Source organism: Martes martes, assembly GCF_963455335.1.
Source record: "Martes martes genome assembly, chromosome: 4".
Classification (NCBI taxonomy): domain Eukaryota; kingdom Metazoa; phylum Chordata; class Mammalia; order Carnivora; family Mustelidae; genus Martes; species Martes martes.
The window spans coordinates 183,181,355-183,251,775 of record NC_137891.1 but is presented as its reverse complement, the minus strand read 5'-3'; the positions used below and the strand labels follow the sequence as shown (position 1 = coordinate 183,251,775).

The following is a 70,421-nucleotide window of genomic DNA, read 5'->3' as shown; positions in this document are numbered from 1 at the left end:
GCCAATGACAGGGCTGAAGGGACTCCTGTGCCCGCTGGAGCTGGCATTCCGGGCCAGGGTCTCTCTGCTGGGGGTGATGGGCAGATCTCCCCTGCGGGGTGTGGGCTGGGCTGTACAAAGGGGAAAGAGGAGGCGGGAGTGGTCACAGAGAGTGGGGGTGCTGAGACTGGCGACTCTCTCGTTTGTTCCTTTCCCACACATTGACCCAGTGACTCATTTCACTCATTGATTTATGGAGAAGTATTTCCCGTGTTAGGCCCAGGGATCAGAAGACAAAGCCCAGGGCTCTATACCTGGAGGTTGGCCAGTGAAAGGAGGTGCAGGGAGTTTTGGAGGCATGGGGGTGGGGACGAAGGAGGAAGGTCAGGACTGTCCTCACGGAAGAGGAGTTGGCCAACCCGAGTCCTGGAGAATGAGCTGAGCAGGTTTCCCGCAACGGGCTGGATGTGTGAAGGAGCTCGTCGGGTGTGCAGGAAGCAGGACCTGGGCTGCGGCCAGGAAGACAATTGGTTGGTGCCATCAGCAGCCGATGACCCTTGGGTCCTATCTTCAGACTCTGCCTCTGACGTCACTCCAAATTCCTTGTCATCCTGCCTGCCCCCTGCCCCGAGCCTGTCCCTGCCTTCTGTACTTCCTGTTTGTGGAAGTGCGGCCGCCAGCATCCTCCCAGCTGCCCAAGCGGGACCCACCACCACCTCTGATGCATGGTGATAGCACCCGCCCCCGCGCTGAACGCTCAGGATCTCACAACCCTCTCACAGCCACCCTGGGAATTAGGCGCTTGTATTTCCGTCTTGTAGAAACTGAGGTCTGTAGAGTTCAGCCCCTGTCCAAGGCCACCCACCAGCATGACGTAAAGCTGGGAGTTTGCCAAGAGGACCTGGCTGGGGGGAAGGCACCCAGGCGCCGAGGTGAGAGCGTGCGGCCCCTTCGGAGGACAGCAGGTGGCTCGGGCAGTGGGAGCAGCAGGGTGTGCCACAGATGGTGGACAGGGAAGTGTCCTTAGAGTCAGATCTCACGTGTCTTAGAGTAAGTGGTGACAGTTACCAAACCACCTTCACTTCTGTCCCCTTTTGATCTGGCCCAGGTGCTGTTGAGCTAAGTGACCCAGAGAGGTGAGGGAGGAGCCCAAGTGTATTCAGCTGCTAGGAAGCAGAGCTGGTCCCCAGCCCTGTTGCCCTCCCCTGCCCCTCCCCCGGGGCTTCCCTGCCCCTTCTGGGGAACTGGAGTCAGGCTAAGTGCCCTTTCCCAGCAAGGGGGAGGCAGAAGGAGCAGTGGGAGGCAGGGCCTCTGGCCTCTTCTTTTGCGGGATCTCTCTCCAGGGTGCAGAGGCCGGAGCCTGTCACACCCAGCCCTTAATGCCTTGTGACCTCAGGCCTGTCCTTCCCTCCTCTGGGGCCCAGTCTCCCTGTCTGTAAGATAGCACTATCCAGATCTCTGCTCCTGGGTCACTTCCTCCAGGAAGCCTCCTTGTATCTGTATGTCCATCTGTATCCTATGCCCCAACTAAATGTGCTCAGAGCTCCAGGTACACATTCCCCCTCTCACCCCAGTCACTGCTGTGATGTTCTAACTACGGCGTGACTCTGTGCAACACGTTCCTGGGCCTGGGCCTGGGTCAGGGTTGGGGGCCTGCCCTATTTCAGCTATGTGTCTCTAAGCCTCAATTTTTTCCCCTCGATTTTCTGGTTTCAAAAGTGGGCATAGTAATGGGACCGACCTCATACTTCTGGAGTGAGGATCCAATCAGACAGCTCATGGATGAGTGCCGGGCATCAAATAAGCTGTCCGCAAACGTGAACTTCCTTGTGGGTTGAATTGTGCCCCTGCCCTCCCCCCAAGAGGTATGTTGAAGTCCTAAGTCCCTGGGACCTGCAAATGGGAACTTATTTGGAAAGAGGGTCTTTGCAGGTGTCATTAGGTTAAAATGAAGTCATAGTGGCTGAGGGGACACCTGACCCGGTGACAGGTGTCCTCATAAGAAGAGGGAAATCTGGCCGTGTGAACACAGAGGGGGAGGTTGAAACAAGGCATCGATGAGCACAGGGACATCAAGGATGGCCCACTGTCAGCAGCTAGGGGAGACACCGGGGACACCGAGGATGGCCCACTGTCAGCAGCTAGGGGAGAGGCAGGGCACAGAACCACTTTTGGCAACACCTTGATTTTGGACTTCCAGTCTCTAGAATGGCAAGAAAATACACTTCTGTTGTGCTCAGCCTCCCCGACCCTGTCTGCGTTAACCCGTCTCGGCAGCCAGAGGAATCTAACCCAGTGTTAGGGTACAGCAGCAATTGCCGACACAGGTCTGGGTACACAGTGGTCCTCCCTAAGCTCCGGCTGCCTTTGATCTCCTCGGGGCCACCCTCTGCCTCCACCCTCCCCTCCTCCCCCTCCTGGTGCCTGTGCCCACCCTCCTCTCAGGCCAGGCCAGTCTGGGCCGGGGTGGTGACCGGGGACCAGGGCTGGTGGCTAGAGCAGGTCCTGGCCCCGCGCCCAGAAGCACAGCCCCTCATTACCGGGCAGAATGTAACGCAATTTCACCCATGGACGGCGCTGAGAGCTGGGCCTTTGCTGGGGTAACGGACGGGCCGGCAGCTGCGCTTGGCGCCTCCCGCCACCCCCCAGCCCTTCGCGAGCCCCGCAAATCTCTGACGCACCCACGAAGCTGGCACGCAGCGCGCTGCACAGCTGACGCGCACAGATAACCCTCAGCAGAGCGCCCGGCTCGCCGCACCCCCCCCCCCCCCCCCTGGTCCTGAAGCAAACGCCGGGAGATGAATGGGTCTCTCTGTGGGCAGCGCCTCTCAGCTGGCCCCCGCTGCCGGCTGGGTGCCTCACCTCTGCCTGCCCAGCTCCCCTGTCCAGGGCTTTGTTCCCTCCTTCCCTTTGTTTCCTGTTTGCGATAAACATGATTCATGCCAGGGCGGCCGGGCCCCCTCACCCCGCCCGAGGCTGGCTGTATATCTCGGCCACGAGCTGCTGTGGCTGTAGCCGTCGGATGGCAGTGGGCACAGGTGGCGTGGGGCGGACGGGAAGCGGCCCCGTGGGGGCAGGCAGAGGTGATGTGGGCAGCCACCGGGCAGGGAGCAGAATGCCAGGCCTCTGGGAGGTGCCCCTGTGTACCAGGCGGCGGGGGGGGGGGGGCGGCACGCCTTTGGGATTAACCCTTTCCACCCCGACACAGCTGTAAATCGCTCAGCTCCTGGCTTCGTTCCAGGGGCTGCCGTAGCTAAGTATCACAAGCTGGGGGCGTAAGAAGCTGGGAATGTATGCTCTCACGGTTCCAGAAGCCGGAATTCCCATATTCGGGTGTCAGCTGGGCCATGCTCCATCTGAACGCTGGAGGGAACGGTCCTACCCTGCCCCCTCCAGCTTCTGCCGGTGACTGGCTCTCCGGGGCGCCCCTGGCTTCACTCAGCCTTCTTCCCTCACGTGTCTGTCTTCGCCTGGCATTCTCCTCCCCGTATCTCTCTCCTCTTCTTGCAAACACACCAGTCATGTTAGAGGAAGGGCCCACCCCACTCCAGTGTGACCTCATCTGAACTAACCACATCTGTGATGATCCCGTTTCCAATTAAAGTCACATTCACAGGTCCTGGGGGTTAAGACTTCAGCACAACCTAAGAGCTCCCAAGGCTTCCCGGGGGTCCGGCCCCTCCCTCTCTTACTCATCGCTCATCACTGCTTGTCACACACCTGAGAGCTGGCCAACCTGGGCCACTTGCAATTCCCTAGACGTGCCGCGCTTTCCCTTTCCTCTGGGCCTCTGTGTTCCTTCTGCCAGGATGCCTGACTTGTGTCTAACTGTCCACCTGTCCCCCATGATTGTCAGTCTTGGTGAATAACTCTTCTCCCATCAAAATTAAGCTTAGCCATAACATTTCCTGGGAGCCTTCACTGACCCTCTGCATCTGGGCTCCCTTAGAGCCCCGTGGTCGCCTGCATGGCAGCTCACAACCCACGGTGGGGGACAGAGAGGGCCCTTCCTCCGTCTGCCACTCCTCCTCAGCCTCTTAGCTCGCAGGCTTCAAGTCGGCAGGGTCTGCGTCTCAGCTCTGCATCCCCAGGGCACAGGTGCTGAATAAATAAATTATTGAATGAAGAATCGACCTGTATTTATTGAGCACTTACTGGGTCCTAAAGCCACTCACTGTCCTAAGCCCTTGACTTGAATGAATTCATTTCATCCCCACAATAATCCTATAAGGGAGGTACATTATCCCCATTTTTCAGATGAACAAACTGAGTCCAGAATGGTTAAGCAACTCGCCCAAGGTCTAGTGATTGATAAGTTACAGAGGTGGCCGTGCGAATCCAGCAGTCTGAACGGGGACCCTAGCGCTGCCTTGAAGGGCTGAGCCTCTGGGAGACGATCACGTACTTCGGGGTCCGAGGAGAGGCCCAGACCATCAGTGCTGCAGAAGCCAGGGCGCGCAGATGTGTCCTTGGACTAAGGGTGAGGCACTGTTCTTGCACCTAACCGGGCGGGGGTCCTTCATCCTCTCCCGAGACTGCGAGCTCCTTGCGCGCGGGCGAGGGCTGTGGTCCCCCCTGCAGCTCCCCTCCCAGATCTGACAGAGCCCACAGCAGGCAGAGCCCGGCATCTCCGGGCCTGGGGCTGAACCTGTGGGGTTTCTGTGTCCTCTGTCCCGGCAGAGCAGCCGTCCAGCGAGTCTCAGAGAGAAGCAGCTGAAAAGTGCGCCAACTCGCCACGGGAAGCAGGAGAGCTTGGTTTTGGGATTAGACCTATTGGTGCCTCTGTGCCAGTGCTGTGTGACCCCTGCCCAGTCATTTGAGCTCTCTGGGCCCTCATTTCCTCGTGTGTACAGCTGCGACAGACAAGGAGGGAGCATAGCAGGCAGCTGTAGGTAATCATCACGCCTCCCTACTTCTCCTCCACGGTGCTCCCCACCATCCTCCTTGGGGTGATGGACACAGCCTCCGTTTTCCTGGCATTCAACTCACATCCTTAAATTCTCACCATTTTTTCTTTAAAGAAATGAGGCAAAACACAGATAAACAGCCATTTTGGATCGTGCCTCCATAATCCAGGAACTCTCCTTCCGGTGCAACCTGTTCAGCAATTATTCTGCGACGCGGAGGGAGAGCATCATGGGTAACCGTAGCGCGCCAGTTCCCAGGGGGCAGGTGAGCGCCCGGCTTCTCCAGATTGGTCTTTTCTCCCCGGAAGTGTTAGCACGTCCCCAGTTTGGAAATACAATGCCCTGTCCCGGTGAGCCCCGGAGGAGGCGGGTCTCTGCCTGCCAAGGCAGCTGCTAGCAGGGAGTGGGGTGTGGGGCAGCCAAGTCAGGACCAACACTTCTGTTTACTGCCGTGAAAATGGCCAGTGGACATCCTCTGGGCGCTGCTATGCCCAGGGACCCACCAACTCGGAGGGGAGATGCTGTGTCTTCTCCTTGCTGCCCCACTGCGTCTCACCCATGGCTGAACACACAGTAGGTGCTCATACGTGTAGACTGAACGGGCCTTCCTCACTCCTTCTCCCTCTGAGTAGGGTTGAGCACGGTAGATGGAGCCACACAGGCAAGCTGAGGGAGGGAGTTTCTCCGGGTCCCTGGAACTCGGCTGCGTGTGGGAGCGTGCTGATAGTCCCGGCGCTGCCTTCCCTGCCTCTCTGGGGTCAATAATCTGACTGCAGTCACCGCCCCACTAACCTGCCCCTTGGTTCCCGGCTGGAGACGGCGGGTACGACATTGCCGCCTGTCCGCCTCCTTCTCTTCCTCCCTTCCACTTTCCCGGGAGGGTGTCAGGCCAAACAGGCTGTGCGGGACAACCTGGCAGCTCAGGGTTCTGCGCCTCTCAGCCCCGCACCTGGGCAGCAGTGGACTCTGAGTGCTGGAGGATTGGCAAGTGGGAAGTTGGCCGATATGCTGGTGGTGGGAGGTGCAAAAGGTACCATTAGCAGAACGTACTGGGTGGGGCCCCTGAGGACATCTTGCCCCTGACACTGGGAATCGGGGTGCCTCATTCAATCACATTTGTCTTGAGCATTTATCCCTAGCAAGCCCAGGGCTTAGTGTTAGGGATCCTGATGGGTCCCTGATCTCCAGGAGCCACAGCCCACCGGTGGGGAAGGCAGACTGTATTGGAGATGCATGATGGAGATGTAGGCAGGACACGTTCCCTTCCCTGGTCAAGTCCAGCTGTCCCCACCTGGAGGCACAGGGGACTTCATGGAGAAGGTGTCATTTGAGTTGGGCCTCAGTGGTACAATAGGATTAGGCCAGAGGAGACATCAGGGCGTGGAGGTGACCTGTACAAAGTATGGGGGTGTGGAAGGGCATGAAGGTGGGAACAGGTCCCCTGCCCCCTTGACACGTCTTTCTGGCCCATGCGGAAGCACCAGCTTCTCCATCTCTCAGAGTCTGAGGAGAAGGAGAGAAAAAGCACTGGGTGCCAGGGTCCAGGCTCGCACTTGCCACTAACACCGAGGAGGGCCCTCAGAGATCAGCCAGCACCTGGGATGGTAAAGAGACTTAAATTTCAGTGCCAACCCCAGCCGCCCCAGAGGACCGCACTGCCTGTGGGCATGGGAGGAGTGCTGAGAGAAGTCCGGGGTCTGTCCAGGCGCATTGGGGAGCAGTGCTGTGACAGATGGGCAGTGTGCTAGGGCACTCTATGGAGGGTAGCAGCCCCGCTCTGCTCCACCCCTCCCTCATCTATGCATATGGAAACTGAAGCCCAAAGCAGGAGGGTCCCCCACCCAAGGACACATAGAGCCAGGAAGAGATGTTAGAGCTCCTCTCCCAACCCTGAGCCTGCCCTAGAATCACCGGAAAGACTGCTAAAACATAGATTCTGGGCCCCATCGTCAGTCTCTGATTCAGATGTTTGCATCCCTAATAAGCTCCGGGGTGATGCTGTTTGGTCTGGGGACTTGGCTTTGAGAACCACTGTTCTACACCAACCTGCTGGGCTGGAAAATATGGATAATGCTGTTTCTGAAAGCTGGGGGCAAGCAGGCCCTCCTGAGCTACCAGGCTTGCAGCGAAGGGCCTATGAGTTCAAGTTTCAGGGCGTACTCTGTAAAGTTAAAGCCATGGTCCCCAGCCTCGGCTGCACATTAGGATCACCCCCTGGACACTAAAAAGTCCTGCTTGAAAGGGATGATAAGTATAATGCAAGGGAAGTGTTTGCTAGTGCTATGGTGGCGTCTGTTCTGCAATGTTAAAGTGTATCAAGTCATCACATTCACACCTTAAACATATACAATGTTACATGTCAATTATATCTCAATGGACTCCTGCAGCCCAGGCCACAGCCCAGTCCAATTAAATCAGACTCTCTGGAATAGATCCACGCACCAGGGTTTTCCAAACCTCCCTGGGTGATGCTAATATGCGGCCAGCCTTGGGAAACAGTGGAGAACCTCTTGGCATTGCAGACTCATATTCAGAAGGTGGGAAATGGGACAGAGAGTCTGCATTTTTAACAAATGCCTAGATATTGTATTTGCATAATGCAATAAATGCATCTGCATTTGCATAACGCAAAAATGCATCTGCATTTTTAACAAATTCCCGGGTATTGCCAATGCTGCTGGTCCGTGGACCACACTTTGACCATCAAGGTCCAGAGGAGAAAGAGAGCCTGGTGCTATCACCTCTGAGGCTGGTCCATCCTAGGGGTTCATTCTCGTATTTGCAAACCCTCCCTCCCCATTACCAGTGTCACCAGCAGGCCATCCTGGTTGCGTTGGTTCCATCCTCTCTGCAGCCCTGACTGGGGGGATCTGGGGACCATTCCAGAGCCCTGCAGGCCCCCAGCTGCTTTGTCAGGCGGGTGCCAAGCACACCATCCACCATTGCTTGCTTCTTTCAACTCCCTTCTAGTCTTTAGCAAACAGCGTCAGATATGATAGATTTTTTGTTTGCAAACCTAGCGTCCAGGCTGGAAATTGACATCTCCTTTCTCCTGATGTATCCTTTGCATCCTGCTGTCTTTTTGCCCATGATTGCTCCTTATCAGTTGCCCATAAGGCATTTCAGCCAATTCATGCATTGATTGAGTACCTACTGTGTGCTGAGGAGAAGACAATTTGCCCTATGCCCTTCAGCAAGTGTGTTACCCACCGCAACTGAGCAGTATGTGGGTCAGGACCTTGTTTTGGTCTCCTTAATGTCCCGAGAAATTAATACAGTGCCTGGCAAGTAGACTGTCCTCAGCGAATATTTGTTAAATGAGACTGCTGAATGAAAGGCATCAAGGACCCTCTGAGCCTTGGCTTCTTTGTCTGTAGAATGGGAATGCAGGGGCCCCTTTCACAGAAGTGCAGTGAGGCTTATCACTATTGGGGAAGTCTTCGGTTTTCAAGTGGAGAAACTGACGCCAATATATACAAGTAACAAGTCACCGGAGAAAGTTGAACTGGAACCCGAATTATTATACTCAGGAACCTCCATGCAGGGCAAGAGAGCCATTTGCCTTCTGAGGAAGCGTGGCCAGGACAGAAGTAAAGCTGGATCCAGGAGCTGTGGCCAGGTGGGAGGCCCTGTGGGCTGGAGGGGAACACAGCCAATGGCAGCCCGGGTCCTGGCAGAGAGAAGGGGGCCAGCAGCCAGTGCAGCCATTGGCACCTTTGAAGATTGTCCCAGCAGGTGGGGAAGCCAGAGCGAGGTGTGAGCTTCCATTCCCTTTCCTGAAATATCTGCTCAGAAAGGTCAGCCAGAAAGTGTAGGCACCGATGCCAAGATGGAGGTTGGCACGCTGGGCCAGGCGCCCGCCTCAGAGCAGTCCGGTCTGGGGCAGGCTTCTCTGCTCTCCCTCTGAGGCCACCTCTCCCCCTGAGCAGTACTGCTGTTTGCAGTAGCCTCTCCCAGCCATACGGCTTGCACTCTCCCAGGCCGGCTCAGACCCCATCTCTTCCCTGGATGAAAGGATAAGAGGCTGCTGTGTAGAAACACAATCACGAAGGGCCGTTGCCAAGACGAGGAAGCTGGGATCATGCATCTCATGGCATGCGGCTCACCCAGGCCAATCTATAGTCTAGTGCTTAGAACGGCAGGAGATCCTGGTATGGGACAGGTGCGCTGGCACCAGTGGGGGGCCATAAAGGCAACTCGGGTCCTCCCCTGCTCCACACCCGCAACTTGGAGCCCCTCCCCCTATTTCTTTCAGTCTGGCTTAGTCTCTAAGGACTTCGTCTCTGAGATTCAACACATTTATTATTCTTTTTTTCAAAGCTTTATTTATTTATTTTAGAGAAAGAGAGTGAGAGAGAGCACGAGCAGGGGGGACAAAGGAAGAGTGAGAGAGAACTCCAAGCGGACTCCACGCAGAGCATGGAGCCTGACACGGGGCTCAACCCCATGACACTGACACCGTGACCTGAGCTGAAGCCAAGAATCAGAGGCCCAACCAACTGCCCCACCCAGGCAGCTTACATATTGATTATCTTAAGCATCCTTGGCATTAGCTTCCCCAAATTCCATGATTATAGGATTCCATGATTATTTAATCAAGACTCCTTCAGTGACAGAAGACCTGTTCTACTTGATCTAATAGCTGAAAAGTCTTGAGGTAGGACTTCAGGCATAGCTTGATCCAGGAGCTTAAGTCGGGTCTTTGTTCTTCAGTTCATGGTGAGGTTGGCACCCTTTATTCTTGGAATCAATCTGGTACCATGATGGCTATTAAAAACACAGAATCTATAGCTTCTCTCCCGCAGGAAAAACAGAACCCCTTCCTGGCTTCTTCTCACTCCTCATGTCATGCCCAGAGAGCTGACAAAAGTCCAGTTCTGAATTCTCATTGACCTGCATTTGCCAGGGGTCTATTCCTGAATCAATCACAGTAGCCAAGGAGACAATGGGATGCTCTGATTGGCTCAGGCCTGGGTTACATGTGCATGCCTCTCACGAAATCTCATGGTCTAAATGAGAAATGGTTGTTCTCCATTGGAAATTGATGGGTGTGGGTGTGGGTTGCTATCAAAAAATGGTGAACTGATGAAAATAGATAAAAATTGCTAAAAATGTCCCCACACCAAGGTTCCGAAGCTGTGCAGATGAGTGGTCCTATGGGAACTTGACTCAGAACTTTGAGAGGTCCCTAAATCTCACCTTTCAGATTTGGGACTCTGGGTAGTGCTGGAAGATGGGGGTGAAGATAGATCTCCACTCTCCACCCTCCCAAAGTTAAACAAACTAAGTGCCACCTTCCTCTTCCTTTACCTTCAACTCTTGGTGCCTGAGTATTCTCTTCACATTTCTTTTCCATCACTGTTTTGCAATCATCATGGGTAAGTTTCAGATGGGAAAGGTGGAGCATCAGCTGAAAGCTCCATGGGTAGTAGCTGCAGGGAAGGAAGCTGAAGAGACCTGTCTAGTGGCTTGGGGGGCAGTCAGCGACCAATTTGAATCTGTAGGAGGCAAGGTGGAGACATAAACTGAATTATTGGTCTTAATTCTCCAGCCTCCCAGACGGGTATTTTTCATTTAAAGCCTTGCCATGGCTACAACGTGAACCGAGTCTCCTTCATCACCAGCTGACTTTGAGCTTGGCCAGAGAACTTGCTCTTGTCATTGGATGGAAGCAAATACAATGAGAGAAGAGCCTTGAGATGTGTTTAGGCAGTTGTGCTCGCATTCTTGCATTCCTACCACAGCCACAAGAGAGGCCTAATCAGGGTAGCTGCAGCCCCTTATGGGACACATGGAGTGGACATGAGCTGGACCACAGCCTGAAGCAGAGTTCTCCAGACAGGTTCTAGACCTGTGAGCAAAATACACGTATTAATGTTAAATGCTGCTGAAACTTTGAAGTGGTTTGTTACGCAGCATCGTTATGGCAATAGCTGACTAATAAAGGTAGCAGGGAGGGTTGGAGGGTCTGGGTGACAGACAGAGGGAGTGTGCATCAGCCCAGCTGTGCAACGGAGACTTTGGGGAACCCCACAGGATCAGAAGTCAGGGGCCCAGCTTCTATAGCTCCCCATTGAAGTGCCATGTGATCATGGGGAAGTAACGCCTGACCCCAACTTCTGGAGCAGGTGGTCCTGGAGCTCTAGGCTCAGTTGCTGCTTAGGGTCTGCCCTGAATGCCCCCAGCCCTTGCCTGGGAAGTGGCCCCCTCTGCAGAGTCTTCACATCCCCTCACACCTCGTGTGACCTCACACAACAGAATCTATATAGAAAACAAGTCAGACTGTGACAAATGCAGAAATAGACGTGTGAAATTGTTCCAGGAGCAAAGAAGAGAGAGAGCTGAGGACTCCGGGGGAAGAGTGGGTGTAGGGCTGGGGGGTGGCTCCATCATGGAAGGGATGAGTTGGGCCTTCAGGATGAGTAATGTTTCAACTGGTAGAAAAGAAAAAGAGCCTTTCGGGCAGATGGAGTGACGTGAGAAAGGCTGAGAGGCATGTCTGAGCCATCACGGGTTCTTGGGGTAGGAGTGGAGTTGAGGCTCCTGAGGTTGGGGAAGGGCTCCAGTGACAGGACTGGAGAGAGGCCATTGAGGAGGAAGGGCCTTGGGTGCCATACTGGGTCAGGGCTGTGTCCTGTGGGTGGTGGGGAGGGGGTAGCCGTGGAGCACTTGGATCCGCAGACCCTCCAACAGGGAGCAGAAGGAGTCCTGGGGGCTTCCTGGATGCCTGGAGCTCTCCCGGCTTCCCACAGCTCATGCCAGCCCTGGGGGATAGCAAGGCTGGATTCAGGGTCTCTGCAGGTTCCCATGTGGCCTGGGAGCCCCGCAGAGTGAGCAGGTTTGGGAATACGAGTAGCCAGGGAATCTGTCAGAGTTAAACAGGAGTCTCTTTGAAGTAAATGACTGAATGGGAACGACAAAAGGAAGCAAGAGGGTGGCAGGTGAGCTCATCTGGGTCACAGCATTGGGAGAGCTGGCTGAGCCTTGAAGCCCATTCTTCTCTTCCCTCCCAGACACGGAGCTGCAGTGTGAAACCCGGAAGCCTGGGAATCAGTCAGAACTGGGTTCAAATCCCGACTCTGCCATTTACTAGTTATATGACCTTGGACCAGTGACTTAACCTCTACTGGTTGCTTCTTTTGTAAAACAAGGATGATAACATCCATTTTCTGAAATTGGTGCACAGATTAAATAACTGTGGGTGACATTTATACCAAGCACTTATCAAGGCTCAGCCCTGGTCTCGGTATTTTCCATGTTCCCCTAACTCCTCATTGCAGCTTTAGGAAGTAGGTGCTGCTATAAGCTCCTTTGACAGGACAGTGAGGCACAGAAAGGTTAGGTGACCTCCCCAAAGTCACACAGCCAGTATGTGGCAGAGCCAGGATTTGAACACAGACTGTCTGGCTCTAGAACGTAGGCTCGGTACCTGCACTATCTATATGAGATGATACGACCAATTCACATATCACACATGGGACACATACAAAAATGTTGGCTATGACCATGTTACCTAAAGCCACACAATCACCCAAAATAGGTGGAAGAGCAGTATCTGGGGAATGAGAACCAGCGGGACCACCTTGGGCTAGAGGAAGTATGTTTCTCTAATTCTCTTGACCCAGAATGAGATGGGTCATTCTGCGGACGGGGTACCAGACTCACTACATACACTATCTTATGGATCTTCACGCCCCCTCCTCGACATGAGTGTTGTCTCTGTTCTACGGGCAGTGTGACCACCACCATCTGGCCAGTGGCATAGCTACAAATGGACTCAAGACCCTGACCGCAGACCCCATGCCTCTAGCCACCTGCACCGCAGGCCTTCGTTACCCATGGACTGAAATGACCACAGTCACGGGGCGCCTGCGTGGCTCAGTCAGTATAGAAACCAACTCTTGATTTCAGCTCAGGTCATGGTCTCGAAGTCGTGGGATCAAGCTCCACGTTGGGCTCACATGCTGGGTCAGGATCCTGCTTGGGATTCTCTCTCTCCTTCTCCTTTTGCCCACCCCCTTTAAAAAAATTTTTAAAAGCTTTGAAATAACCATAATCGAAAAGTCCCCAGGGGATGAGGGAAGTCCTCTGCACTTGGCCTACTAATACGTGGTCCCACATGGGTGTGGTGGCCTGGTTACATTTTCCCGACTTAGCGAGCATGTTGAAGAGCTGACTCTGGGCTGCCCATTCATACTGTGGGAAGGGAAGGCTTAGAAGGTGCAGAGAACACAGCAATCCAGGGTGGGGGGATGGAATCAGCTTAGAGCTTTAAAGGAAAATCAAAAGACAAAAAGCACATCTACCAGGGGCGCCTGGGTGGCTCAGTGGGTTAAGCCTCCGCCTTCGGCTCAGGTCATGATCTCAGGGTCCTGGGATCAAGCCCCGCATCAGGCTCTCTGCTCTGCAGGGAGCCTGCTTCCTCTCTCCCTGCCTGCCTCTCTGCCTACTTGTGATCTCTGTCTGTCAAATAAATAAATAAAATCTTTAAAAAAAAAACCTACCACATCTACCAAACAATCCATCCAAGGCCAAAGAGAACAGATCACACCACCTCCGACTTTTGCCTCCGACCTTCTTGTCCCATGTGGGAGGAGGTGCTATGTCCCCCGCAGAACAAAGGGACAGGAAAGTGTGGGCCTTCCACCCTGACTTCTCTGAGCCCTACTCTCCTTATCTGTAAAAGAGAGATGATTAGTGTCCGAGGGCCCGTTGTGAAGATCGAAGAGGATAGTGCAGGAAAAATGCTTGGTACAGGGCCTGTCACACGGTAAATGCTCAGCAAACGTGGACTGTGGTCATTATCAAGGGAAGGAATAAGTGTAAAGGATGGAAGACGAGGAGTCTGGAGGAGTTTGGGGTGTGGGGGCAAAGAGAGGAAAGTAAACAAGGGGGAGGGGGAGGAGCAGTGGAAGGGCAGGGAGAGAGGAGGAGGAGGAGGGTAAGGGGACATGTCACCAGCCTGGCTCCCCAGGCACAACCAGCATGCAAGCCTGGCCCAGGCTGCTCCCCGACGTGGTCATTAAGACTGTTCACGTATTCCTCCTGCATCCTGCTGCCACATCTGCCAGATGTGGTCCTGGATGCCAGTGAGAACAGCTGTCCCCAGATGTACCCAGCTGCAAAATGAGGGCTCAGAGGTGTTGGGAAAGACACAGAGGCCTTGGAGGAATGGCCAAAGGAACAGTGCCGTCAGGAGGCAACCCCTGTCACCTGCCCTGGGTCTTCGTCTTCTCATAAATGAGAAGTTAGGAGTTGGCCTGGCATTTTGTGTCAGGTGACGGCTATCATGTAATGCGTCTACAGCCAGTCGCCTTGGCCCCTGCACCTTGTTCTGGAAGGGAAGAGTATGACCCTTCCCTTCTGGGTCCTGAGGACTATCTTACCATTTTGCAGGACGGCCCTTCTAGTCTCCATGGGAGAATGTTCTCAGACAAAGCAATTCCCAAATTGGAATGTGAGCTCTATCTTAGCATGTTGTCCTTGGTAGGCTGGGGAGAGGCAGTGACTTCCCTAAGGAAGTACAGGGAGATTAGCTTCATTGTGTTTTAGACCTAGGAAGGGGACTCTGAGAGTGGGCACCAAATAGGGACCCAGTTCACTGGGGAGCAGTAGAGTGAACAGATAAATGTGGTATCTCCAACATCAGGAAAATCTTGGTTCAAATCCTCTCCATCACTGACTCTTCTGTGACCTTAACCAATTCCCTCACCTCTCTGACCCTCAGTTTCTCCATCTGCAAAAATGGGAATAATAACTTGGTAAAGAATCTGGGCTATAGAATCAAACTGCCTAGAGCTGAGTCTTTACCTGCCGTGTGACCTGAAGCAACTTACTCTCTGAGCCTTAATCTTCTCACCTGGAAATGAGGGTGATAAAGGGCTCGCCTCCTGGGGTGGTTGTGAGTTTAGATGAAGTAACGCATATATGGGACCTGGCACTCAACAAACGGTAGCCATTAATTATTAATGACGCTGATGTTGTCAGAAGCACTCCTTCCTGCCTAAAAGGTAATTTAACTGCCTGAGCACTGATGGTCTCTCTACCAGCCCTTCATTCCAGCTCAGGGGCCCTGGCCACAGAGTTCTCTGGTGCAGAACATTCCCCACCCTGCTCACACTGGATGTGCTGGAATAAGAGCTAGCACTGGGGCAGCCCATCAGAGCCGCGCAGATCTCTGACTGGGAAAATGCCAGAAAAGCTCTTTCTTGTAGTCACTTCTGGGGCCCAGATGGGGCCTGGTGGTCAGGGTTAAAGCTGGCTTGGCTTCTGGCGCCAGTGGACCAGCCAGGCTGAAGCAAAGGGAGGCACTGCCAACTTGTGCCAGGAAGCCGAGGTCAGAGGGACAAAGGGTCAGGGTAGGGCGGCGTGGGAGTGGGGAGAGATGGGGCTGGAATTCCATGCTGAGTCATGAAAGAGCTCACACATAGGCAGGTGCACCAGGAGCCTTAGATATTCCTGGAGAGGGGCTGGGAGACGGGGCCTATACATGACCCTACTCTATAACACTTAGGCAATCCTGCTGGGCACTCAGAGACCCCCACCATGGGTAACTGAGTTATTATTAAACATCAGCGTCATTACACCATCTCTGAGGATCCAACTGAGTGGCTAAGTCCACGTCCCTCATCCTTTTGCCCTCACCTCAACCATGGCCCAGGGGGTTGGAGGCTGGCATCTGCCGCTGTTTGTGGTCCTGAAACACTCCACCAGTGAGAACTGTGCTGAGGACTTCTACCAGGCTCTCCCAAATAGTTCTGAACCAGGTGATGATCTTTATTCCCTGTCTTGATAAAAGGTAATTCGTTTCTTTTACTGATGCAGAACCAGCAGATTTGTGACTCTAGGCTTAACTATTTATGTAACTGGTTTCATGTTCTCTTGGCCGTTCTATTACTTTTACTGCTACTGCCATTCACCCCTGAAAAATTGGGGATTCTACACTCCCCATGGTCTCCTACCCACCTAAACTCATTCCTTCTGCTCACACTCTTCTAAAAAAATCAGTTAGAGGGGCTCTAGAGCTCACTAGATTTGTGCCTTCATTTGTCAGGTTGGAACAAAAGGCCAGACTGGAAAGGGCACCAGGACCACAGTGGAAGTTATGGCAAACCTGGGTTCAGCCACCAGACCTCTTAACTCCCCATCTACCTCATTCCCCATTGCCTCTCGCTTCTGCTCCCCTGCCAAGGGTCAGGGGGCCCACAGGTAGCATGGAGCCTCCTGCCAGGGCTCTATCCATATAGAACAAAATACCATTTATTTCCAGCTCACCCCATGCCACCCACTGTATTTCTATGTGCTTCTGCACAACATTTCCCTGAATCTCCCTCCATGAAGAGGTGTGACCACCAGCCCCAGTTTACAGATAAGGAAATGAGCTCAGCGTCATGAAGGGATTTTCCTAAAGCCACAAAGCTAGTATGTGATTGAACTGATTCGAACCAGAACTTTGGGTGTGTTTCTGATCTCTCCCTTGCCAGGACTAACAACAAGAGCCTCAGGAAATCTATTTAAACCTTCAACCTGGAGGTTGTACTCTCTCCTACACAGTGGGATAGACTTCGGCTAGTGCCACACAGTGGGCTAGATCTTTGGCAGGGGCTTGTTCCTTCCTGCCAGTGCTTTGACCCTGCTATGTGTAATGCCCCTTAGGGTCTAACCCTTGAATGACTTCCACTCTTGAAGACCTCAGAAAAACTTGGTCTTCTCCAGATACTGGGGTCAGAGCAAAGGCCCCTAGAAACATGGATGGGGAGCAGGGTGGTGTCGGGGGAGGATTATGCAGCAGAGTGAATACTGAAAAAGCTGTAATTGGTGTTTTTAATTTTTTCAGAGCCTTAGTGTCTGCAGGCCCAGGCACTGGGGCTAATTGTTGGAGGCAATTAATAACTTGGATTGTATTCACTCTGGCGCAGGCTGCCTGCTTTCTTGGAGGAGGCAGGCAAGGCTGGGAAAGGAGTGCTAGGTCTGGCTGCTTGCAGAATTCTGGAGGCAGAAGAGTGTTGCCATCTGTCCAGCCTCCCCCAGGTCCCGTGTTGTAGTGCCCCTATTGCAATCTGGCCCTATTACCTTTCTCCAGAACTTTCTCCCTTCTCTTGCATTATTGACCCCTCTATCCTGTGCTCCCCATAAACTCACACTCACCTCCTGACACAGAGCTCCAGGGAGAAGGAGGAAAGATGGTGCCTTGGTAGAAGCTCAAAACTGAACCCAGGGAGGCCTGGGTCCAACCCAACTCTTCCACTAACTTCCCATATCACCTTGAGTCAGAAATTGATTCACCATGAACTTGGGCAAGTTTCCTGAGCTCTTTTGCATCCATTATATCAAAGGAAGTGCAGTCAACCCTGAAAGTCATGGAAAGAGGGATTGATCATTCCACTTATCTCTACATATAACTATAACCACATATAACTATATATATAACTAATTATCAGACGGTTGCCTATAAATATGTGTTGCGCCTCAGCCGAGAAGATAATTGCAGGAATATTGTAGGCACAGATCATTATACTCCCATTTTGCCGCTGGGGAAACTGAGTCTCAGAGAAATGAAGTGACTTATCAAAGGTCGTAGAGTTAGTAAAAGACTTCTACATCCAGAACTCTTTCCAGCACACCCAAGTCCACTTGAATCTACTCAGTGGTTTCCTGGAGAAGTGAGACTAGTTGGGGCCAAGAGATCCAAAGTCAGTGTGTTAGCAGACTGGAGAGAGAATTACTTTTTAATGTAATTATTCCATTCCTTGATGCTGGAACAATGGAGCAACCGTCTTACCCTTCCATAGTTTTCAGGATAGACAATTCCAATCCTCCCCATGTACTCTTCCCTTGAGCTGCCCCACCGTCTCGTGAGAGACTTGGTTTGTACACAGCTCATCTCATCGGGGGTGGGGCGAAGAAATGAGAAAGGTTATGGTCACATCCAGCAACACCCCTCCAGACCATCTCTTGCTCAGCAAGCCATCCTCCTCCTCCTCATCATCACCATCACCACCTAACATTTATTTAGAGCTTGGTTTGTGCCATGCACTGTGCTAAATGCTATTGTACAGAGATTTATTCATTTAATAAACTCTTCATAACCACTAGTATGAGATAAGTACTTCTCCCAGCCCCATTTTATAGACAAAATAACTGAGCTCAGCAAGGTGAAATGACTTTCCCAAGGTCACACAACTGGTAAGGGGTGGAACAGAAGTATGGCTTTCCTGGGAGTGGTGGACTCAGAGGTTGGGCTCAGAGGTCCTGCTTCAGACACAGCTGGAGAGAAAATGAAAACAGAAATAAAGGGATGGGAATGAAGGACAAAGCAGCCCTTTATAGCTCAAACCCATTACAAAAGAAGCTTTTAAATTAGTCGTGAAGACAGAGTATAAGGGAAGCTGCTTATCGGCACCAAGAGGCATTTAAATCAGACCCAGGAAGAACTTCCAGCAGACAGCAATGGAACGGGGCAGGGGGGGTTGGGGGATGGGGGGTGGGGGCGTAGGGAGGTAGGGGGGGTATGGACGATGGGAGACGGAGAATCTTAGTCTCTGCCTCCTTTCTGTGGGACAGATGACTGAGGTAAAGGAGGCTTCAAGGAGGTGCCCTGAGGTTGGGCAGGGATCTCTGAGTCCAGCATCCCCAGTCCCCCATAAACACGCATCCTACAGGCAGAGTGGGGAGTGGAGGGAAGGAAGCCTGAGGATGAGGCCCCGTGAGGAGGCTTCTCATGACTTTCCATACCCGCGCCAGCTCCCGCTGCCACCACCAGTTCCATTTTATGGCAGGCATATTTCAAAGGCCCGGTTCCATTTGCATTTTTAAAACTCTGCTGATGGCCTGGGAAAATTGCATCCTTTCAGTGTTCTTGGGCACCACACTCCCTACCTCCTCCCCCACTCTGTGGGCCTCTGCCTCTGCATCCTCAGTACCCAGAAATCCCTGGACTAGGGCAGAGCAAGCCCATCCCCTACTGGAGATCATCTGGAGACCCCCAGAGGCAGGGAGGGCTTGGAGGAGGGTGTGGTTAAGGTGGCCACAGCTGTGGCTAGCTAGGTGGCATGAAGCTAGGACCCCCCCATCCGCTGAAAATAGTTTAGGGGAGCGGGGGCTGTGTCCCCAGGTGTGGGCTGGGGGTGGCACAGCACTTTGGGGGCTCCGCAGTGGCATTCCCTATGGATCTGTCAGACTGAGAGCTACAGTCCTGGAGGCTTGGAGAACTTTAAGGGGACTTCTGGAAGCAGCAACTCCAGGAACCAACCGGGAAGAGTAAGCCATTCACCCAGCAAAGAAAACCCTTTGCTCTCAGCTGGGCTTGGGAACACATGTTGTATCTCCCCGACTGCTCCCTTAAAAACCAATCTTTTCCCTGTTCTCCTTCCTCCCACCCTCTCCCATGGCTCCACATTTCCTGGCTTCCCTCTGGGATGTGGCAAGAGAGACTCGAAGTGTGCATGGTGGTGCCAGGTCTGTTCCTTTGTACTCCTATGTCAGATATGGCCGCTGATCTTGGGGGGCAGCAACACACATACCTCCCACTTCTCAGGAGAGGCCTCCTGTCTCTGTCCCCACTCCTCAAGCTCAGGGTGGCACCCTTTGAGTCAAGAACTGCTTCCAACCCTAAATGTTTTCAAGGCCAGATGAAGTCACTGGGAGTTTCCTAATAGGGTTGGCCAGCCCGGCAATGGCTCCCCTGAGGATCCTGAGCACATGGGGAGTGAGTGCTGGGGCAGGGACACTGGCTCAGGCCATTTGCTTCTGCATAGATGAGCTCTCAAGGCACCCAGGGTCATAAATACCAATGTGTCCGGTTGGCAGTGAGCCAGTGGGTACAGCTCCCAGGGACTGGGCACCACAGAGCAGGAATGACAGGTGAGCCACAGGGCAGGAGCTCCACTCGGCACCCCGGAGTTAGAGGTCCCCTCAACTCAGCTTTCCTCTTATAAAGAGAAGGGCTGGGGAAACCAGCATGGGTTGAGTACCTGTGTGTGAGTGTGGGGCTTAGTGTTTCATTTTAGAATTCTCTCCTGTTCTTATCCTTCCCAGAAGCTGGGAACTTGCTGCAGGCTGAGTGTGTTCCCCCATCTCTGTATTCCCTGCTCCTCTCTGCACACACTCTGAGGATGTATGATAATCTGGCTCACCCCTCACACAACAGTGGTGGTGGCCTCCCTTCTTCCTGGCTTCCGTGAGGAAAACCTCTGCATTCTGCAGCTGGGACCCTGTGGCTACCCCGCTATTGAGGCGACCCCCTCAGCTCTCCCCCGGTGACACTGATGTTCATGCCTTCTGAGCACTGATGGACAGAAATGGGCCAGGCACTGGCCTTTCCTACCCAGTCCCTTCTCCTTGTGGCCTTTTGGACGGGGGTGTCAGGCAGACCACGTGCTAAAGCTGGAGGGATGCCCGGTCCCAGGAGCTGGCATGGTTCTGGGCTCTGGTGCCAGGAAGGTGAATAAAGGAGGGAAGAGGGGATGGCGCCAGGAGCCCGGGTTTGGCAGCTCCCTCCGGAGAAGACCCGGGGATGCCCTCGAGTGTCCGGGCGGCTGGTGATCTGCCAGGGCTGTGCGGAAGGGGAGACAGGAGCGCAGGCCTGAGAGAGACCCGGGGACCTAGGAAACTTGGGGGCGGGGCGGGAGTCACGGCCTGGGCCGTTTGCAGAGGCGTGCATCGACCCCCAGGGGTCGCTACGCCTCTCGCAGCCCCGCCCGCCGGCACTGGGAGCCCGGTTGTACCACCGCGCGGCTCCCGCAGGGGGAGAGGCGGCCACCGCGGCGCCTGGCGGCGGACTCCAGAGACAGCAGTGAGCGGCGGACCGCAGACCCTCACCGGCCACTGACGCAAGGCCAGGCGGCACGGAGGCCGGAGGCGCCAGTGGCCTGGGGGCAGTGCAGCTCCAGAGCCTGCCCCGGACACCCCCACACCCCGTGGTAGCAGCCGGGACCCAAACAAAGGCGGGCGGCGAATAAAAGGCGGCGGCGGCGCTGAGTGCTCGGGTTGCGCGCTGGGGACCAGGATCGGCACCAGGCTGTGCGCGGTCTGTGCTCTCTGGAGTGGCGCGGGGAACCCCGGCCTCCTGCAGCCCCGAAGAGCTTCTCACTGAGACTTCCGCGAGGGGACAAGTCCTCCCGGCGGGGTGGCCGCAGCCCCCAGCCCCTCCCGTGCGCCTCCTTCCCGCGCCCGCGGCTCAGCCAGCTCAGCTTGGCCAGCCGAGGTGAGTGCGACGGCCGCTGGGCGCCATCCGGGTCGGGGCTGGGGGATGCATTGCTCCGAGGAAGGGGCAAGCCCTTCGCGCCGCCCCACCCCGGCCTGCGCTGGGCTGTGTGTGAAGTTCTCTAGCTCTCCAGCCAGCCCTGGGTGCAGGCCTTGGCGTCCCCGGGAAAGCCAGCTGGTGGTGGGCAGAGCCCGGAGCTTGCCCCCCGCGGCCGGGCCCCAGCTGCGCACCAACTCCTCCCGGGGCCGGAGCAGCTTCGGTCTGCATGGGTCAGTTTGACATCCACAGTTGGCGAGATTTCCGGTCTCCGGGGAGGCTTCCGACCTCCAGCCCCCTGCTCGTCCTCGCGGGTGGATGACTGATTCCGTAAAAGTTGAGTGTCGGTCTGGAAGCCGCGCGGGATCCGGATCTCGGCCAGGCTAGAGCAGAGGGAGGAAAAGGTTAATGACCTCCTCTCCATCCACTCCCCACCTTAGCGCACTTGTGCTTTCGGCCGGACATTTCCCGAGTCCTGGAAAGCAATTAACCTGGTTGCAGGTCCTGTCGGGCGCGCGGGAGCTCTGAGGCAGACTGGGCGGGCGGAGGAAGCCGAATGCGATAGGGTCCCCGGGCCCTGCGGAGAGGCGAGTGAGGGTGGAGGTGGGCTGAGCAGGGGGTCAGTGTGGCGCTGAAGCTTGGGGTAAGATTCCTGCTGCGAGTAGCGCGGAGTCCCGTGAGCCAACCCCGCCGCTGGGAGAGAACTTTTCCCAACTCCCCGGGGAGATCCGCAGCTGGGACTGGGAAGACGCCTCCAAGGAACACCTGGAGACTTCCTTTCCGAGGCCCCTGTCCGGTAGCCCCCCCTGAGGCTGGACGCAGGTGCCATCGCGTCCACGCCCCGGCTCAGCACCGCGGACAGCGCCGCGAGCCTGCCTTGGAGACGCACAACCCCCACGCACACGCCCACGGACCCAGGGTCCTCGCGCACACTCACACCGACCTACAGACCACCTGCAAACAATCCCCACACAGACTCACAGTCCACACATGCAAATATATATCCATTCACAGTCCACACGCAGAGGGGCGATCCATCCACTCACACGTGGGCAAACTCAGGTCTTCCCACAAACACTACCATCTGTGCGGCCTCCTCCAGGTCCCGCTGTCTCTGGACATCTTACTAAGCCCGACTGTAGAGCTCCTATCTGGGTGCTCACAGAGATACCCAGTGATTCACAGAGCTACTCAGGCTTCCCACACAACACACACACAACACACATACACACATACTTTCTTGGTGAGGGAAAGCAATCCCCACCCCCCACCCCCAACCCCCAATGCAGACCTGAGCAGGAAGCCAGGCATCTGCCAAACAGAAGGAGGAGGCTGTGGCCCACTGGAAGCTATGGGCAGAAACCTGGCCTTACAGAATCTGGATTTTAGGCTCAGAGTCCATTTTGCTCAGCTCACCACCCTCAGACCTGCTCCCCTTCCTCAGACCCTACTCCAGACAAATGTGTACCAGGGTACATGCCACTCTTTCTGCATCATTTTTTGCTTGCACTTTCTCTTTGTTTCCCTGCTCTGTTCTCCTCTCCTATGTATCTCTCTGTCCCTTCTCCCCACCCCCACCATCTTTCCCAGTTCCTCCTTCCCTGCTGCCTTCACTCTCCACCAACTTTCCTTAGCCTGGGTCTGACCCAGTCAGTCTTTGCTCCAATATGGACACAGCTGACCTTAGAGGGAGCTGACTCCATTCCCCAGGCAGATTCCATACCCCCAGCCCACTCTCTGTGAAAGTCTGACACCGCTCCCCTCCTTGCCCATGGCCTCAGCAGCTTCTGGCCCTTCCCTGGGAACATGTCTAGGGCCGGATGCCCCAGAGCCCCAACAGTCTCTCCAAGGGGCTCCGAGATCCCTCTGTTCTGGAATCACAGAGGGCTCCCATCCCATGGGGATTTTGAAGGATCTGGTACCCATGTTCTGGCTTGCCCTTTGATACCTCTTCTGCTATTGCCCTTAATATCCAAAACTGTTGGAAAAGGAAGAGTCCCAGTGTGATGAGGTGGAAAGAGCACTGGAGTGGGAGTAAGGAGACCTGCATTCTAGTCTCAGCTTGGCCACAATCTTCCGGTGTGTCTTTGGTCAAATTACTTCCCTTCCCTGAGCCTCACGCTTCCCACCTGTGCAAGAACAGGGCTGGCTGAAGTGAACCTCAAGGGTCCCTATTTAATCCTAATAATAGGGAACATTAACTCACTCTTGAGTGTGGGTGGGATTGAAAATCAGGGTTCTAACCTCAGAGGTTATAGTACCTTCCTCCCTGCTCAAGGCACACCCCACTGGTGAATTCATCCTGTCCCCTGAATGAGGGATGTTCAGATAACTTCCTTTATAGGAGCAGAGATGTCAAGTAATTTTCCTGAGGTCACATTGCTGAAGCACATTCTCTGTTGAGGCAGACATTGATTCTGCATGAACCACTAGTTCTCCTGGTGGATGCTTGGTGAATGGATGAATGAATGTATGAGTAGTAGAGTAGGAACTTCAGCTGGAATCTCCTGACCCTGAGAGCCTTAGAATTATGGTTTAACCCCTTTTCTCTAACAGTTTAAGCACACTTATCTTGTCTCTTCCTCTACCCTTCACTCGTCTGGTCATCCAAAGGCAGATGGAGTTGTCTGAGTTAAGATCCTTCCTCCCGGAGTTAAGGTCAACACCGGGGTGGTTGTAAATAACCACAGAGAAGACACTAGCTGCGAACACCATTAGAGGCCTGCCTGATGGGTAGGATCTTGGCAATGAGCCCCAAATCCCTAAGACCTGGACCAAGTCAGCTGTTCATGGGCAGCTGGCCAAGATCTGAGGCCAGGAGGGAAGATAGTCACTGCTGCCATTTGACTGAGTGGCCACTTCTTACAGCCCATGAGCTGAGTACTGCAAAATCGCCTTTACAGATGAGCACAGTGAGATGCTGATAGATGAGGTGGTTTCCCTAAGGGCAGTCTTCCAGGCCACTGTCAGTCATAAAAATAGGCACCCAAAAGTGGTGGTGGTGGTGGTGACAGCCGTGGTTGATAATAACATTATTGGTATTGATAATGATTAGCTTCTTTGGTTTCCACCTCCCCCTTTGAAATTGTTTCCCCACCTGAACCTCTTCTATTCCTCCTCCCACCCACATATGGAGATACCGAGGGCTGGACCAGTGAGGCAGGGGTGTCTGATTGTTGGTGGGTCCTAGCTGAGAGAAAGCTTGTCATTTTAAATCCTCTTCCCCCTGCCCACCCCACTCCCACCAGAGCATGTCTCCTGCCAGAGGAGCCGGGAGCAGTGTCAAAGTCTGTCAAAACGCCCCTCCGAGCTGGGTTCCAAATGCAAAGCCCAGGGAAAATAAATAAAGAGGGCAGTGTCGGCCTGAAATAGAAATATGCACCAACTCCCAAATATGCATGTTTTCTGAAAGTCGCATTTCACGGGCAGACGGTGTGGCTCACGCTCCAGCTGCTTGACAAAGGCCAGAGGCGTAGATGCTGCCAGGATAGCCCAGGGAAGGTGGCAGAGCCTCCCCAGTGAGCCAGCTCCCTGCCCGGCCACGGGGAGACCAGACGGCCACTCTTGCCTCTCACCAGCTGGAAGGCACATGGGAGGGAGGACTGCAATTCTGTGTGGGCATCAAAGCTCTTTGGAAATGGGCACCATTCAAGGGTAATGGCCTCAGGTCCTCTGGCTTCCAGTGGGAGCAGCAGGCTGGTAATAACAGTGCTGATCACGATGCTGCCATTTGTTGAGTACGTACTAAGCATCTACATGTACTGTTTCATCAACCTTATAACCACCTCGTGGAGTAGGGATCATTATTCCCATTTAATATACAGGAAAACCAAGGTTTGAGAAGTGAAGAGGCTTGCCCGAGGCCATACACTGAGGAGAGGCCAAGTGGGGGTGGGGGGGTTTATCAAATAAACCGGAAGTCCCCGTTTTGCCCAGTACTCCGCATTGTTTCTGGCATTCATCCATCCATTCATTCATTGAATGAACAGTTTTTGTTGAGAAACCATTTACATGATGATTTTCAAAAGAATGTGAATTCCTCTGCTGGCCCCACCAAGGGTGAAGGGTGAAAGCCAGGGCTGTGTCCCGAGTTCAGCTCTGGCCATCTCTCAGGGACCGGGGGTGAGAACCTGTGGTTTCTGGGCTAGGGCTAGGAGTGAGGACTTTGCCTCAGTGTCTTGGACTCTGTCCCCAACCACGGGAGCCCAAACCTGTCTGCCTGTGGATGGGCTCAGGTGGGAGCCTCCCATAAAGCTTGAATTAGGAAAAATGGTTTAACTCTGTGAGACGTCAGGGCTTTAAGAGGCCTCTGCAGATGGGGAAGTGACTTCAGAGAGGGTGAGCTGCCCAGCATCATGCAGCAACACATTGGCCGCAGAACCTGAATGCCAGGGAGCCAGGCTGGTGTGTGTGTGGGAAGCATCCAGGTGACCCCAGGGAAGGAGCTGAGCCGATGCAGGTGGTCATTGTAATACTTCCTTTCCAAGCACAGGGGTGAAATGCAGCTGGCTTTCGCTACATGTCACACCAAGTCCTCTCCTCTGCACAGGGCACCCCCACCTCGAGCCTGACCCTGCTCACATGCCCAGGTCCCCAAGTCTGCATGATCATAACAATACAGAATATTTGTCATGTGCCAGACACTGTGCTAAGTGCTTTACACGCATTCATTGATGGAATCCCCACAACAACCCAGAGGTAGGTGTTTTTACTCCACTTCACAGCTGAAGGGACGGAGGCTAGAGAGGTTGACTCACTCGCCCAAGGTCACACAGCTAACCAGGAGGTAGGTGGAGCCCACAGAGCCCCCGCATTGGCAAGTTTATTCTGTGGGTAGGAAGGGGGAGAATCTGGAACCAAAGCCAAAGGGAAGGAGAAGCTGATGGGCAGCAGCAAGCTATTTATACTATACCTCTAGGTCTTGTCACGCTTGCTGGCATTTGTGCCAGGAAGAACTGTGTCTCTGCCAAAACCTGGAAGGAAGAAGTGTGGCTTAGGGTCCCGGGACCATTCCCTGGGGGACTTTACCGAAGTGTCGGGTCTAGGTATGTTTCTCCCTGAACTCAGGGGGAAACCCACTGGGCAGGCGGAACCCCTAGAGCGTGCCCTTGATTCTAGCATCCTGTTTCCTTCCTTTGTTCCTCCCTCTGAGGGAACCAGACTGGGAACCTGGAAAATTCAGAAAAAGCCATCACGTGGCAGATCTAGGGTCTTGCTTTATGCAGTGAACGTGACCGCTGGAAAAGAGGTGGCGGGGACAATGAGAAGGAGCGGCTTGGATTCTGATGCCAGCAGGTGCCATCTAGGACTCTTATAGGGGTGCTCCTTGAACCAGGGAGTGATGTCCTGGGAGACAGTGTCCAGAGGCTTAAACCTCCTTTACCAGAAAAAGTCTTCTCCTTAGTCTCCCATCCCACACGTGTCTGCCCAGGCAGCCCCACTGTGTGCCAGACACTGGGCGTAGAAGTGGAAAAGCCTGTCTCTGTCCTTGTAGGGCTCACCAGAGCCTCCCATCCCCACCCAGCATCTCCTACTTGGAGCAGAGGTGATGGATGAAAACGATGGCTCCTCTAGGTCCCCTGCCAGAAGTAGAAGAGGGACCCAGGTGTCCTCTGGGGCTCAGAGGACATGATCCAATCAAGCAGTCATTCCAGGGTCAGGAGAAAAGCTTCCCAGGGGCAGTGCCTGCAGCATGCTTGGGTGACCTTCCCGGCTTGATGTCTTGGTGGGAGGTGGGGTGTGGTAGGGAAGGCTCATCCCCGCCCAGCCATCTGCCCAGGCACCCAACGCATATCCTGGCACCTGGACAGTGTGTCCTTTGCCAAACCTTCTCAATAGGGGAGACATTACTCCTAGCTGGACGTCTCTCCTATCACGGACGAGAATGTGGGGATCTTCTTGTCTCTGGGAAAGGCAGCTTAGACGGGGCTGAGTTGGGCAAAGGGTTTGGTGAACTGGTGTTCCTGGGATGTTTGCGGAGGGGCATGTGTCCCTCTCCCCCATTTTGGCCTTTGGACTCTCTGGAGGATTTCGCATGTTCTTGGCTGGGAATGCTCTGCAAGGTAATGCCTCCGATGATGACGATGATGCTAAGAACAGCCAACATATTTGCAGTGTTTCTACCTGCTAGGCACTGGCTTAGAGCTTATAGGTGTTACAACTCCATCTTCATACCTGCCTAGGAGGACATCACTATTATTCCACTTTGAGGATCAGCAACGTGAAACGCAGAGAGACGAAGCAGCTTGCCGGTGAGCATTGGAACGTGAGCAGGCTGGACTCAGGTGTCGTAAGAGCAGCCACCATATGACGACCGAAGCTTTGGCCTTTGTATTAACTTGATTTGGGTCTCTTAAGATTGGACCCTTCGGTAATCTGAGCAATTTGCAGGTACGGGGCTGTGTCCTAGTTGACAGGGCAACGTGGGTAGACCATTTGCTTCTTGACAGCCAAGCAGCCACACAGATCATGCTTCAGATGTCCAGATGTGTGCAACATCTGGCAGACTGGCAGGCCTTGTCTGGCTTTCCTCCAGATGTTTCCCCCTTTTCATTCCATGTAGACACAGCTGGGACTTGGATCCCTCTGGACATGACCGCATGTATGAAATCCCTGGTTGAAAAGTATCTGCTGGCTTTAAAGCATCATCCTGTGACTTCCTGAAGGCTGGATGTTGGTTTCGGTTCCTCTCCGCCCTCCAGGACTGAGACACATTAGGGTAAGCTAGAGAGAAGTCAGGCTTTGGAACAGTGTCAGTGATCAGAGGAGGAGACCCCGCCTTCCCTTCCTCCAGCAGAGAAGCTGGAGAAGCATTGTGGGAAGGAGGTGCCGCGTGCTCCTCGTAAGGGTTCCTGACTTTCTGACCCAGTCTTCCAGAGGCTTTGAGCAGATGGTTCCAGAGCAACAGAGCCAGGAATTTGTGATGAACAGGGATGTGTCAGCCAAGAGGCATTCTTGGGCATGAATGAGCCTTAGAACAGATCTGGGGTGGGAAGGTTTGGAGAGACTTCTGGGGAAAAGGAGTTCAAGTAAAGACGATTTAACAGCAAGTCTTTATCTTATAGAGCGAGCCCCAATGAGTGAATGAAGGAAGACAGCGAATGAATGAATTAGGGAATGAGCGAATGAATGGGAAGTGGGCTTTGACAGCCAGGCCCTGGATTTGACAGAGCCTGACCCCAAGTACTGACAAAGAGAAGGGACCTGTTCTGGTCCCCGGAGCACCCGTCAGCACAGGATCAGGGAGATTGAGCCTGCATCCTTGAACCTTCTCCTCTCACTGCTACCTGCCCCCCCCCATTCTGCTGGACCCTCTGGTCACAGGGCCCCTCTAGCTCTGGTCATGGCACGGATTGGAGCCAGGTTGCTGCAAAGCTGATAGAGGTGACAGTCCCAGCACCCTGAGAAATCTGTGATGCTCTTCACCTTCCTAGCTGCTCCCTGAGCCCGAAGCCACCCCATTTTCTCTCTTGTCCCACTTCTGTGTCCTGGCCCTTTGTGGACTCCAAATGACAACTGGGTGGGTATCTGAAAGCTCCTTGAGTCCAGCTCTCCCGTTTGACAAAGGGCAAACTGAACACCCAGGAAGGAAGACTAGCCTGAGATCCCAAGCAGATAGGAGACAGAGCCCTGTGATTGGGATAGGATTGGGGGAGAGTTCCCACTGACTCGGGATAACACTGCACCATTGAGCAGGGTAGGGGTGGGGCAGAGAGGGACTGAGATTCTTGAGCCCAGGTAGCTTCACTGGGGTCTCTCCTGGCCTCTGGGGCTGGGAGCAGCTGTTAGTTCCCGGGGGCCTGAATCTCCCAAGCATTTTATGGGAAAAGCAACAGAGTTGAGGAGGGAGGATACTTGGAGATCTGCTCTCCATCTCCAGCCCTCTGCTCTGACTGCTCAGCTCCAACCCTCGATTCCTGTCTCCGTAGGTAGCCGCACCTTCACGGAGTGTGGGCTGAGGCTAAGAGCCAGTGTCAGACTCCCCACCCTGTCAGGGGCCTCTGTGTTGGCCTCATGTTTGCAGGGGTACAAGGTACTCCTCCTAGACTGACCCCTCGGCCCCCACTATAGGCAACCGAGCTGCCCATCGTCAGGGTAGCCAGGAAGCCCTTCCCCGGAGCCACTGACTTGTGCGAGCACTGGAGTTGCATTTCCACCCAGACCGCCAAGTTGATGAACTTGCTTGTGGGTCCCTGATGCTTTCCTCCTCCCTTTCCTGGGGCCAGAGCTGAGCCTAGACTGCGGCCAGAAAATTCTGGGGGCAGACACTGAGAGAGAGAGACAAGAAGAGAGCAAGAAGGAGCTCATAGGTGTGCACGCCAGTGGGGACCAGGAGGACTGAGTTTTCAAACATGTGAGACTCAAATAAAATCGACTATAGTGAGAAGAGTATCAGGCTTATCAGAAATCTGCTTCAAATAAATCCCTTTACTTCTTTTAGCCTTCTTTTTCTTGTTTGCAAATTAGAAATGATTCCTAAGACTTGGAAACCCCTGTGAAAATGATCTACAAGCTGTAAGTTGCTGCATAGACACAAGACCATTCGGTCCCCCAGGATGGGAGGGGAAGGGGCCGGGAGAGTGGTGGCTCTGGCCTGGAGACACAAGGAGGCTCTAGCATCTCCGTGCTGAGCTTCTCTCACCCAGTGCTGGCCCCCTTGTCCCTCTGCAAGCCCCAAGCTCTGGCAGCAGGGGCTGGGGGAGCCCTGAGGGTTCAGAAGGGACATTTGCCCTGAGGTTTCACCCTTCCCACGCCCCACCCCCACCCCGGCCTGGGCAGTCAGGCTGTGGTCCAGCCTTCTTAGAGCTCCATCCCAGGCCACTTGTTGTGGCCTCTCTGTGGATCTGAGCACTTTGCATTATGTGCTTTGTATCTTTTAGCTTCCCGTTTACTCCCAAGCTTGTCTTTTGTGGTGAGGGGCTGAGAAGGGTCTTGCAATATTCCTGGACCCACAGATGTGGTCTGGGTGTGCTGGGGGGAGGGGAGGGATAGAGTCTCCAAAGTCACCCTGGAGCTAAGAACTGACAGGTGGCCACCTGCTGTGTCCCAGCAAAGCTGATGGCACTCCGCTTAGCTGGTGTCACAGCAGGACCCTCCCTGCATGTCCCCAGGCCCCCAGTTGTACAACAGCTTCTGAATGGGATGAAAGGGAGCCCTCTCCCTAGCCTTTGTCTCTGTGTCTTACAGCAGAGGCTGAGAATCCAAAGAGGGAGGGTTTGAGAGCATCTCTCCCCAGATGGGGGACCACTGTTCAGGGGTTGTAAACAAATTGCTCTCAGTCACACAGCTAGTGGCAGGGGGCATCCCTAATCCCAGCCCCTGGGGCTGCATTTGCTGCCCCAGATGGGCGATCCTTGCTTCTGCCTCCTTCCTTGTCCCTGAGCTTTGAGCTGCCAGCCAGAGATGGTAGAGGGATTGTTTTACATATTTGTTAATCAGGTCTCAGAGAGAGAGAGAGAAGGACCCCAAGCTCATCATCTACGAAGGAATCCAATTTGGCTTTTATGGCCATGGTTATTGGTCGTATTTTGTGGGGATCTTTTTATTATTATTTTTTTATTAACCTAGCGGTCCGGGGGTTGGGTTGCTGACTGGCTCCGGGGCCCGGTGGGTCCTCCGGGCTCACATTGAAGTCCAGACAATGGCCAGGGACAGGGGGTGGGGAAGAGATGGTGGGAGAGGGACACGTTGCCTAAAGCATAGAGTGAGGGTTTTTAGGAACCTTCCGACCCTTTAGACAAGGGGGCACCCAGGGGCCTGGCTGTATTTTATGGGCTCTGTGTTACTCATTTTATTAAGCTTTCATTGCCTTTTCTTCAGAGATGCCAAGGCTTCTTGGCGGGCTCCAGGAGCCAGGACTGATGGGTCTGGGCCGTGAGGCCTGAACTCTTAGGCGGCAAGAGGTGGGGGGGGAAAGGGGGGAGGCAGGCAAAAGTGGGTCAGTCTGGGTATAACACCCCCTAGCAGTAGAACACAGAGGCTAAAATGATGGGGCTCTGACATTGGCCTGCAGAGGCCCAGACCGCAGCCACCCCCTACCCGTGTACCCTGCCTCCTAGAGCCGCGGCTGGATCAGAGATGACATGAATAAGTCAAGTGACCAGCGCTGGGCACATGGCAGTGCTTGGTGGAATCAGAGCTCCCTGCCCAAGCCCCTCGCACAGCTCCTGCCAGACAGGAAGCCCCTTGGCCTTCTATTTCCTTTCACTGCTCGTTGAAGAGCTGGTTGGCAGATCTGGGCAGCCTGTTTGGGTCCCTCTCTCTGGACATAGAATCCTGTTCCTGGCCCAGAGGCTGTCATTTCTTCCTTCCCCACGGCTGGAGGAAGAGGCGCTTGGAGGAGTAAGCCCTGGCCAGAGACCCAGGAGCCTGAGTCCATCCTCAGGACCAGGGGTGTGGCAAGCCTGCAGAGAGGCAATCGTGAGGCCTGGGCCGGGGAAACGCCAATGGTTAGACCACCTGCTTGAAGAAGTCCTCTCAAAGAAGGATCCTGGACCTCCTGTAGCAGAATCACCCAGGGAGGTGGTATGACTACAAGTTCCTGGGCCTCATCCCCAACTTCCCACTCCCCTACTCCCCCTACCCCCGGTCCCCAGAGAGTCTGATTGACTGGACCTGGTGTCTGGCCTAGACATTTGCATTTGAACAGGTGTACCTGGTGCCTGACCCATGTTAAAGTCTGAGGGTTAAGGTGGTAGAGGATAAGAGTTGGCTCTGGCCAACTTCCCTTGCTCATGAACAGGGGCCGGATTTGGGGCTCTCCCCATCTCTGAAGCTCATCACGATCATACTAGCAGCAGTGACTCAGCGAGCAGGGTGTCACCATTGCCACTGTACAGATGAAGAAACTGAGACCCCAGGCCCCCAGCGGGTGGCAGAGGTTTGAACCCAGGTTTATCCGACTGCAAAGTCCATGCTTAGTTCCCCACCGCCACCCCCCAGAATCAGGCCCCGGTGCTCTCAGTACCCCATAATCTTCTTAGTGATGGGGGGATGAGTTCAGTCCCCCTGAGCCCACTAGGGAGAACACAGAATGGGAGAGGGGTGCGGTGCTCTCGTAACCATCAATATTGGATTCCTCTGGTGCTGGCTGGGACGTTTCCCCGGGTGATATATTGACCAGAGCAAAGCTTGTTTGCCGGATATATATTGAGCTGTTGGGCTTACGAGTCAGTGCCCAGTTTCCTCACCAGCTGTCAACCCGGGGAGACCAGCTGTCCTTCACGAGCCCCATCGCCGCAGCCCGCCCTGCTCTGGGAAATGAGAGGCTAGACAGGCTCACCGCAGAGCCCCTGCTGGCTCCCTCTCCCACCCCTCCTGACTCCCGATAAATAAGCCCAGGTTTTCTTTGTGGGACGTGGCCATGTGCATCCCTCTGAACTTCCTGCCCTCTGCTGGCACATTTAGTTAATGAGGCTGGTGTTTCTTGGGCGCAGGAGACCCAAGGGTGTAGTGCAGGGGCTTGCTTCAGCAACAGCCGCAAAGCCAGGTTTCTCCCACGCCGGGGGCAGGGAGGATAGGGGTGGGGGGTTTCGGGTCCTCTTGCTGAGGCTCAGACACACCCTGAGAGCCACCTGGCCACGCCCCTCTGTCTACGGATTTGGAGGCCATTCCCTGGCTCTTTAGCCATTTTCATTTGAGACGCTGGGTAAGACTTGGGGCTTTTTGAGAGCAGACTCTAGGAGACACCTAAGATCTAGCTGCTGAGCTGGGGCTCCCTGCATGGCCCCCACTTTCCCTCTAGGGAAATTGTATTAGAAAGAAACAGAACCAATATGATGTGGATGGATGGATGGATAGATTAGAGATAAGATAGATAGATAGATAGATAGATAGATATAGATAAAATAATTGGCTCAGGTACGTATGGAGACTAAGAGGTCCCACGGTCTGCAAGGGGCCACCTGAAGACCCAGGAGAGCCAATGGTGTAAATTCCTGCCCGAAATCCAGCAGGCTTGAAACCCGGAAGAGCCGATGTTTTAGGCAGAGTTTGAGGGCTGGAAAAGACCAAAGCCCCAGCTCCAGCAGCCAGCAGAAGTGCCCTCTCACTCAGCCTTTTTATTCTCTTCAGGTCTGACTGGATGAAGCCGGCATTGGGGAGGGTCTTTTACTTTACTCAGTCTCCACAGCCACACACTGGTCCCACGTCTGGGCGTCCCATGGCCCAGCCACAGAAAATTAACCACCAACCCATGTTCCCACCGAAGGGAAGACCAGGTTTCTGAGACTGGTGGGGACTTTCTTTAAGTCATGCCTTGAGCTGTCATGTACCGGAAACAGAACTGATGACACCTGAGTGATTTGGGGTCTTGTGGGGCCGGTGTAGGCTTGCTAAAGAGCTCTAGGTTTCCTCCATGGGTATTGACATCTCAGCTCTCAAGGAACTTAAGGGCTACCTGGAACGGAGAAAAGATCATGGGCTTCAGAATCCAAAGACTTGAGGTTCAAAGGAGAAAAAGATCATGGGCGTCAGAATCTGAAGATCTGAGGTTCAAACTCGAGTTTCACCCCTTATTTGCTGTGTGACCGCAAGGGAGTCACTTAACCTCTCTGTTTACCGGCTGTCATATGGGGACACTTGTAATGCCTCCCTTGCAAGGCTGATGTGAGTACCAGAGAGAGTGGATAGAGCACCTGCTCTTGGTAGACAAGCAGTGGATTATCAGACTATGATTATCTTCATGGGTGGCAGTTCCCGCATTGAGCACCTTGGGCTCTTGACTTCACCCCATCTGTGTGATACGGCCCCAATTTCACCACCTTATCTCTAATACTCCTACAGTCTCCTGGCCTGAGATGGAGTGCCCCAGTCTTGGAGAAAGGCTTGGGATTCGGGATGGCTGGCACAGAGCTGGGGTCTCTGGCAGGGGGTGGGGGCAGCAGATTCTCAAAAGATAGGGCATGAGGACTTAGGACATGGCTGCCCAGGAGGGACCTCCCTTCTCTCATCCTCCCTTCTCTGCCTCAGATGAGCTGAATTCGCAAAAGGACCAGACCCAGAATCAGGAAGCAGAGAAGGACACAATGTCCCCGCTCCAGCATCAGGGGAAAATGGAGCTGTTCAGCACAAACTATCTCATTTTGAACTTGCGCCCAAATTGCTCAGCCGAAGGGTAGGAGAATCAAAGGCCCCAAGATGTTTCCAAGGACCAGTGCTGCTGCATGCACCAGAGAGGCAAAACACCCCGAGACAGGAAGAAAAAGCTGATTAGCTCCTAATTGCCGTTAAATTATATATACATATACGTGTTTTAAGTCAAATCTGCATGTCTAATGTGATCTTTTTTATTACATTTTAATAGTCTGGCTGGGATAAGGGAATGAAGAAGGAAGGTTTCTGTCACCCGTCTCGGGGAGGAGGGAAGTTATAATCAGGGTTGCAGGCAGCCTCTGGCGTGGAGTTTCATCCCTGGGAGCCGCTCTACAGGAGAGCAAGGAGGAGGCTGGGGGTGTCTTTGAGGCAACACTGCCTCCCATCAAAGCCCCATTCTGTCCAGGTGGGGGAGTCCATCTGGCTTGGGACTTGAAGAATGTTTCTTTCCCTAGACCTTAAAAATAGCTTCCCCATTTGGCTCTTTGGGTGCACATGCCTGGTTGTTCCCGGGGACTGCCAACCCCCCTTCCCCCGAATCTGACGATGGGGCAGACTGAGCACTCCAAGCCAAGAGTCCCTCTGCTACTGAAATAAGACCTTGGGTAAGTCCCTTCTCTTCACCGGGTCTCAGTTTCCCTAGCTGGAGGATGAAGGAGTTGGACTGGCTGTGCTCTGACATCCCTTCTGGGGCCAGGGAGCTATGATCTACTCCCTGTTCATTTTCAAGACCTTTCTGTTCATCTCAGGGGAGCAGGAAATTTCCATACTCACTCACTTATCGGGCACTGGCCAGTTCCTTCTGCTGTCTAACCAGGGTCTCTCCTGCTGCAACTCAGTCACCCCTCCTCATTTTCTCTCCTTGGTGGACAGAACCCTCCTCCCAGGCTGATTATAGTAACTCCTCAAAGAGTTGAAGGCTGTTACCAAAATCTCTTCCATACACACACACACACACACACACACACACACACATTCTATTTTTAAATAACAGTGATTCCTCACTCTGAAAGTAAGGCTGCACCTGATCACTGCAGAAAAATTGGAAATAGACAAGTATAAAAAAGAAAATAAAAATCACCCATAATCCTCCCAGACTGAGATAACCACTATAAATTTTTTTTTAATGCATCTACACGTGGAACTTTTTTTCTGTTATAAAATTAAGGTTATACTTCAAATGTGGCTTTGGGTTGCCCCACACTTGGCCCTTAAAACTGGGCCAGCTTCTTCCTCCCCAGGCCCCGGGGGTCTGCCATTCCTCGCAGGCAGCTGCCCCTCTCGCTTCTCCCAAGAGGAGGGAGAGCTTGTTCTGTGGATGTGTGCCCCCCTTGGCTCATGGGCTCCTGGGAGGCCCAGAGTTTAATTCTGGCCACCTCTGTGAGTAAGCGTGTTGTGTGTGTGTGTGTGTGTGTGTGTGTGTGTGTGTGTGTGTGTGTGTGATGGAGAGCGCGGGAGAGAGAGGACTTTAGTTAGTAAGCAGAAGCACCCCCCAAGAGCCAACCCTAATGGGAGGCCATAAAGGCACGATGGCAGTCAGCTCATGACGGGCGCTGCGGAGCTGTCCTTAGCTCCTTGCCATGGAGCAGCTGGAGCTTCTTGCTAAGCTAATCAATTCCCATGATTTGATAAAGGAAAATAAGTATGCAGTTTGCTGCCCGCCCTGTAGAGGGGCCCAGGGAGGTGGTTGCCCACTGAGGCATTACTGTCAACCCTCCCACCTGCCAGCGGGGCCTCCCTGGGCTTGGGGGAGGGGTGTCTCTCAGATCTCGTGCACCCTCCCCCCGCCTTTGGCCTACGGACGGAGACCTCTCAGCAATTTGTAGGGATGTCACACTTAGCAGGACCTGGATCTTCACCATCCCAGGACCAGAAGGGCGAGACAGGGCCCCAAGAAGGGAGGGACATGCCCAGGGCCACACAGAAAGTTGGTGGCTGAGCCAGGTCTGAAGCCGGTGTGGCCCGACCACCAATCTGGTGTCATTTCCTACATGACAGCTTTTCCTTTCAGGGGTGGACTGAGAAGGTGGGCATGTGGGGGGGGGGGAAGGGGTCGCCATAGACAACTCATCGAGTCTAATTCTTGCTTGTCTGTTTCATCCTCCTCAAGATCCTTCCCCCCCTCCCACAAGGAAGAAGTCACCACACTCTCAGCCATGTGTTTGTGTTGTTGAGTGACTATCCTCTGTGCAGGGGGAGGTCCTATCTAATATCCAACTCAGATTCTCCAGAGATTCCGTTGCCTTCTTTCATCCAACAGTATCTACTAAGCACTGATCACCACCCCCCTGCCCCCCAACCAAGTATTTTAGGCCACATGGAACCCAGCAGGGAACATAACAGCCAAGTCCCTGCTCTCTTGGAGTTCATGTCCACCCGGCTGTGGTGCTCTCACTGGGAGGCAGAATGGCTGTGCCCAATTTTCTGGTCATTTAAATCCAGCAAATGTTGTCTGCAGGGCATGGAGTCACACGCAGGGGACAGGGCTCCGTTGCAATGGTCCCAGTTGGTATGTCAGCAGTCATCTCCAAGCTTAGGGATGTATGACAGCCAGTGCATTATGCTCATGGACCCTGTGGGTCAGGACAGGGCACAGGAGAGGGTGGCTTAGCTCTCCTCTACGGTACCTGGTCTCCGCTGGGAAGACTTGAAGGCTTGGGTCACTCCTTGACCGGAGGCGTTTTACCCGTGTGTCCGGTGGTTGATGCTGTTAGCAGGAGCTCCTGCTTGTCTCTCCTCCTGGGCAGTGGCAACTGGGTTCCAAGGACAAAGTGTCCCAAGAGAGCCCGGGGGGAGCTGCCTTTCCCTTTGTCTGAGATGTCTCAGAGCACCACTTCTGCTGTGGTCTCCACACCACCACCACCACCACCGCCCCCCCGCACGCTCCCAGATTCAAGGGGAAGGAATGCAGACACTACTTCCAGACGGGAGAAGTGTCAGTCATACCACGAGAAAACACATGAGATGAGAGAGATTGCTGTGGCCATCTGCGGCAGACGCAAAGGGCCATGTGGGTCTCGCAGGAGTGCACAGCCTTTGGGGAGAAGCAGAGCATAAGAGAAAAGTAGCAGTCTTTTCCCAGGCACTGTGGTCAGCCTGCCATAGACATCATTCAAACACCTCTGTGAAGGGTACTGTTGGTCCTGTTTTGCAGATGGGAAACCCGAGGCTCAGGACGGCTACCCTGCCCGCCCTAAGTCATACAGCTGAGATCAGCACCCAGGTCTGTCTGCCTCCAAAGCCATCGTTATTGACATTCCGCCTCTCCTTCCTTGTCCCTAAGTAATTTTTACCCCCCAGGTGTGGTGAGAAGCTTAGGCAGGCAGCTGGGGGCTTCAGATCTGGGAAGGCTTCTTATCAGAGGTGACGCTTGAGCAAGACCTTGAAAGATGCCTTAGACTGGGACACCTGGGGAAGGGAGTGGCATTCCTGGTGCAGCAGCAGTGGGTTGGAGGATCCCCCAAATCACTCAGAGAATGAAGCTGTGACCCAGAATCCTGGCCTTGGACCACCACCACCACACATCAATATGTTATAAACTGTACACCCCGAAAGCTGGGGACAGGGTGGGTAGACCCCAGAGAAAAGGCAAAAGTGACCCCAGTTCCTCCACCATACGCCATCGGCATCCTCCTTCCAAGGCTGGGAGTGGGGCCAAGGCTCCCACCTGCCCCCACCTCCAAAGGCCAACTTAGTTCTGCCTTTTGGAGGTAGGGAGAGTCTGAGCTGCCTCTGATTCATACTCAGGAGTTTCTGCTAATACAAATTGGGCCCCAGAGCAGATAGCATCCCCTTGGCAGGCTTGCTTTAGGGCATGGCAGGTGGAAAGTTTGATTATCTCATCATAGGAATCTTGCATATTACACGAGCCGTTCCCACCCCTTCCGGGCCCCTCTCCCTTTCAATTCTTCTGCTTTGCCCTCCTCCTCTCCCATCTACCCTCGCCCCACTCTATTTCTCCCTCCCTTTGTTTCCTTATTCCCATCTCTGTCTGCCCACCCCCACCCAATTCCACTCTCCTCTCTGTCTCCTCTTTCCAACTGTCTCTCATCTCTCCCATTTCCTGTCTCTCTGTCTCTGCTTCCCTCCTTCCCCTCACCCTCTCTTCCTCACTTTCTTTGGGCTGTCGGCAGCCCCCTCTCTTCCTGGACAGACCGTCTAATTGAAATGGAGTACTCTAGAGAATGTTAATAGGAAAGGCAGCATTAATTAGCCAGCTCTGGCATAATTAGCTTCCTCTTCTCAATGCCTGGCGTCTAACTTGATAATGAGTCTCTCTCCGTCCAAACAGAGGACAGGAGGGACAAGGGGGACAGGCCATGCCCGGGGATGCTGGAAGGCCTCCTGCCTTCGGGCCACCCTGCTGGAGTCCTCAGGCTGCCCAGCCTGCCCTCTCCTGCCAGGCCCTCCTGCTGCTTGTGCCCAAGTCTTGGGGAGACAGATGCCTGGCCCCGGCTCATGCCCAAAGGTTTGACGTTGCTGGAGCTGCATGTTAAGTGGTCTGAGTCTGACAAACAGTGGCTGCAGCTGCAGCGTCCCAGAGAGGGGGTGGGGAGCCATTGAGAGTTCTTGAGGAGCGCCGTGACAGGCATCCAGCTCTGGCACAGCCCCATGGCAATAGCTGAGCACATGACGGCCCCCAGAGGGGAGCAAAGAAATCCGTTTATGTGACAGATAATGAGTAATATACTGCACAGACTGCAGCGTGCTCCAACCCTTGACCTACTTTGCAGTAGTGTGGGGCAGGGATGGCCACCTCTGTTTTATAGACAAGGACTCTGAGATTCGGAGAGATTTTCCATGCTGCCAAGGTTCAAACGACCAGGACCCAAATTCGGGTCCATCTGATTCCAAAGATCGTGTTCTTTCCCTTCTACTCTGACACTTCTGCAAGGTACTTCAGAGTTGCTGATTAAATAAAAGTGATTATAATGGAGTTACACTTCACATTGGCCTTGAGTTCTAAAACCAGAGCATGATGCAAAAGTTGGGAAATCATGTGCAGTCAAAGTTCCCTTTGAAGAGCCCTTACATGGGAGGGGATGTCTCTTCTGTTTGCAACTGGGTTGTGGTTCTCCCTTTTCTATGACCTTGAAAGTCAAGATCTAGATGGGGGAGGTGATGGGCAAATAATATATATATAATATATATATATTTTTTGCTTTCTGTGTTGTGTATGAGTGATTGGATTCAGTTGAGTTAAATGCCTGCTTGATGTAATTCCATCGTAGTATTTGTGGACAGGGTCAATCCCCAGGGCTGGGCAACTGCAGCCGCGGGGTACCATCCTCTCCATCTCTCCAGCCTGCTGACCCTCTCCGTCTCCTATAGGCTATGGACTCGGAGGATGACCCTTTGCTGCAGGATGTGTGGCTAGAGGAGGAGCAGGAAGAGGAGGAGGAAGCAACAGATGAGGCCTTGAGGAGGGCCCAGAAGCCAGGGCCGCAAGCCGGGGAAGCAGGGCAGTGTTGCTGGCGGCGTTGGACCTTGCCTCCCCGGCCCCCGGCCTCGGGCTTCTGGAGTACCCTGGGCTGGGCTTTCACGAACCCGTGCTGTGCGGGGCTGGTGCTCTTCCTGGGCTGCAGCATCCCCATGGCCCTGTCAGCCTTCATGTTCCTCTACTACCCGCCGCTGGACATTGACATCTCCTACAACGCCTTTGAGATCCGCAACCACGAGGCCTCCCAGCGCTTTGACGCCCTCGCGCTGGCGCTCAAGTCCCAGTTTGGGTCCTGGGGGCGCAACCGGCGCGACTTGGCCGACTTCACTTCTGAGACGCTCCAGCGCCTTATCTCAGAGCAGTTGCAGCAGCTGCATCTGGGAAACCGCTCCCGGCCGGCCCCCAGGCCCCCACGGGCAGTCCTTGTGGCCCCAAGGCGCCGCCGCCCAGGCCTGTCCCGGGACACTTCTGCGGACCAGAAGCCAGAAGCCAATCGGAGTGGGCGTCTTCGGCGCGAGGCCCCGCCCCCGGGGGACCTGGCAGCCAACCAGAGTGAAGGCCCAATGAACCAGAGGCTGGAGAAGAACGGGCAGTGCCAACCCAGCGCCCCGCCCCCTGCTGCGGCTGCGGCCAATCAGAGCCGAGCCCGCCGAGGTGCCTCACGCTGGGACTACTCCCGCTCCTATGTGAGTGCCAACACCCAGACGCATGCGCACTGGCGCATCGAGCTCATTTTCCTGGCCCGCGGCGACGCAGAGCGTAACATTTTCACCAGTGAGCGGCTGGTCACAATCCACGAGATTGAGCGCAAGATCATGGACCACCCGGGCTTCCGGGAGTTCTGCTGGAAGCCCCATGAGGTGCTCAAAGACCTTCCACTGGGGTCCTACTCCTACTGCTCCCCACCCAGCTCGCTCATGACCTATTTCTTCCCCACTGAGAGAGGCGGCAAGATCTACTATGATGGCATGGGCCAGGACTTGGCTGACATCCGGGGTGAGCAGACCTGTGTGTGGCTGGGGGTTGGGTTTTCCTGGGGTTGAGACAAGGTGCTTTAGAGGTGCACAGGAAACCCGGCCTTGAACTCACAGCTGAAGAAGGGTGGGGTGGGACTTGGCTGTGGGGCGGAGTCAGGCTGGAGCTGCCTGCTGGGCGTGACCTGAACGAGACAGGTTGAAGGGCTGGGAGCAGGGTTGGGTGTGAGCTGGGATTCAAGGGAGGCAAAGCAGGAGGTTTGGACGCATACGTGGGTTGAGGGAAATTTGGAGTTAGAGAAAGCATGGGTTGGGATTGGGCATGAGGTTGGTTAGAGGGAAGCCTGGGAGTGGTGATAGAGAACTGGGCATCTAACCAGGGGAAGAGACTGGGGTTGAAGGGAGACCAAGGTGGGGTTAGTTCGAGGTAATTTGGGGATGAGACTTGAAGAGGGTTAGAGAATGGTCGAGGAGCTTGGGGGCTTAGGTGTGCCTTTTAAGGGACACATGGACAGGGTTCTAGGGAGATGGAGGGGGACTGGAATGGGAAGGTGGTGTTCTAGGACTGCAAAGACTGAGCCTCCGTATCAGGTGAAGTTCACATGCAAATAAAATGTGAATTTATTGGGGGCTACCTGAGCAGGTCTCGGGGGCTGCTGCTCTTGGTTAGTGAGTTCTTTAAACCCTCTCTCTGTCCCGTTAGGGACAGTTGGAGGCAGCCTAAGGGGGAGGTTCCTACCTCCTTAGAGAGGAGTCAGATGGTGAGGAGGGCAGGGTGATGTTGATGGAGGGCTGGGGGGCGTTGACCCTCTGAGTTCCTTGGGCCCCCACCCCTGCAGGCTCCCTAGAGCTGGCCATGACTCACCCCGAGTTCTACTGGTATGTGGACGAGGGCCTCTCCGCAGAAAACCTCAAGAGCTCCCTCCTGCGCAGCGAGATCCTGTTTGGAGCACCCCTGCCCAACTACTACTCGGTGGACGATCGCTGGGAGGAGCAGCGGGCCAAGTTTCAGAGCTTTGTGGTCACCTACGTGGCCATGCTGGCCAAGCAGTCTACTAGGTAGGAGGTCCAAATGCACCAGTGTGTATTTGCCCTTGTGTATACCAGGAGAGGGCTGTGTTCGGGCAAGAAACTATCTTCCTGGGCTTCTTTTTCCTAAACCCCAGATCACATGCTCTCAACCTTCTCCCTAGGAAGTCTCTCTTCCCGAATCAGGGGCAGAGCCAGGTGCATCCTCACTGTCACTCTGACAGCTGAAAAACCCTTTTCTTGATCAGTGCTAATGGGTACTGAACATGACAGCTTTGGCAGAGGCAGGGAATCCCATAGCTCTTGCCCCTGGAGGTGTGGAGTACTGCTTTTCTCCTGAGATGGTGCTAGAGGGCTTTCTGAAAAGACTCTTGACCAGGGAGTATTGGCCTCTGTGCCTCTACTACCCAGGGAGATAGTTGGCGAGTCGCTCTTCTCTAAGCCACAGTTTCCCTACTTGTAATATGGGAATGGTAAGTCCTGATACCCTTCTGGAGGCATTAGGAGGAGATGAGCCAAGAGATGTGAAGGTGCTCTCAGGCAGTGGGTGCTTTGGTTGTCCTTCAGATGTTGGGATATGGGTCTACGAATACAAATAGGCCCGTCCTCACCCAGAAGGGGCATTAGATAGTTCATGTGTCAGTCCTGATGGACAACTGGAACGCCTCTCAGTCCTCTGCCCTGACAAGCCAGCCCCATACACAGGAGGAAATATTCTGCCTGAAATACCGTTGTTCCCTCCATTACTCATCCATTAGTTTGAGCAACTACATTGAGCAATGACTGTGAAAATCAGCTAACATTCATGTGGCACAGAGCAGGTAAAAGCCCCTTATACACATCTCATTTAGTCTTCACACTGACCCAGCGAGGTAGGTGCCATTCTGATTATTTCCATTTTATAGTTGAGGAAATTGAGGCACCGCACAGTTAAGGAAGTTGTCCAAAATGATAAATCTGTAAGTAGTGGAATGGCAGGAAAATCCAGGCTTTCTGGGGTGCCTGGGTGGTTCAGTCAGTTAAGCATCCGACTCTTGATTTCGGCTCAGGTCATGATCTCAGGGTCCTGAGGTGAGCTCCGCACTGCGTGTGGATCCTGCTTAAGATTCTCTTCCTTCTGGGGTGCCTGGGTGGCTCAGTGGGTTAAAGCCTCTGCCTTCGGCTCAGGTCATGATCCCAGGGTCCTGGAATCGAGCCCCGCACTGGGCTCTCTGCTCGCCTGGGGAGCCTGCTTCCCTTCCTCTCTATCTGCCTGCCTCTCTCCCTACTTTTGATCTCTCCCTGTCAAATAAATAAAATCTTAAAAAAAAATTCTCTGCAGATGCTCTCTCTCAAAAACAAACAAACAAACAAAAAACAAAACAAAACAAAACCCAGGCTTTCTAATCTGGACTCCTTACCCTTTGTGCTTTTATGCCAGTTGCTGCACTAGGAACCTTCTCCCAGTCATGCTTCTTTGCCAAGGAAACCCCTGTTATCCATTAAGATACAGCCTGGGCAGATCAAAAGCCCACTCTGCCCCCTTCCACCATGCCCTTCCTTCTCCCTACAGGAGGCAGGAAAGAGCATACACTGAGGTAGACTTATCTGGGGTCACATAACAGCAACTTCGCTCAGCTGTGGGAGTCCCAGTGGGTTCTTTCACCTCTCTGAGCTACAGTTCCATCGTGGCCCTTGGCAGTCTGTATTTTAGTTGTTTAATTCCTTGTCACTCAAAGGGCAGCTCTCAGATCAGCAGTGTCAACATCACCCAGGGGCTTGTTATAAATGCAGAATCTCCAGGCCTTTTCTTGACCTGCCGGATTCCCAGGTGACTTGTTTGCACATTAAAGTTTAAGGAAGTCTAGTTTCATTACGTTTCAGTAGACTGGGAGTTTGTTGAGACTGGGATTGTTCCTGGCTCACTTGTACAGGCCTAGCCCCCAGTAGGGTGCCAGGAACCCCTTAGTAGGGATTTGTCTTGGGAATGAATGAGTGGGAGTGGATGGGTGGATGGATGAATAAATGGGGGTGTTCTTGAGAAAGGTATTTTGCTGGGTTGGGAAGCTGGGAGGGCTGGCTGCAGGAGAATCTTTAGGGTTTCAGATACCGACAGTTCCTTCTGTGTAATATGTTCAGCTGCTGAGTCAAAACCTCCACGTGCATAGAAAAGCCTCTCGTCCCCCTTCCCATCCCCCTAGAGCTTCACAGGTTTGATGATAAGCAGAGTCCCTATAGACTTGACTTCGGTATCTTCTTGTGGAATAATCAGATCCTTTTATTATTCTATTATTGGTTACCCAAGAGATGGCAACATGTACCTTAACTTATTGCAGAATAGTACACATAATCTCTTTTACTACGTCCCTGATAATACTAGAATCTTAGAACATGTTCACTGAGCTTATATCCCTTCAGCCTTTGTATTTTGTTGCATGCATTTTAGTTCTATATACATTTAAGCCCTGTAAGACATTACATTATTACTTTACTGAGTCAGTACTCATTTATATTTACTCACACATTTCCTTTCCCTGTAGCTCTTCATTACCTTCTACAACTTCATGTTTCCCTCTGGAATCGTTTTGCTTGTATCTGAAGAACTCTCTTTAGTAGGGTTTTTTGTTTGCTTGTTTGTGGGTTTTTTGGTGCAGGTTTGCTGGTGATAAATTGTGTTGTTTGCCTAGAAAACATCTTTAATTTACTTTCATTTCTGAAGCATATTTCTGCTTATATAGAATAATAAATGGGTAGTTTTCTTTTAATGCTTTAAAGTTGTTAGTCCATTGTGTTCTGATTTCCATCATTTCTGTGGAAAAGTCAGCTGTAAATATTTTTGTTGCCCCTTTGAAAATTATCTTTTTTCTCTGGCTGCATTTAAGATTTCTTTTTGGCTTTGGTTTCAGCAAGACTGGGAAATGTTATGTTGGTGTAGTTTTCTTTGTATTTGTTCTGCTTGAGGTGCACAGAACTTCTTCAATCTGTAGGTTGATAACTGTCATCAGTTTTAAGAGTTTCCTGGATATTCCCCGTTCAAATATTGCTTTTACCTTTTAGGATTCCTTTTTAGGATTCTAATTACACAAATGTTAGATCTTTTCACTGAGTTCCATGTGTTTTCAGTGCTCTTCCCAAGGTTTTAATTTTTTTTTTCTATGTTCTGGTATATGTTACTTTCTGTGTTTAATTTCCTTCTGTGTTTTAGATATTCCAGTTCACCATTATACTCCAGCCTTCTGTTATATCTAATCTGCTAATTAATGTCTATTGAGATTTGAAGCTTAATGTTACATTTTTCTGTGGAGAATTTCCATTTGATCCTTTGTTACTGATCTAAATCTTTGGCGAAATTCTTCAGTTTTATTTACTTTGTCTATATTATCCTTTCTCTCCTTAAACATATTAATTATCATTATTTTAAAGTCCTTATCCATTGACTTTTGATATAGGGATAACTTGTGGATTTGTTTCTGTAATCTGTTCTTCACTTGGTTTTTGGTCATGTGGTCCTGTCTATGAGTATGCCTGGTAATTTTTCTAAAAGATTTTATTTATTTAATTGACAGAGAGAGAGAGAGCTAGGGAGGGAACACAAGCAGGGGGAGTGGGAGAGGGAGAAGCATGCTTCCCAATGAGCAGGGAGACCAATGCAGGGCTCGATCCCAGGACCCTGGGATCATGACCTGAGCTGAAGGCAGATGCTTAATGACTGAGCCACCCAATGCCTGGTAATTTTTATTGAGTGATGAACACTGTGTTTAAAAAACAAAGAAGTCCAGATGATATTTTTTTCATGCACAGAAAGTTTATCCTTCTCTCCACTAGGCAGAGTTGTAACTGATCACCTTAAGTAGCCAACCATTTCACTGAGTCAAGGCTATTTTGCAGCCCTGCAAATTCTCAGTCTGCCTCTTGTTTGCTCTTGATTCTCTAGAATTTTCAACTGGGAACCTGGTGTATTCTGCACAACTCTTTCCCCTGACAGGTTACAAACTCTAATATTTGTTTCTCAAAACTACAAAAACAAAAACAAAACTCCATGTCACTTTTTCAGAGGCTTTCTGCTTAGACTTTTAAGCCTAATGCTTCCTGCAGCTCCAGTTACTCAGTACAAGTACTGAGAAAGAAACTGACATTTTACTCTGCTGGTCTACAGGTTTCTGCCCAAAACTCTGCTAATTCATCTGACTCCCAGCCTTAATTTTTAGCCTTCTGCCTGTGTTCAGAATCAGCAGATGCCTCCAGGATGAAAACAGCCACAGAAGGACAATTTATCTTTCCTAAGTTCTCTTTCCAGAGTCTTTCTGGAGTTCCTCTCCTTATTATTCTCATATACTCTCTACTGTCCTCAGATTATTTTTTTTATTTTATCTGACTTTTTGTAGTTCTTGGCAAGAATATTGTCTTCCATGAGCTATTCCTTTATACCTGAGAGTAAAAATTTGGGCCTGTGTCTTTTTATAGCCAGCAACTAAAATAGGACCTAGAACTTCAAAGGTATTCTATAAATGCTATACAAATGAATGAATGAATTAATTAATAGCTAAAGAGTTGCTTGATCTTTCAGTGTTCTACTCTAATGAAAGATCCATTAACCTATTTAGTTCAACAAAGTAGATAATCCAAAGATCTTTTCTGCTTGGCTTTTAAATGTTCCATTTGGTTTTTTAAACAGCTTTATTGAGATATAATTGACATACAACCCAGCTGCATATGCTTAAAATTTACAGTTTGATTAGTTTTGGTACATGAATACACCATAAAACCTTTACCATAATCAAGATGGTGAACATATCCACCTCCCCCAAAAGTTTCCTCCTGTACCCTGGCTAATGACTCCATCCTCCCCCTTCTTGTCTGTCTACCCCTACCTCAGGCATCACTTTCCATTTTCTATCACTGTATACTGGTTTTCATTTTCTAGAATTTTATATTCTTGGAATGATACAGTATGCACTCATTTAGTTGACCTCTTTCAGACTAATTATTTTAAATTATATCCATGTTGTTACAGGTACCAATAGTTTGTTATTTTTAGATGCTGAGCAGTAATCCGGTGTGTGGAGATGCCACATATTTCTATACAGGTATCTAATTGTTCCAGCATCATCTATTGAAAATATCATCCCTTCAGCAAAGATTGCCGTTGCACCTAGGACAAAAATCTATTATCCTTATACATGTGGGTTTATTTCTGGACTCCCTGTTCTGTTTCATCAATCTATTTCTTTATTTGCATATTTAAAAAAATACACACACACACAGGGCTATTTCGACTTTAAAAAAATTCATTTAAAAAATATACATAGGGATAGTATTGTTTTCTATTTCTTCTTGCATGAGCTTTGGTAGTCTTTTGAGTTTTGAGTCTTTCATGAAATTTGTCCATTTCATTTAAATTGTCAAATTTGTTGGTATGAAGTGGTTCATAATATTCCCTTATTATCTTTTAAATATCTGTAGGAACTAGTGATGTCACCTCTTTCATGTGTATCTTCTCTCTTTTTTCATGATTAGTCTGGCTAGAGGTTTATCGATTTTACTATTCTTTTCAAAAAACTATCTTTAGGGTTCTTTGATTTTTTTTCTATTGGTTTTGTTGTTTTTCTTTAACTTTTCTGATCTTCATTATTTCCTTTCATCTATCTACTTCACATGTAATTTTCTCTTGTTATACTTTTTGAAGTAGAAGCTGAGGTCATTAATTTAAAACCTTTCTTCTTTTCCAATATAGGCATTTATTGCTATAAAGTTCCTTTTCAGTATTGTTTTAGCACATCCCATGAATTTTCATATGTTGTGTTTTTATTTTCATTCAATTCAAATAGTTTTTTTTTCAGATTTTATTTATTTGAGACAGAGAGGAAAAATGCAAGCAGGGGGGTGGGGCAGAGGGAGAGGAAAAACTAGAAGTAGACTCCCCACTGAGCAGGGAGCCCAATGCAGTCTTGATCCCAGGACCCTGGGATCATAACCTGAGTCCAAAGGCACTTAACCTACTGAGCCATACAGGTGCACCTCAAAATACCTTCTATTTTCCTTTCTGATCTCTCTCTTTTTTTTTTTTTTTTTTTTTGACCCATGGGTTACTTTAAAGTATGTTATTTAGTTTCCAAATATTTGGTAATTTTCCAGATATCATTTTGTAGCTGATTTTTAATTTAATTCTTTTGCGGTCAGAAAACATACTTTGTATGACTTTGGTCCTTTTAAATTTATTGGGTCTTGTTTTATGGTCCAGATTGTGTTCTGCCTTGTTAAATATTCCCTCGTGCCCTTAAGAAGAACACATATTTTGCTATTGTTGGGTGGGGTGTTTAATAAATATCAATTAGGTCAAACTGGTTGATTGTGTTATCTGGATGAATTGAAACCTATATCATTTTGAAATTGTCTTCTTTATCCTTAGTAATATTCTTTGCTCTGAAATTTACTTCATTTGTTATTAACATAACTATTCCCACTTTCTTTTGACTTAACATGGCACATCTTTTTCTATCCTTTTGATTTTAACCTGTTTGTGTCTACATTTAAAGTGGGTTTCAGAGGAGCATGCAACTCTTAATCTCAGGGTCATGCGCTAGAGACCCACATTCGGTGTAGAGATTACTTAAATAAATAAATATCTTCAAAAAATCATAAAATGCATTTCTTGTAGCAGCTAGGTCTTGATTTTTTTAAAGTTAGTGTGACTGTCTCTGCCTTTTAATTGGGGTATTTAGACCATTATCGCTAATGCAGTTGTTAATATGGTAAGACTTAAATCTCTCTTATTTTATTCTACTTGTCATATATTCTTTGTTTCCCTTTTCCTCTCTTTTGCCTTCTTTTGGACTAATTCAGTATTTTTTATTATTTTATTTTATTTCCTTTATTAGCCTTTTAGCTATAACTTTTTATTTATTTTGGTTCTTGCTTTAGTGCATAGAGTATGCAACCTTAGATTATCACAGCATACCTTCAGATGATGTTACACATATTGTATATCGTGTGGGAGCCTTACAGTGGTATACTACCATTTCTTTCCTCCTGGCCTTTATGTTATTTTTGTCACGTGTTTTATTTTCATACATGTTATAAATACCACACTACATTATTATTTTTGCTTAAATGATCAATAATCTTATAAAGAGACTTAAATAAGTAATAGGAAAGTTTTACATATTTGTTCATACCATTGCTATTTCCAGTTCTTTTCGTTCCTTTGTGTAGATCCATGTTTCCATCTGTTATCCTTCCCTTTGTACCTGAAGGGACTTCCTTTGACATCTCTTGTAGTCCAGATGTCCTGGACTTTTGTGTATTTGAAAAAGTCTTCATTTTGCCTTTGCTTTTGAAATATAGTTTTGCTAGGTATAAAATTCTGGGTCAGCTGTTTTCCTGGTAGGTAAAAGGTACTGCTCCATTGTCCTCTCATTTGCATTGTTTCTGAAGAGAAGTCATCCTTAGTTTTGTTCTTCTGTATGTGTTGGGTCATTCTCCTCAGGCTGCTTTTAAGACTTTCTTTTGATTACTGGTTTTGAGCAATTTGATTATGATGGGCATTGTTGTTGTTTCATGGTTTTTTGTTTGTGGGTTTTCCTTTTTTTTTTTTTTTTTTGTACTTGGAGTTAGTTGCTTGAGCTTCTTGAATCAGCAGGCTTATAGTTTCCATCAAGTTTGGGAAAGTTTCACTCTCTTTTGGGTGGGTGAGATATATAACTCATTATGCTGTATGGGAGCCCAGCAACTCTCAAGGTGATAAGTGAAGATAAGCACAAGACGCATTTTGCTTCTCATCTCTCAGGTATCATCATCCTGTGTTGTCTCGTGTCCAGAATCTTGTTTTTATGTATTTTATTTCTTCTTTGTTGTTGTTGTTGTTGTTAATTTTAGGGGGAGGGTAAATCTAGATTTCATCTTATTACGCCATCATGGCCAGAAGCAAATGTCCCTCCTGTTTGTATTTTAAAACTCAATGTGATCAGCTGGGTTACGTTTTTGTTATTATTAAGAATAGCTTGTGTTTCCTACACATGGAATAGTTGTGTGGAAGCTGGTTTGAATTTAGGGTTTTGCAGTGAATATTGAGGGTTGGGAGATGACAAAGGATTTGACAGTGATTGATTATTGTCTGTGTCGAGCAGGGTCTCAACCTTGGCCATACATTTGAATCACCTGGGAGATTTTTAAACACTGATGACTCGACCCCACCCCAGAAATTCGGGTTTAATTTGTCTAGTGTCCAGCCTGGACATCAGGATTTTTGGAAGCCCCCAGGTGGCTCAACATAGAGCCAAAGTAAAGAGCCACTGTGGAGGTGGATAGCTCCTGTTCCTCCAAGTGTCAGCAGCCATCTGCAACCCACTTTTGTGTTTCCTCTCCACCCCTCCAGCAAAGTCCAGGTTCTGTATGGGGGGACGGACCTCTTTGATTATGAGGTGCGCAGGACCTTCAACAATGACATGCTCCTGGCCTTCATCAGTAGCAGCTGCATCGCGGCCCTCGTCTACATTCTCACCTCCTGCTCTGGTAGGCCTCCTCAGAAGACCTAGCAGGAGCCAGCTCCCCTCCTCCCTTCCCCGTGTGCTCCTGTCCCACCAAAGCCTGCCTTCTCCAGAATGCCAGGTCTTGAATCCACTGTGTCAGAGCTGGTGGAGCGGGGTGCTCAGAGATCACCTTCCAACCCCAGGCAGGGGGACTGTAGTCCAGACTCAGCTCAGGCCATACCTCAGGGCCCCTGCTCCCAGGACCCTGCATGCTTAACCTTGTACCCTTTGACCATTGTTTCCTTGCTCAAAATTTTGTTTTGGGGGGTCTGGGATATCAGGCCCTCCTTTATGGATTATTCCATTGCATGGTTTATAGTCCCAGGTCAGCTGCCCTTTTGTCCCTTAGTTCACCTTAATACCACCTTCCCATATAGCCTGGCTGCTTCTTACTGTGTATACAGTAGGTACTCTCTATTGCCTAAGCAAATGACAGGTTCATCATACCTTCAAAAATGGAAAAGACATCCTTTCATTCACATAACAAATATAAATTCGGCACTGACTATGTGTCGGGTGCCCTGAGGCACCAGAGATCCAGTGATGAACATCACAGACACATTTACTAGCCCCATGGACCCTCTAGTCTACTGGGGTGACAGATGTGAAATATATAATAATTCCCTACCAGTAACTGAGGTCAGTTCTATGAAGGTGAAGGGAGCCACTCAGATGGCTCCCTCTACCACTCTGGCCTCCTGCCTGGACCCTTCTTTCTGGGCATGAGAACTGTTCAGGGCATACCCAGGGCGGTGAAGGGCACTCTGCGGGGACACAGGGTATAAGGCAGGACCCAGCTGTGTGCCCGAAGGGTGTGTGGTCTGTTTGACCCTCCCACTCTAACCCACGTACCTCTCACCCTGCCCAGTGTTCCTGTCCTTTTTCGGGATTGCCAGCATTGGCCTCAGCTGCCTGGTGGCACTCTTCCTGTACCACGTGGTCTTCGGCATCCAATACCTGGGCATCCTCAATGGGGTGGCTGCCTTCGTGATAGTGGGCATCGGTGAGTTGCCTCTGTGGCATGGCAGGAAGGGTGGAAAGGAGGTGAAGATTTGGAATAAGGGGCCTCATTCTGGGGAAGCATGGAGGGTGGGGCTTGGATTCTGGGGGAGTGGGGACAACATCAGATGGGTCTTTCCAAACTCCAGGCTGAGAAGTAGGACTCCCTGGGAGCCTGACCTTTCGGGGGGCCACTCAGGGTTGGTGCAGGCCCAGCGTGGGTCTGATTCTGGAGAGAGCAACGTGATCCTGAGTTCGCCCCTGCTGGCCTGGGGCTCCCGCCCGTAGGTGTGGACGATGTCTTTGTGTTCGTCAACACCTACCGCCAGGCCAGCCACCTGGAGGACCCACAGCTACGGATGATCCACACTATCCAGACGGCTGGCAAGGCCACGTTCTTCACCTCCCTGACCACGGCCGCTGCCTACGCAGCTAATGTTTTCTCCCAGGTGAGAGATGGCCTTTGTCCCAGGCCCAGCCTCCCCCTTATGCCCATAGACCCCGGACTCGCTCCTCCCACTAACCCCTTCTCTTGCAGCCACACAGCCTTGGCCTCGAGGCTCCTGCCATGTCCCTAGACTCCATTCCTGCTCCTGGTTGCCATTGCCAGAAATTAACAAATGGAGAAATTACAAAAATACAAATAGTATTTATTATTAATGCTCATTAATAGTAATCCAACCTCTGCCCTGAAGGGTATGTGGCAATTTGCAGAGCTCTTCCACATTGAGTTTTTAAGATATATGAGAAAGGTACAATTACATCCCTTTTTTCCTAATACTGAAACTGAGGCCCAGAGAGGTAACGTGACTTCCTCAATGTCACAGAGCTGGTCAGTGGTGAGCGTGACCAAGTCCACGGACCCCCAGTCCCGAGAGCTCTTCCCACCCAGCAGCTTTACCCTACATTGTCATCCTTCTCATTGATGTCCCTCTCATTGGTCCCATGCTCCTTCAGGCCCCTGAGTTGGGCTCAGGAGAAGGATCTGAGTTACCTGAATTTGGGCCAGGTCCTTGGCGCTGACAGAACCCAAAAAGCAGTGAGCCCACCTGAACCTTCAAAACATTTAAGGACCTCGGCCAAATATCCCATCTAGAAACCACTAGATGCTTTGGGAGTATCTAGGCCTTGCTGGAGAACTGTGTCCTAAAAAAGGCAGAGCTGGGTTCCAGGTCCCTTTTGTGACTGGCTGTGTGACCTTAGGACCTCCAGGCCTCACTCACCTCCTCTGTGGATTATTCAGGGGCTGAAACGAGCTGGTTGTCCAAGTTTTTCACAAGCAGCAAAGGCTTGCATGCTGCTGGTTAGTTTTCCTCTGACTGCCACATCCCTGTGTGTGTCCCTGGGACACCCCATTGCTCCGCAGCCCCAGGAACACCTGTGAGCACTCTCTCCCTTTCCCTCACTCACATGGGGCCTGCTCTAACAGGCTGTCTTCCTCTGAGCCCCAGTCCCTTGGGTAGCAACTGTTAGCGAGTGCTTACTCTATGCCAGACACTGCTGTGGGCAGCGCGGCGCAGTGTGGACCTGAGCTCCCACCAGTCCCTTGCCTTCCGAGGCCCTCCTGGCAGCCTCGGCCCCCTCACTCCCCCCACCGCGCATTCTGGGAGTGGTCTGGGGTCCTGAGTGCCTTTGGCTGCAGGAATGCAGGCTCCCTGGATGCTGGACTCAAGCAGCCTCACAGCCCACCTGTACGTCTCCATTGCCAGATCCCAGCTGTCCATGACTTTGGCCTGTTCATGTCTCTCATTGTGTCCTGCTGCTGGTTGGCTGTGCTGTTCACCATGCCGGCCGCCCTGGGCATCTGGAGCCTTTACATGGCACCACTGGAGAACGCCTGCCAGACCAGGTGAGCGGCCGTAGAGCTGGAGGGGCCGTGCCCTCCTCCCACTGAATGTCCATAACAGGCCCTCCGGGAACCTCAGCACCCCCCCTTCTAAGAGCTTTCTGATCCTTTATGGATCACCTTCTGTGTGCCCAGTTCTCTGCTGGGCACTCGTGCAGGTACGAGGAGGGAGAAGAGGATCCTGCCAGGTAGTTACCATTTGGGAACACCCCTACTCCATGCCAGGAAGTGGGCAAAGTGCTTTTATACAAGACCTTATTCCCCCCAGGACCCTTGGAGCTAGGTTCCCTTGTTTCTCCCTGTTTACTGATGAGAAAGCAAGGGCTGGGGGAGGGTGGGCGACAGTAGGCAGCAGAGGCAAGATTTCAACCCGGTGGTCTGATCGGCCCCCACGCCAGCCTCCATGTTAAATGCTTCTTGCGTTCTCGCCTTGGTGGAGTAAACATACTTAGACATAGTGAACTGTGTGCAAAGTTGGATGGGTGGGCCCCCAGTTGCTGCCAGAAGTTGAAGTGTTGGGGTCTTGCGGGCTGAGTGATCTGGGAAGGTAGGAGAGGAAAGGAGGGAGGGTGGGAGGCCACATGGAGTCGGGCCTGGGTGGATGGCTGGGCTTGGGTACTAGGAATGACAGGGGTTCTGGGCTTGGGGCGGGCCACACCAGGGCAGGAGACCCTCTCCCTGGGTCATGGCTGCCGTCACCCTTTGTCTCCCTAGAGGAAGTGTGGTGGCACCAGAGGTCTGGATGAAGGGGGTGGGAGATGGACCCAGGAAGAAATCAGGCAATGGGCCCCTGGGAGTCCGTGCTGAATGTCCCCCAGGAGACGTCCACAGCAACATATTGGGGCTCAATATGGTAGCTGGGGCCTTGCCCACCTGCCCTGCACACCTGGGGCCCTCGGGGCTCAACCCACTCCCCCACTGTCTCCACAGCTGCCACCAGAAGTGTGGCCGCAAGAGCTCCCTGCACTTTCCTGGGGACGTGTTCGCCGCCCCGCAGCGGGCTGGGGACAGCCCTGCCCAGGGCCCCATGCCCTACCTTGATGATGACATTCCCTTGCTGAATGTTGAAGAGGAGCCAGGTGAGTGTGGCCCCAACCTGCCCAACTGACCCTGGCGAGAGCCGAGCCTGCCTCTGTCAGGGAGGTCACTTTTGATGAGGACAGGCTGGTGCTCACGGTCTTCGGGCACCCTCATCAAGCATTTGGGCTTCCCTAGAGAGGATGGGGACCAGGATGGCCTTTGACCTCTGATGGGCTGCTGCTCTGTCCTGGCAGTGTCGCTGGAGCTGGGAGACGTGTCCCTGGTGTCTGTGCCCCCCGAGAGCCTCCAGCCAGCCCCCGACCAGGGCAGCCGCGGCCAGCTCATTGCCCAGCTGCAGGAGCTGCTGCACCACTGGGCCCTGTGGTCCGCTGTCAAGAGCCGCTGGGTGATCGTGGGTAAGTGCGGTCTCTGCCCTCCTTTCCCTCTGACTTGCAGCTTTTCCCCAGTGCCTAAGGCACGGGGGACAGACTCCCCCAAAGGACACATTGGCCGTGGGAGTCCAGCACCCCTCCTGCAAATGACCCTTGGTTGGCGTCTCGAATCTCCCCTTCCTGTCTAGAATGGAGCTGGTTCCCCATAATTGTTGCTGATGGAGCGCCTGCTGTGTGCCAGTCCTCACACCGGGCTGTAGAGCAGAGCACTTGATTCTTGGGCTCTGGAGTCAGACCAGCTTGGCCAGGTTGGAATCCTAATTCTACCATGTACTGGCTGGGTAACCTGCAGTATGTCAGTCAGTCTGAGCCTCAGTTTCCTCACCTGTTCCTGAGGATAAGAATAGTATCTATCTACTAGGGCAGAAGGAGGGCAAACCACGGTGCAAGGAAAGAACTCGGCCCAGGGTGTGGCATGCAGTAAGTGCTCAATAAAGGCTCAGTGCTGTTATTATTCTAATCACGGACTGTGTTTAGGGCTATGTATAATCAAGCGGACACGTGGGCTCTTTAGAAACTGTTAGGTACTGTCTTGCCCAAGAGTGCAACCTTGCAGCCTCTTGTCTGCCTCCCCAAGTGACACAAATAACATCCAGCCCCGACCCCCAGAGGACCAGTCCCTGACCAGCTTCACCCGCAGGCTGCCGTGCCACACCTCTGCCAACTCCCTGGGGATCCTGCCGCCCACACTGCTCCCCCATAAAGGGAGCAGCTCTTCCCCAGGGCTGTGAAGGCCTCCCCAGCCCCCGGCCCCGCCTAGCATGCCTCCTCTCCTCGCAGGGCTCTTCATCTCCGTCCTCATCCTGTCCCTGGTCTTCGTCAGCCGACTCCGCCCTGCCAGCCGGGCCCCCCTGCTCTTCCGGCCAGACACCAACATCCAGGTGCTGCTGGACCTCAAGTACAACCTGAGTGCCGAGGGCATATCCTGCATCACCTGCTCAGGTGAGAGTTCAGTCGGGGTGTCCCCCCCCGCCCCGGCTCCCTGCTCTCTTTGGAGTTCAGGTCTCAAAGACTGTCAGCCTGTAAGATGCAAGGTCCAGGCTCCCGTCACTGTGTGACCTCAGCAAATCATTTCACGTCTGAGCCTCAGTGTTTCCCCATTTCTTGAAACAGGTATTTACCGGGTGCTGGGGAAACTGTTGTGGGCCGGACAGGCTTCCTGAGCTCCGGGAGTCCATTTGCCTGCTAGGGGCCAGCATTGGAATAGTAGGTAACTGTGATGGAGGGAGAATGGGGAGCCTGGGGAGCTCAGCATCACGGAGGGCTTCCTGGAGGAGGCAGTGTCTAAGCTGAGACTCGAAGGAAGGGAAAGACTTAGCCAGGCTGAGAGAGAAGAGAAGAGGTCTTGGCAGAGGGAAGCACCAGAGATGGGCAAGACTGAGGCCAAGTGTGAGAGAGTCAGTCGCAGGAGCTAAGGCAAGGCAGGTGGGCCGGGCCAGGGACTAGAGGACTGGAGTCTGCATTTGATTCTAATTGTCAGGTGAGCTCCTGGAGGGTTTTAGGCAGAGAAGAGCCAAGACTGAGTCTCCTGGGCGCTGTGTGGATGTGGATGGGACGGTGAGGATGGAAGCTGGCTGGGAGACCAGGCAGGAGGCTGCTGCCCTCATCTGAGCATGAGACGGTGGGCCTGGGGCCAACATGCTTACGGTGGCCGTGGAGTCAAGAGAAGAGGTTTTGAGGAGGTGAAATCCATAGAAACAGTGATGAGGAGTGGGTGTCAGGGTGAGCAAGGAGGTGAGTTGACGATGTCTCCGTGCTTTAGAGGTCGTCTGACCCAGGCCCTCATTTCACAGAGGGGAGCCGGAGGTTGGGGTTGGGGCCAGGGGAGGTTGGCGCAAGGTCATACAGCTTTGCCAGGTCCGTTAGAATCAAATGAGAAGATGCTGGGTTTGTCCTTCCAGCTCCTAGGAGAAGATCCGCCGACTGCTGTAATTGCCTTCATTTAATTAGGGCGGTGTTCGCATTAACCTGGCCTTCCCCTCGGTAATGGCATTAGCCAAATGCACGATAATCGACTGCAGCTCAGAGAGGTGCCTGAGGAGCGCCTCCAAAATTGGAGCCAGCCCCGGCCACATCCCAGCTCCTCTCCCGCCCGTGCGTACGCATTAGACTCCACGACCACTGCTGCTCGGAGGCCGCCTACTGTCCCTCGGGGCTCAGAGTCAAAAAGCCAGTCCCGTTTCCTACCTGGGTGAAACCCAGAATGGTGCCGAAGCTCCCAGAATTGTCCAGAGAAGGGCCGGGACGCTATCCCAAGTCCAGCCCCCAGCCCCTTGGCCCTCTTGGCTCCCTGAACCGCCCTTCGGGAGGCCTGTTGGGGTTGTGGCAGAAAGGGCTTTCAGGGCCACCAAGACAGGATCCAAATGAGGCTCTTCCGGTCACTTCCTCCGCAGGTCACAGAACCCCCCCGAACCTCTCGGCTTTCTCCTCTGTCATACGGGGTTAATGATAGCGACCTCCGAGAATTACTGTGAAGATTGCATCTTTGAAGGTGTAAAATTCCTCTCATGAAACAACAACAAAGGAAACCAGAAAATTCATCCCCAGTTGTTGCGGCAAAACAGGACAGTCTCCTGTCATCTCGGCTGGTGGATGGCGTCCCATTTTTACTTGTTCCCGCCCGTGGAGCATCTATCACGAGCTAAATGCGTGAGATGCGGTGTCCTGTTTGGTCCTGCCGCCCACCCTCTGGAGGTTCGGCATCACCCCCATTTGACAGAGGAGGGACTTGAGGCGCGGCGAGGATGAGGAGGGAGGGTGTCAGAGTGTCTTTCTTCAGATGGAGCTGACAGGTGCCTTCCTTTCGCCTTAAGATTCCTGCAAATTCAATATTTGGAATTTTTTTTCCAGTTCCATCCAGTTTCTTTCAGACCCCTGTCACCCGTCCTCCCAGCCAAGGGCCCGGAGGCCCGTGTCCCTAGGGTGGCCAGCTCTCTCAGTCTCTGCCTTCCCCTGCCGGGCTCAGCCAGGGAGGCCCGGCTGTCCCTAACGAGGCGCGGGGGTAGGTCTGTTCCAGGAGAAGCCCCACAGCCTGCAGAACAACATCCGGACGTCTCTGGAGAAGAAGAAGCGGGGCTCGGGGGTTTCCTGGGCCGGCCGGCCTGAGGCCACCCCACAGGGTCAGTGGGGAGTGTGGTCTGGCTGGTGGGGGAGGGGGATGGCTTTGGGAGATCCTGCCTTAGTACTAGGGTGTTCCTGATGAGAACAAGAGTCTGAGCTTTGGGGTCACTGAGATGGGGTTGGGTTGGGAGGTGAACTTGGGGCCCTCGCGCACTATCCTACTAGCTCTCCTCAGTCAGAACAGTGGCATCCCCTCCTGACACCACCCCAGCCAGGCCTCTGGTGTCCCATGGACTTGCTGTGTGTGCCAGATCCTTCCTGAGTGTCTGGGGGTGGGCAGGAGTGTCCTGAGCCCCAAAGAGTGACTTATCCCTGCCCAGATCCCCATCAGAGCTGGGACACTGGGACACGTGTGGGAATTAGCTCCCCCATGGGGCAGTTCTGTGTATCCTTGTCACCCCATGGCTGTCTTCACCCATCTGCGCTGCCTGCCATTGTCATTCGTAGCTCTGGCCCTGCCCTTCATCCCCCACCCCCATCACAGGCAGCAGGGCAGCTACCCTAGCCCAGACAGCACATCTTCCCACGACTTGTAACGTCGTTATCAATCCGGCCACCTACTGTGCCACCCCATCCCGGTGACCACTACCACCTCCCACTTCCTCCGTGCCCACCATCCCATCCCCACGTCCACCACCAGCATCCCCCATCATGGCCATGGGCTTGGTCCAGTAGAGAGGAACAGAGCCCGCATTTAGAGAGGAGCCCAAGTCAGGGCTCAGCTCCTCGGGCCACAGAACATAGAGTGGGTTGCTCCAGGTCCGGGGAAGCCAGGCAAGGTGACTGTCTGCCCCTTCACCATCTTTCACTTGTCTCCCAGACTCCCCAGGCACCGTGTATGTCTCCAAGGTGAAGAGTAAAGGCCACCCAGCTGTGTACAGGTTCTCCCTCAACGCCAGCCTACCCGCCCCTTGGCAGATCGTGTCCCCTGGGGACGGGGAGGTGCCCTCCTTCCAGGTAAGCCTGGGCTGCGGTGACATGGACTGCCAGTATGGGGGAGGGGGCCCTCAGAGACACGCTGGTGGACCCTGGCCACATCGGGAGGGCGAGGCAGGGTCTGTGAGGCAGACGAGGACCCTCTCCCAGCCAGGTCTGTGGTACCTACAGAGTGGTGGCGGCACGGGCTTCCAAGCCAGGCAGACCTGGGTTCGAGTCCTGGCTCTGCCATCTATAATCTGTGTGTCTTGGGGCAGATCGCTTAATCTCTCTGAGCCTCAGTCTCCTCATCTGTGAAATGGGGTACATAAATGACAGCCAGGGTTGGAGGTACATGAGGTAATGGTAGGTAGCGTGTAGGACACAGGAAGTGCTCGGTAGCTGGTAGCTAGGTGACTGTTTTTGGCAGCTGCTCCAGCACCCCAGAAAAGAGCCTCTAAGGGCCACCCCAGGCCTCCAGTTTCTCCCTCTCAGGAATCGTCTGTGTTTCTTGGACAAGTTACGCCCTGTGTCGACTCATTTGTTCAGGGTTTCTGTTTCCATCTGGACGGTGAGGTGTCCGGGCATTTCCTGACTCTGCGCCTTTGCATTGCCGTTCCCACTCCTAGAAAGCTTTCCTTCCAGCGGAACGCATGGCAGGCCCCTCGTTGAGGCCTCAGCATAAATGTCACCCCCCCACCCCGTACAGCCCTGCACTGACCCACTTCTCGGTTTGCCCTCTTCCTCCCCTGCCCGTGTATCCCCAGTCTTAGCATCCTAGCACATTCATAGCCCCCCATAGAACCTAAAGCCATGGTGCCTAGGGGCTCCCCGGAGGCAGGGGCCGAGCCCATCTTGCTCACTGCTGGACGCTCACTGCCCGGCTCAGGACCTGGGCGGAGTAGGTGCCCCGCTGGGGGAAGGACCGAGGCTCAGATAGGGAGGAAGGACGTGCGCCATCTTCACACTCGAACCCAGGCCTCCTGAGCCTCTGCCCAGGGCTCTGCCCCGCCCCTCTGTGGGTGCTGGGACAGGGTGGGGGAGCTGCCCAGGAGGGAGGGAGGGGCCAGAGCCTGAGGCCGGGCCCAGGCCGAGGCAGCCCCCCGGAGTCACCTGTCTTGTCTCTGTCGATCCACTGCTTAGGTGTATAGAGCGCCTTTGGGTAACTTCACCAAGAAGCTCACCGCTTGTATGTCTACAGTAGGGCTGCTCCAGCCGGCGAGCCCCTCCCGCAAGTGGATGGTGACGACCTTGGCCTGCGACGCCAAGCGGGGCTGGAAGTTTGACTTCAGCTTCTACGCGGCCGCCAAGGAGCAGCAGCACACGCGGTAACAGCCTCGCGGATAAGCCCCTTTTCGCCAGCCGGACCACCCCCTCCACCGAGAGATGTCAGCAGGCACCTTTAGGTGCCTTTAGGCACCCGTCGACGTGCACACGTGTGCTCAACTAGTTCCCGGCCTGGGGCTGGGGTGCGGGGGACGCCGGCGCAGAGGATGGGCCGGGGACCTGCTCCCCTGTCTGTCCCCTGCCTCGCTGGCACCGCCCCTCCCTGCAGTAGCAGGCGCCGTCTCAGGCCTTTTGCACTTGCCGCTCCCTCCGCCTCAAATGCTCTTTCCTAGCTCCTCGGGTGTGACGACTTTTCTCCGGGATTCGGGTGTCCACTCCAGGGTCCCCTCTTGGGAGAGGCTGTCCCTGACGGGAACTCCCTCCCTGTCCAGAAGAACCAAGCCCGGTCCCTCTCTGTGCGTTTCCCCCTGCTCCCTTTCCAGCCCCCATCCCCACCTGGAATCACTCTGAGCTGTTTATAACCTGTCTTTCCTGGGGAGCATCCTGCAGCGGGCTCCTTGACCGTTTCTGTCCCTGTGTCCCCAGCATCGGGCCTGGCACCCAGGGGGTTTTCGGTGAACACTGGCCGAATGAGTGGATGTGTGCACTTTCTACCTCCTCTCCAAGGCACTATTCACTCTCTACATATAATTAATTCAGTAAATATTTAATAAATGCCACCCCCTCTCACCGCTCCTCCCCCACCCCCGCCCCGCCAGACTGTAAGGAGACAGGAGAAGAGACTGTTGTATTTACCTTCTGTATACTCGGGCCCCGCCTAGTGCCTGGCACGTGAAGGTGCCCCAGAGTACTTAATGGGTGACAGCATTCTGTTCCTGGGGGGGCGGGGGGCTCCAAGCATCTGGGGGCACCTGTGTTCAGACCAGGGCCCCACATTCATGTGTCCATTGAGACTGTATTTCGTGGCTCACTGAACAAACATGGGGCACCGAGTGTGTGCCGGCACCCTCCTGGTGCTGGGGCTTCGGTGGTGAACACGACAGATGTGGCTCCTGCCCTTAGGCTGGCGAGTGGGAGACAACAGCTAACAAGTCAACTGCAGTGTCGTTGCAAATGCTGGCACGTGCTCTTCTCTGGAAGGGGGAGCGGTGCTGGGCCTGGACAGCGATAGCGCGGGCCCTGCCCTGGGGACATATGGGGCTCTGGTATCTGACCGAGCCTGACCTCCAGGCACTGGGCCCCCACAGAGGCTGGAGGCCCCTTGGGGCAGAGGGCAGTGGCATGGAGGTGGGAGGGAGGTGACCAAGCGGGCTCACTGGGCCCTTCCAGCCCAGGGTATCTGGGCTTAGGGGGTGGGGGGCCCTCTGCCCATCCTCCCCTGAGCCCAGGACTGGGCTTACTTTGCATGTATACAATAGCAAACGGGATCAGACTGCCTGGAGGAGCTTGGAACTTTCTAGAAAGGACCTTGAGCTATGTCAGGTCCAGCGGTGAACAAGCTAACCATGGAACCCTTGCTTCACGCAAAATCTTGAGGCTCAGTTACTGTTCCCATTAAAGCAGGGGTGCTTCCGAGCAGGGAACCGCCAGGCTGGCCTGGGGCCCCTCTGTGAACTCTTACACCCCCTGGAGGATGGTGTGGAAACTCCTGGTCTCCACCCTTCTTGCCACGGGTGGGGAGACCCACACAGAGCAGGAGGCTGCTGAGCAGGCGTCCCTGGCAGGGGCGAGACCAGGAGTGACCTCCACATCCCAGCCCCCAACCTGAGACTACATCCTTGTGCTGGGGGGTGGGCACCCGAGTCTGTCCCCGCATTCTTCCTGTCCTTGTGCACAGCCACACGTGGCTGTGCTGGCCTCATCTCCTGGGCACCTCCTGGCCTTCCCAGCCTCAGCCAGGCTCCTTTGCCTCCGCAGGAAAGTGTACTTTGCTCAGTCCCACAAGCCTCCTTTCCACGGGCGCGTGTGCGCGGCGCCTCCTGGCTGCCTGCTCAGCTCCAGCCCCGACGGCCCCACCAAAGGCTTCTTCTATGTGCCCAGTGAGAAAGGTACATGCGGGGAGGCTGCAGTGGGGCCTCGGGAGGCTAGGCCCCGCCTTCGCATACAGACGTGACTCCCTCTGCAGTGCCCAAGGCCCGCCTCTCGGCCACCTTCGGCTTCAACCCTTGCGTGAACACGGGCTGCGGGAAGCCAGCCGTGCGGCCGCTGGTGGATACAGGGGCCATGGTCTTCGTGGTCTTTGGCATTATCGGCATCAACCGCACACGGCAGGTGGACAACCATGTCATCGGAGACCCGGTACGTGGGCCCATTTTGGGCAGATGTCAAGGGGCCAGACCGCACCAGATGTGCAAGCAAACGCCAGCCTAGCTGGCCACTGGCCCAGCTCCCCACACACCCTCTTGCTCCTCTGACTACTCCTGAGGCCCAGACAGGACCACCACGGGCCCTTAGGGGGGGTTTCTCTTGATGAGCGATCAGGGCCGGGATCTCAGAATCACCCAGGAATCTGGGTACATTGTGGGCCTGAGCTGGTTGCCCTTCACCGTGAGGGGTTAGAATGGAGCTAAGGGAGATGCAGGTGTGTAAACTGCCCTTCTCCCACCCCCCCCCCCGCCCTCCCCTCCCTGCAGGAGGCTGCTCCCTGCACCCACAGCCCTTGCTCTGTGCCTGACGGCGGGGCCCTCCCCTCTGTGTAGGCTCCTCCCCCTGTAGATGTTTGTGCCCCTCGCTGGGCTCTTGGGCTTTGGAAGGGAGAGAAACTGCTGGAGCCGTGGGGTCTGTGTGACACGGACGGGTGCTGAGCGTGTGGTGGGAAGGACCGTGGGTGTGGCAGGGTCAGAGCTCCTGCCTTGAGAAGTCAGTCTGGCTGGATATACAGGATTTCAGACCCGAAGTAGTTTGGGAGCCGGGATAGTCCAGATCCCGACCGCGAGTCCCCCAGGTGTTCAGAGGAGGGTGGGGAGGCGGGGAGGACACAAAGCCATTGAGGGAGGATGGAGATTTGGCTGTGCAGAGCCAGGAGAGACAGGAGGAGGCCTAGGGTAAGAGCTTGTGAGTCAAAGCAGGGCTGAGCCTAGGGGCACGTGCAGGGTGGGCAGTGCCGGGAGCAGAAGGTGCTGGTTGGAGCAGGACAGAGCAGTCTCGGGCAGGGGGCTCAGGCAACCATGCAGAGACTCCAGCCTGATGTCTGTGACGGTGGCCAGGGGCTGGGGAGGTTCTTCCCCTGGGGTGGGGCTCAGGACCGAGTTCCCAACTCATTGAGCGGCCCGTGCCCACTTGTGTCTCCTTGGGAAAGGGCAGTGTCGTCTATGACAGCAGCTTTGATCTCTTCAAAGAAATTGGGCACCTGTGTCGCCTCTGCAAGGCCATCGCGGGGAACTCAGAGCTGGTGAAGCCAGGCGGGGCCCAGTGTCTGCCCTCAGGTGTGTGGGAGAGCCATTTGCCAGAGGGAGGACACACTGGGGAGGCCGTGCTGCCACTCCCAGGGTGGACAGCCACGGGGACCTCCATGCCTGGCAGGAGTCCGGCAGACACACGTCTGTGCTTGAGTTTGTGTCCCCACTGGGGCGAGGGGGGGAGGTGAGACTTCTAGAACCAAATCGTGCCCAGACATAGATTGGTGTGGAGGTACATGAGTGTGTGGGATGTGTGCCGTGGGTGTGTGGGCACACCTGCCAGAGTGACTTTTCCCAACTCGGGAGCCAGGGCTGGGGTGGATGCCACTAACCCGGGTGAGGTCATGCCAGGGCTCTGCTGAAGGAAACCCAAGGTGTCCTTTTCCACCCCAGCAGCAAATGACTGTTGTAAGTCACCTAACCGCCCACTGCCCCTAGTGACAGACACATGTTAAGGCTGGGGAGTTGGGGGGAGGGCAGGGGCCCTCCTGCATGCCCGCCCAGCAGGTGCATACATGCCCTGGGTGGGACGGGGCGGGGAGGGGAAGGGCCGGGCTCCCAAGGTCCCCAGCCCCACCGCCTCTCTCCCCTCCCGTTCTCCGTACAGGCTACAGCACCTCGTCCTTCCTGCAGATGCTGCATCCTGAGTGCAAGGAGCTGCCCGAGCCCAACCTGCTCCCCGGGCAGCTGTCTCATGGGGCGGTAGGCGTCAAGGAGGGCCGGGTACAGTGGATCTCCATGGCCTTCGAGTCGGTGAGCTCCCCACGACCTCGCCTCGCAGTACCCGGCCCAGATCTGAGAGGCGGCTTTATAGAGGGGGGGATACTGCAGCCCAGAGAGCTGAAGTGACTCCCCCTGGCTCACATGGTTATGGGTGTCAACATCGAGTGTGAAGTCAGCCGTCTGACCGCAGGGCGCTGCCCTTTCTACTGTGCACGCTGTTCCCACCACGCCAGGGCCTGTGTCGCTTTGTCGCCTCTGGGGTGGGGAGCCCCACCGGCCAAAGTTGAGGACACTCCCCTCTGCTGCTCTGGGACGCTGGGCTCTAGGCCACAGTCCTGGGTGCTGGGCCGCCTTCAAGAGAGCTTGGAAGCCAGGGGACCAGCCATCCACACCTCTTACTGCCTCCTCCCTCATCCTGACACTGCCTGGACTCTGCCCAAGGAGGGAGGCCCACATGCACACGCATGCGCACTCGTGCGTGCACGCGTGTGTGCGCGCACACACACACACACGCCAGCACGCCTGAGCTGGGCCTCTGCAGGCCCCATGGCCGTGGCGCTTGGCTTCAGAGGCTTGCCGGGCCTGCCGCTGCCGCCCGTGTGCTGAGACCCGTGTGCTGAGACCCGTGTGCATCCAGTCCCAGCTCTGATGCTGGAGCGCTCTGTGTCTCCTTGAGCCACTCACGGCTCCCCACCGGCCTCCAGGGTCTCCTCTGAAGCACTGGATGGCATGTCCCTGCCCGTTGTCTGGCAGCCCCGGGAAGCAGCAGGGCTGTCACCCAGAGACGCAGGGAATGAAAACCAGGCCTCGTGCTCTGGCCCAGGGCCCTGCTTTCCTTCCCGCCATCTGCCACTCGCCACACAGAGTCACAAGGCCCCAGAGCCCCTCCCCGTCCTCCTCCAAGGGAGCCCCAGGCGGATGTAGACACCACTTCAAAGCCGCAGGCAGTTTTTTTTTAATTGTGGTAAAATATGCATCGCAAAATTGACCATTTTAACCATTTTGGAAGGATGGTTCAGTAACGCTTAGGATATTTACACTGTGATGCGATGAGTCCCACCATCCGCCTCTGGAATTCCGTCCCGAGAGACACCAGCTCCCTCCCGCCCCTCCCCCAGCCCTCGCACCCACTGTTCTACTAAGTGTCTCTGGGAACCTGGCTTCTCGGGGCCCCCGAGGTAACCGGAATCGACAGCACTGGTCTTCCTGTGTCTGGCTCATCTCGTTCAGCATCACGGTCCCCAAGTTCACCCAGGTCTGGCCTGGGTCAGAATCCTCTGCCTTCCAGAGGCTGAGGCCCGAGACAGTTTGAGAGAGGACAGACCCCCCTCTCGGGCGTGGCCACACCACCCAGTGTTGCTTCCAAGCAGACCCCACCAACGCTCAGAGACACGCATGTGCATGGACACACCTTAACGTGGTGTGCTCGGGGAGAGCAGAAGTGGGTGTGGGAGCGTGCGAAGGTCCCAGAGCAGGCTGAGTGCCCGTCCTCCCGAGGAACAGCTCTGCGGAGCTCGGGGCTGGAGACGGGCAGGGTGCTGGGCAGTGACAACAGCTCTGATGGGGAAGCACCGAGGCCTGGCAGAGCCCAGCAGAGGCCCGTGTCAGGGCTTCCAAGAAGGTTTCCTGGAGGAGACAGAGCCCGTGAGAGGCTAGAAGGATGTTGGGAGTTGGCTGTGCGGGCAGAGGGAACAGTGCGTGCACAGGCTGGGGCGTGAGAGCTTGGGGGCTCTGGGAGCTGCCACTGGTTCTGTTGGGAAGGGACGGGGACTTTGGTGACATCAGAACTTGCTGCCCTTGTAAGGCTCACACATGCCCCCAGAGGCGGGTGGGAGGTAATCCCGGACTGGGGCACTCTCCGTGTGCAGGTGCCCAAGGACCGGCTGCACCTGCCACAGGGCGGACCAGCCATCACCTGGGAAGCGTGAGTGGACACTGCCCCCTACCCATCTCACTGGCTCATGTGCCCCACAGACCACGTACAAGGGCAAGTCCTCCTTCCAGACGTACTCGGACTACCTGCGCTGGGAGAGCTTCCTGCAGCAGCAGCTGCAGACCTTCCCCGAGGGCTCAGCCCTGCGCCGAGGCTTCCAGACGTGTGAGCACTGGAAACAGATCTTCATGGAGATCATAGGCAAGCGGCAGCCCAGCCCCTCGCCCCCTAACTCCCCGGGTCTGAAGCGGCGGATGGTACCAGGTTACCTGGGGCAGGGAGGGCAGGGTGTGGCCTGTCTGAATTGCCCACTTGTCATCTTCTCCAGCCTGGCCAAGAGCCCCGGGGCAACTGGACTGGCCCAGTGGCCAGGAGCACCAGAGGCTGGAGCGTGGGTCTCCTGCTCAGGGGCACCTAGCCCCATTCTTTTCTCCTAACTTTGGTCACCTGAACAGTGACAATGATCACCATTGTGGCAGCTGTCTGGTCCCTTCCCGGCACCACACCCTGTGCCAAGGGCCTGACCGTGTTCTTTAAACCCCAGAGGAGGCCTGTGGGGTGGGTACTCCTGTCGCTCGGTGTTACAGATGAGGCTCAGGGAGGTCCTGTGGCTTACCCAGGGTGACATGGCCAGCTATGACGGTGGCCATCTCCAGGACCCCAGTAACCTCTGAACCATGGAGGGGCTGTGGGGGGTAGTTATAGGTACCCCCCATGAAGCCCAGCTGAGGACCCTCTTCTCTGGCCTTCCAGGGGTGCAGAGCGCCCTGTACGGCCTGGCCCTGTCCTTGCTCATCTGCGTGGCCGCAGTGGCCGTGTTCACCACCCACGTGCTCCTCCTGCTGCCCGTGCTCCTGAGCATCCTGGGTATGTGGGCCGGGGGGATGGGAGGGGGCTGATAGGCAGGCGTCAGGCTCTTGGGGCCAGGAGTGGGCAGGAGTCCCGAAGGTGGCCTCAGGCCAGCAGGTTCCTCTCCATCCTTAACTGTCACATGTCCTTATTGAAGGTTTCCCAGCCACCCCCACACCCACTCCCAGCAGAAAGACGCCCTGTGATGGTCGCTCCCAGGACTGTGCCCCACCAGCCTGTGTGCTCCCGGCAGGGACCCAGATGTCGCCAGGCGGTAGCTCCTGGCCCAGTGACCTGTTGCTGTACCTGCCCCTCCCCCAGAACCCCCACTTCTCTCTGACCCTGGCCCTCCTGGTCCCTCCTGTCACCAGGGGTGGGGGCTCCACTCTAGGCTCCGCCCCCTTCCCCAGGGGCCTTCTGAGTCCACCCACTGCCCCTCTAGACTGAGTGGGTAAGGCTGGGTCCAAGCCGCCTGCCCACCGTCCCCTGCCCCCTGCAGGCATCGTCTGCCTCGTGGTGACCATCATGTACTGGAGCGGCTGGGAGATGGGGGCCGTGGAAGCCATCTCCCTGTCCATCCTTGTCGGCTCGTCCGTGGACTACTGCGTCCATCTGGTGGAGGGCTACTTGCTGGCCGGAGAGAACTTGCCCCCACACCAGGCTGAGGTGAGCGCCCTGCCCGCCCGACCCCAGGGCATCCCCCGAGGCCAGCTGGACGCCTCTGATGCCCAACTCCCAACCAGCCTGTTCCGCTAATAGCATAAGGGCCCTCCCTTCTTCCCCGAGTCCAAGTCTCCTTCTCCAGCCTGGGGACCGGGGTGGCCCATTCTAGTCGTGACTCTGAAGCCACCCACCACCCCCCACACGTCTGTGGCTTAGTGAGAACGCGCTCATCTACTCAGCACCAGCTCCGGGTCTTGTCAAGTGCTTTGTTTTCTCCTAATTTGGAGTTGTGGTGGTGTGGAAATGTTCATAAATACATACATTAAGTCAGTTATGTTTTTAGCTGCTTTTGGTCAAAAGAAAGAAATCCGTTCCCCTCAGGGCCGTTTCTGAGGACCTACTACGCAAACCAGCAGCAGCCCGGTTGTCCCAGCAACCGCTAAGCGCCTGCCCCTCGTCAGGAAACCAGGTCACCTTCCCACCAAGTCTGGGGAGCAGGTGCCGTCCCTGGCCCCATCTCTGGAAGCAAGTTGGGGCCGTCCAGAAACAGGCTGGCCCCAAGCAGGGAGGGATCCCCCTGGCAAGTCGGGTCCCTGGCCCCAGTCTTTGCCCTCACTTTGCACCCAGGACGCCCACTCGCAGCGCCAGTGGCGGACCCTAGAGGCTGTGCGGCACGTGGGAGTGGCCATCGTGTCCAGCGCCCTCACCACGGTCATCGCCACGGTGCCCCTCTTCTTCTGCATCATCGCCCCATTTGCCAAGTTCGGCAAGATCGTCGCACTCAACACGGGTGTGTCCATCCTCTACACGCTCACGGTCAGCACGGCCCTGCTCGGCATCATGGCACCCGGCTCCTTCACCCGGACCAGGACTTCCTTCCTCAAAGCCCTGGGCGCCGTGCTCCTGGCAGGGGCCTTGGGGCTGGCTGCCTGCCTCGTGCTCCTCCGGAGCGGCTATAAGATTCCCCTGCCCACCGGGGCCTCCCTATAGCCCTGGCACTTGGGTCCTGACCAGCGCACCTTTTGTCCAGCGGGTGTGGGACGAGGTACTTGTTCTGACCCCAGAGGCGCATTATTTCCCGGCTCAGCTCTAACTAGTTCTGTTCCCAGGCCTGGGCCGGGAAAGGCACCCCATCGCTCAGTGTGGGAGTGGACGCCTGCCCGCGTGGCCCGCACTGCCTTCATGACGGCACCCAGCCAGAGCTGGGTGGGAAGCCAGCCACCACCCCCCTTCTGCTGGGCGGCCAGCAGCTGTGTCAGGTACCCCCTGACAGCCCAAGAGTCCAGCCCCCCTCCATGCCAGCTCACCACAGGGACTTCCCCCTTGTACTGCCTCAGTGCTGACGACACCTCTCCCACGTGGCTGTTACAGGGCCCCCATTCTACAGATGTGAACGCTGAGGCACCAGGAGGCAAATTGATTGACACGTAGCAGGCTCGGTGGCAGAGCCCAGCTGCCTCCTGAGCCCTGTGCCTTGGTCGGAGAATTTGCAGGAAGAGCACAGTAGGTTCAAGGGCAGGGGCCTTGCACCCCTCTACCCTGTCTTCCCCTCCCCCCCAGCTTCATGGAGACCAATGCTGGGTGGTCCTGTGGTCCCTCCCAGGCCTTTTGGTCCTGGCCAGAGAGCACAAGAGACTGGCCTGGGTTCTGCATGTCTCAAGGGGCTCCTTCTCCCCAGGGGTGCTGTGGGGCCCCCAACACAGCCATCCTCACTGATCCAAGCCCCCATCTCCCCCACTCGACTCTGGGGGTTGGAGTTGGGGGAGGCAGTCCCTGGGTCGGGGGCTGGCTGTGCCTGCCACCAGCTCACAGCAGATGGTTCCTGTTCAAGTGAAATGACACTGCAGACTGCCGCCATTAACACGAGCATCGTAAGCGTCACTGGCTGCACGTTCTTCACGTTGTAGTAACGAGTGCTCACAGGCTACGCGGCCAGAGCCCAGCACGGGGGTGGGGGGTGGGGGCTGGAGGGAGATGGAGGTGGGTGGAGGGTGCCAGACTCCCCAGCGACCAAGGCCCCACAGTGCTCTGCGGGCCCAGGTTGAGGTTGGGAGCCTCAGTAGCACTGTGGGAATGGGGCTCCATAGATGAAACTTCTTTTTTTTTTTTCCTTAAGATTTCATTTATTTATTAGACAGAGATCACAGGCAGAGAGGCAGGCAGAGAGAGAGGGGGAGGCAGACTCCCTGCCCGATGCAGGGCTTGATCCCAGGACGCTGGGATCATGACCTGAGCCAAAGGCAGAGGCTTTAACCCACGGAGCCACCCAGGAGCCCCAGTGAACCTTCTTTTAAGGAGCTTGTCTGGCTTGTCAGTTGGGGCTCTTTTTTTTTTTTTTTTTTAAGATTTTATTTATTTGAGAGAGAAAGAGAGGAGTGGGAGGAGGGGCAGCGGGAGAAGCAGGCTCCCCGCTGTGCTGGGAGCCTGATGCAGGCTCAATCCCAGGACCCCAGGATCATGACCTGAGCCAAAGGCAGACACTTAACTGACTGAGCCACCCAGGCACCCCAGCTGGGGCATTTCAGGGCACCTCTGGTGTGCCAGGCACCGTGTCCTTCCTTGGGGCACACATTGCCCCTTGAGTGTTAGGAAGCCAGACACAAACAGCTGGAACTGAGCCCTGAGTCCTGAGTGACCTTCGGGTTAGCTCATCTGGTCATCTGATATTATCTGGGGGCTGGGTCTGCAAGGCAGAGGTGTAACAGTGTATCCCCACCCAGTGCATGCCTGGGACCAAGTGGGTCTCAGTATTTGTCTGGGGAATAGCCGACTTTAGACCCACCATCTATGGTGAAGCCAGACCCCAAGTAACTCACGGTTCTACTTACTGTGCCAGATGTTCTTCTCAGGATTTGTGTCCATCTGCCGGGACTGCCAGAACTAAAATGCCACCACTGGGGGGTGGGGGGGGTGGGGGCCTGCTTAAACAACAAATTTATTCTCTCAGTTCTGGAAGCTGGACGTCCAAACTCAAGGGGTTGCCTGGGTGGTTCCTTCCGGAGGTTCCGAAGGAGAATCCGTTCCAGGCATGTCTCTTGGCTCCTGCTG

At 54.0% G+C, this 70,421-nt stretch overlaps 1 protein-coding gene across 1 annotated transcript; it reads left to right on the top strand.

Moving 5' to 3' along the window:
• Nucleotides 1–39,552: 39,552 nt before the first annotated feature.
• Nucleotides 39,553–68,363, top strand: DISP3 (dispatched RND transporter family member 3; the record flags this gene model as incomplete). The annotated part of the gene is made up of 20 exons (XM_080802108.1): nt 39,553–40,654; nt 41,472–41,691; nt 50,015–50,151; nt 51,037–51,171; nt 51,456–51,616; nt 52,877–53,016; nt 53,944–54,092; nt 54,288–54,449; nt 55,266–55,427; nt 57,491–57,604; nt 58,426–58,562; nt 59,664–59,848; nt 61,725–61,855; nt 61,933–62,105; nt 63,106–63,232; nt 63,813–63,958; nt 65,903–66,062; nt 66,615–66,728; nt 67,210–67,376; nt 68,001–68,363. 20 exons carry the CDS (start codon nt 39,553–39,555, stop codon nt 68,361–68,363), a joined length of 4,185 nt encoding a protein of 1,394 aa, XP_080658234.1.
• Between the last annotated feature and the right edge of the window lie 2,058 nt (nt 68,364–70,421).